General features: G+C 37.3%; 2 protein-coding genes across 2 annotated transcripts; one reads left to right on the plus strand and one right to left on the minus strand.

Annotated features, from left to right (window-relative positions):
• Positions 1–23,894: 23,894 nt before the first annotated feature.
• Positions 23,895–24,701, plus strand: LOC147291856 (uncharacterized). The gene has a single exon (XM_086236045.1). It carries the CDS (start codon positions 23,895–23,897, stop codon positions 24,699–24,701), a length of 807 nt encoding a protein of 268 aa, XP_086092171.1.
• Positions 24,702–35,581: 10,880 nt separating this feature from the next.
• On the minus strand, positions 35,582–42,264 carry LOC147291857 (DEAD-box ATP-dependent RNA helicase 16-like). The gene is made up of 15 exons (XM_086237083.1): positions 41,970–42,264; positions 41,694–41,852; positions 41,500–41,589; positions 41,227–41,355; positions 40,470–40,570; positions 40,171–40,285; positions 39,532–39,663; positions 39,140–39,205; positions 38,816–38,992; positions 37,466–37,561; positions 36,781–36,915; positions 36,592–36,674; positions 36,257–36,294; positions 35,943–36,157; positions 35,582–35,774 (listed from the first exon to the last, which is right to left on the minus strand). The coding sequence occupies exons 1-15, from the start codon at positions 42,135–42,137 to the stop codon at positions 35,688–35,690; spliced, it is 1,791 nt and encodes a 596-aa protein (XP_086093209.1). The 5' UTR covers positions 42,138–42,264; the 3' UTR covers positions 35,582–35,687.
• Positions 42,265–65,488: the final 23,224 nt, after the last annotated feature.

The raw sequence follows: 65,488 nt of genomic DNA on the forward strand, positions 1-65,488 counted from the left end.
AATCCTTCCTAAAGTGTTTAAGATATTTACAATAGCATTCACAAGGCTGCAGTAAAGCAGGTAGACCTACTGCTATACTCAAGAGACTTTCCAGAGAGAATATCATCTGCATCTACTGCTCTACACATTGGTACTCAGGAGAGCCAGCCATTAAGCGTAGATCCAAGCTAAGCAATAGATGGAAAAAGCACACTTTGATTTACTGATAGATCAGAAGAGAGATCAAAGCCCGAAAGCACCTAGTGAGCTCAGATTTTGACTGGGAAACCAACTGTATTTGGTTAAACCAGAGCAGGTAGCGCATGATCTGAATAATCAAGTAATGAAATCTTCCTTTGTCGACCTGAAGCTGAAGTGAAGGAGGGAATGGAGCTGGAAATCATCCTGGCTTTTGTGAATAGATTGTGAAGCTTTACATTGTAAGGTATGACATATTCCCTGCACTTATGACATATTCTGAAGATTAATTGATTGTATGCCATTTTCAATAATTTGTCTTCGTTCTAGCATATATTAAGAAGCAACACACATTAGAGAACTTTAACTCAAAGATATAAGAAGTTTAATTAATCTCCGTAAGCAATATATATATATAAGGAGAAAAAGCTTCAGATCACCAAGTTAGGCATATTTGGCTCAAGAAAGGAAAAGAAAAAAAACAGAGAGCCAAAATTATTAAGGAAGAAGGTCCGGACCCTACACTGGAGGACCAGACCTCCAGTGAAGGTAGCAGCAGTGAAATGGAATTTGCACAAAGGGAGGTCCGGATGTTGCTTGGGAGAACCAGACCTCCATAGACGACGCAGCTTGAAATGGAGATTTCATGCAGGGAGGTCCGGACCTCTGTTTGGAAGACCGGACCTCCAGCAGGGAAAATTACACTTGAGCTCTATTTTCACTTAGGGGAGGTTCTGGAGGACCAGACCTCAATAGAGCGGTCCGGTCTTCATTCTTCAAAACCTTTTCTTGTCCTACATCACTTTTTTTTCATAATAGAAATCCTATTTGGCAGTGATCTAGAGTTTAGAATATTGATCTAGAGGATTGCAATGGTAAACACTCAAGAGATATTGAACATTCAAAGGCAGCAGTCCCACATGGATTTCAACTTGAATGGGAGGCTTACCACAGTTGTAGACAGCTACTTAAGGGGCAACATTGGAACAAGCACCGGCAACACTCCATACTTGGCACCCCCACTGCCCCCAGTTCAGACTGGCACAAATTCCTTCCACCTTCCACAGATGCCAGGTGTGATTACGCCATTTTCTAGAGCAAGAATGACTGGTCCCCAACAGTTGGCGCAACAGCATGCTAGGAATGAAATGGGAGCAGAGGATGGTGTTGCGGGAGATGCAGGCGCTTCAAGAAGCGGGGTTGGAAGGTCACAACACAACTGATCGACATAGCAAAAGAAATCATGGCTGTTAGTAAGAATACTTTTTGTTGTTTTGAGTAATATACTGCTGGTATTTTGAACAGCTTTTGTGATAGAACTAGAAACTTGGTGGGTTATATTATGGTTTAGACTATGATATATATCACCAAGTTTGGAAGTGTGGATGAATGGTTGGGATCATATTAAATTGTGTTGCGCAGCTAGTGAACTTGCTTTTGTTGTTTTTGGTATCTAAGTTTCATTTTGTTTTAGAAATTGTGAAAAGTATGGGGAAATGATATTAGAGTGGTTGTAACTATGCACTTGATCCGCTACTTGAATTAAACATGCAATTTCAATGTATATAGCAAGTCGTATTTGCATCAATGAAGAAAGTCAGTGATTGTGGGTTCAGCTGTGCAACTTGAGTTGTCAATTATTTGATTTTAATTTTTCTGATATGGCTTTGAGGTTCTGCTACATACCCCTCCTATTAATGGGATTGCTGGACTGAAAGTTAAGCATGCTTGCTCCAATAATAGGGTAGCCTTTCCACATTTTATGAACAATATGGTGTAACAGCCATTGCAAGCATCCTTAGTATTATAAGAGCACATTGGAATTGAAAAATGCATATTCGGACTGTTGCCAATGAAAGATTAATTGGACACTATTCATACATTCAATCCCACTGCAGCAATTTGTTTGGTGGGAAAATGCATTCTCAATCTCATATAAATAGTCACCAAAGTTCTTGCATGGTGGAGGATATTTAAATTCTGAAACCAAATCAAAAACTAATACCAATAAGGTGGGAGTGCAGTAAGCAATGGTTGTTATTAGTGAGCATTCATACCCACTGTTAACAAGATAGTAGAAGAAACCATGGCATGACATTAATTAATAATATCAATCCTCCACCAATTTAGCAACCCCAATAGAGATGGTGAACAAGTGAAACCCACTAACTGCAGCATTGGTGAGGACCGGACCTGTCAGACTGACACTGCAGGTTTTGGCAGAAGCTTCCACCATGCTTACATGTGGGTGGCCTTAGCTTCCTTGCCACCCCAACACCAACCTCCAACATGATACCAACATGATATATGGTGACTGCAGTGTGGCAAGGGACATTACAAACTAACAAAAGTGGCAGTTGCCTCTATGGCTACCAAAAAAAATTGGTTGCCTTTGCTTGATTTTGTTGTAGTGTCATCTTGATTTTTTTTTTTTTTTTTTTTATACTAGTTATTATTTAACATGTTTCTGAAATGAAAAATACATAAATTATGATTTATTTTTTTTTTTTTGGATAGTTTATGTACCAATTGGCACTGAAATGAAAAATAAATAAATAAATAAAGGAAACAAATGGCATTTTTAAAACACTGTAGTGCACTACAGTAACGGCTTCACTGTAGCACCGGGTTTTTAAAAATGGGCCGCTACAGTATTTCACTGTAGCGTGTGGGCTGGATGAATAGTAAATTTTAAAAAATGGACTTAAAAAACAAACGTTTTTTTTATATATTAAAATATGGGTGAAAAAATAAGACAGAGGTGAGAATATAACCACTCCAAAATAAACACATGAAATGTTGATAATTTAATCTTTGTAGGTAAATGGTTTCTGATTTACCTAACTTTTCGCAAGGCCTTTAATGAAAACCTAAAAAATAAACGGTTCTTATCGTTGAAATCTTATATGAAATGGGCCCCATTAAAAACTTGCATAAAAAATATGGTGCTATGGATCCTTCTCCATTTAGTATATAGGTAACCCAACCCCACAATACATTCTCAAGTAGAGAACCTCAATTACTGGTTTGTGTTTATGTTTCTCTGGCCATAAAATGTATCCATTGCCGAAAGGCTGTATCATCTAAGATTTTGTGTACACAAGTAATGGTATAATTTGTTTTTCTTGTGAAATTTATGTAAATAACAGTATATTATTAAATAATAATAATTTATATAGATTTGAAAATTATTTTAAATAATTTATTAGTGTCATCATTAGATGCTGACAATTGCTGTACACTAGCTTGCATTATCTAATACTAAACAACAACAGCTTTCTTCAACAGTAAGCCAAAATAAGTTGAACCTCCTTGGCTTCATCAAATGTCAATGTCATGACTCATAACACCCTTTACCAAAATTATACCAAAATAAAAAATATATAGCAAGAAAAAAAAGAGCAATCTGTTCCTTACACTCAAGGATTGATTGCTCGGTGAAAGAGTAAAAAAAAAAAAACAACAAAAAACAAAAGTGGAAATTATTGCAAGTGTGTTCTGGTTAACCATGGTTGGCCTGCACCAAGGCCTGTCTCTAATAGGTGTTCATATGGGCCAACTGAATTTGGATACTAGTAACGCTTTGCATGAACTCCAACAATGACAATGTTGTGCACATACTAAAAGCCCAATAGGCACTTGGTGCAGCAATCATTTTACCTGCCCAATTATGTGCTACATTCAAATTCTCTATGTAAATTCTGGACACACGCTATTAATGCAGGTGTGGATTGATCCCTAAAGTCCGAAATCCAAAGTTAAAACCTATAATTAACTTCTAATTTTAATTCTAATGTTATTGAAAATGATCAAAAATTGGAAAATGTGTTACCGATTAGCAGTAAGCAATGTCGCTTCTAACAACTAAATATCTATAGTGACAATCCTTCGGCATTGTATCCATAACTTTAAAAAAATTTCTCATGTCCAAAAGAAAGAATAATATATTTCAGTAGGATATTATAAGCAGTAATCTGAGAAGTTGTGGACTGTCTAATGGTTTCTACTTCACTTCTGTCTTTGGAATAGATTGACCCCTACCCCCATTGACTTGAATTTTGGACACCATCTTTTACGTGTATAGGATTTTTTGTGAAGGTATTGATAATGTTATGAGAAACTCGAATTTCAAGCTTGCCTTTAAAAAGCTCAAGTGAGATTATACATAAAGCTTTCTCTATGTAGATAACTATTTTGGTCTAACATACCCATATAATGTATCTATATATATATCGAGGAAATTATAGATTTAGTCCAGTTATTTTATACCTAATTTAATTTTGGTTCACAATCGTTTTTAAGTTCTGTTTTGGTCCACTAATTGTTCCACTTGTTCAATAAAGGTCCAGATTTGTTTTCTCAAATTTGGCCTGCCTTTTACCCTATCAAATCTTACCCAAATTCAGCAAACATATACTTGTTTTAAAGCTATGCATTTCTTCTTAACCATATAAAGATCATTCAAATTGGAGTTCTAAAACTCAAGACAATTGACCCCAAAGTAGGGTACTCGAAACTGCCAATTTTTCAAACTTCACCCAATCTCAATTCTCTTAGATTATAATACTCCAAATTTGTTTTTATGACTAAGAAATGATGAAATATAACTTATACTTCAATTATAATTGAAGAAAACACAACCCAAAGAATTTAAAGTCACAAATCTGGACATTTATTGAATAAATGAAACAATTAGTGGACCAAAACAGAACTTAAAAAAGATTGTGGACCAAAATTGAACTAGGTATAAAATAAGTGGACCAAATCTGTAATTTTCTCTATATATATGCCCATTCCGTTGAGGTATATCTCAACTTAAACATGATGAGGTATGGCTTGTGGGACCCACTCCGCATTGTAATTCGATGATCGAAGCCGTCTAATTTTTAAGTCTATATACAAGGATCATCCTTGCAAAAAATTAGATAAATCAGAAATTGTTTAATCATTTGATTAAAGGGCCATCATTTCAAGTGTTAATGGAATCCATATAATATAGAGGCCCCTTCTATTGAGGTATACCTCTTCTTAAACATGATGAGGTATGGCTTGTGGGACCCACTCCGTATTGTAATTTGATGATCGAAGTCATCTATTTTTTAAGTCACTATACAAAGATAATCCTTGCAAAAAATTAGGTAAATCGAAAATCATTAAGACATCTAATTGGGATGAACAATAACACTGTTTATCATCTTTTTCAGCCAAAATGCAGAATTTTGGCAGTTTCATGAAGCTGTTTTCGAACCCAGTTTTGACCCATCAAAACTCAACGGAATTTGACAAATAAATACTCGTTGAAAAGCTTATACAACCAGCTTTCCAACCACATATTGGGTTTCAAAAACGGAGCTCAGGTTTGAGAGAAATTGTCGTCCAAAGTTGAGAGTCCGAATCTGACGAAATATTTTCTAGAATTTATGAAAATATTTCCCTCCACTTCTTTTCAAACTTAAAGCAATAAAACTAAACCTAAGGGGTCCGAATAGCATAATAACAACATAACTTTGAGATTAGACTACAAAAACATGAAAATTGGAATCTAAAACAAGATTTTGAAAATTGATTTGGACACCCAAAACCATTTTCATAAAAAAAAGAATTTTTAAAAAATAAAGCTATGAAATTCATACCTTGCTTCCTTTTCTCTTCCAGAATTCTTAGCTTTCTTACTCTAGAACTCTTACCCTTCCTATGTTTACCTCACTTTTGGTGTAAAGAAGCTCTGAACTTGTCAATGAAAATAATAATAGAGTATCCTATCTATTTATAGGGAAAGAAATCAAAAACCAAATTGAGTTCTATGTGCTGTAAGAAGTAGGGAATTTGATTTCTAATTCTCTGAGAATTCTTCACCTCCTGTTATGTAGATCCATAGCTTGTCCACCACCATTTTAGAGAGCTACACCTCCAGCTCTATAGCTTGCCTTACTCACCATTCTAGAGTGCATAATCCTCATCCTAGCTAATTCTAGGTTCCACCCAGCTGCTTATAGTTTACCTTAGTCAGCTCTTCATAGGTTGTTGAGTGAGCATGTCCTGATTACAGAAGATAAACATGAGAAGATGATAAGAAGAGGGACAAGCAGGCAAGAGGAAGAAGATGAGTTTTGCAACGTTAAAATTTTTTTTGCTGGGTTTGATTTTTGTTTTTGAGGGAATGGGTTGTTTTATGGGCTTTTGAGAAATATGGGTTTAATTCTAATATGTTCAGCCCAATTTAAAAAAATTAGAATTTATTTATTTAAAACAATAAATTTAAAATTCTCTATTACAAAAATAAAAACACGAGTCTTTACATTAACATTGTATCTTGAACACCTTGTCGATTAACAATTGAGTCAAGTGATTGATCATTGCTAAAAACAATATTTTGCTCTACAGGCAAATGTATTGGCATCGCTCAACAGCAGGTTCTTTAGTATTAATGGGGGAATTGACACAATCTCCAAGCAGCTTCATATGAAGATATGTATTTGCAATTTAAATAGGCTAGTATTTCATCTTCTGGTTTGTCCTCAATAATATATTACCCTAGCTCTATCTGAACCTTTGTTTACATACTTGAAAAAATATTTTATAAGCATTGATTGACAACATGATTCAACATTAATATGAGTATTGTACTTCAATAATAATTGTGAATTATAAGGCACTACAAATCTATTGTCAATCTTTGTTCCATTTTTCATTACAAATGTTTCCACATTTTCATGGCCCCGGGAGATAGGAAAACCATTTGGTTCCAAGACTGTCTTACTTTTAAATGGCTTTGGAAAAACTTAGAACATTTACCTCCTCGCATGCAAGGAGATTTGGAATCCAACTCTCCACAGGGACCATGAATTATAAATTAATTCACAATATCAAAAAGAATTGGATCCACCGTCTTATCTGGTAATTCGGCAGAAATTATGCAATCTATATCTGCTGAAGAGACATGCTTATAAGCGTGTTCCCACCAAATCAATAGATGGCAGTAAGGTAACCTTCTTTTCTAGAACTCAATTGCACAAATTTCTATTCGCAATAAGGGAAAAATAAAAAAAAGAGTTTGATAAGTTTTATTATCATTAAAAAGGGAAGTAACCTAGCAAAGGAGAAATGATGGAGTTTTAATATTCACCTGCTACAACTTCCCCAAAAGGTTCCCCAGATTTGATGTAATCAATCATATCATTTAGTTTAATTTTAAATATCCTAGAAATAATGTCAGGTCTGTCTTCCGCTCTATATCCAGGTTTTTTATCATGTTCTCTCAGAATTTCAAGCTACTTCACATTGCATGTAAAGGTAATGAACAAATTAGGATTACCATAATGTCTACAAATTGCCATAGCATCCTAATAAATATTGATCATGTACCTAGCACTTCCAGTATATGAGCTTGGCAATATGACCTTTTGTCCATATTATCCGCATTAGTATCACCCTTTGAAATTGCATCGTAAATGCCTTTGTAAATCTCAGTTCTTAAATTTTTTTGATTTCTTCGAATATAATCTAATCTATTCTCTTCAAGTGTTGCATAAGCATCCACAAAAAACTGTTGAAATAGTTTCCCTCCCTTTAACAATGTACTAAACTCAAGTTCTCTGTCCTGAATTTGATAAGCTATAAAGGCTCTCATAGGCACCTTTTCTCTTTTGAACTCACAACCTCTAAAAGATTCATTCCATTTGATATCAGGTCTATAACCATCTTCATCATAAGGGAAGAAAATTGGATATTACAAAGACATAAATTTTGGATGTAATTTTGAAATCCTTTTTAACTCTCCATCTCTGAATTCTACTACAAGATCTCTATTCGAATAAAAAAGACCTATATCTCCCACAATCAGACCACCAATCTCATCACATGTTGCTTGTTCATACTGTTTACTATCATTTGGTTTTCTACCCAAGAGTCTGATTCTTATATGATTAATAGAATTTTGTTCAAATTTGTCTCTCATTGTGCGGAAAAGTTTTACTAGTTCATTTGATTCATCAAACATCTTAATGAGATTTTCAATAATGTTTTCATCTAGATTGTCATTTCTTTCGTTCCGATTAACAGCATTGAGACGATTAATCACTTCATAATGGGTATCAAAATGTAAAGCTGACAAAATTTTGGGCATTCTTCTTCAGGTGGTAATAAAGAATTCATTAGATGATAAACTTGACCACTAATTTTAAAGATGCAAAGGCCCGGTCTATTATTAATTGAGTTATCAACTTTGGCTCCCATTGAAGTAAATGCAAACATAGAATTATATACTCTTATATTCTCTCTGAACATCAAACTTGTCTGGACTTTAGTGGGATCAAGTAAAATGTCTAAAAAGGGGGGTGTTGGCTTTATCATTGGGAGTTTAATTTTTCCTTCTTGACAACAATGAGTAAACAGAGGCTCTTTTTTTTTTAGATTTTATTTTAATACATTCTTTCAACCAAAAAAGTGCATTATAGTAAATGCACTTATAACTCTTAACCCCAAAATCCACATATTCATTGACGATCCCTAAAGAGAGGAAAAATGCATTTAAAAAAAGGGCAATTTGTTGGTACCAAAATAACAATGTGAAAATTTGACCCTTATTGGTTTGATTTGAAGTGAATGAGGAAATGAAAGCTCGAATATCATAATCAAAATGACTTTGATCACAACTCAGACTATCACAGTAAGGGTCCACTTGATCTAATGTGATCTGATCAGGGCTTTGTAATCTATTTTCAATAGATTTTGGTCTTTTATTTTGACTTACATTTTTTTTTTACACCCACTGGTAGAAGCAATATCACAGATATTTTTGACACCTATTTCTATACCAATTGAAATATCTAACCCATAGTCCCCCACTGTTACCACAGTGCTCTCAGACAATCTACCCCTCTTACGCATCAAATTGAAAGAAAAATTTCTCAGTCAATGGATTGATAACTGGAAAAAAAAATATATACATACACATAGGTAATTGGCCAAATAAAGTGATCAAAATGTCCAGCAGATGAAGCAATTTCAGCACGTACAACCGCAGCAAAAGCAATACAACAGAACATGCAAGGTATACCATTTTTTTGGTTAAAAGTGACAAAATTGCTTATTATAATAGAGAGATACTATCAACCAAGAGATTTAAGCACAACAACAATCAAAAGAACATAAAATTGCAGTGAAATTTAATGACATGCCATTTTTTCTTCTCTTCTTCTCTAAATGAAATTCTTATTCATAACACCTGTCTTTAACATATGAGCGCGCCCTTGGTTTTTTCCCATTTTGGAGACAAAAATAAATCCACACAACCCAACAAATAAGAAATCAACTAAGACTACCATATTTCCACACAACACAATATATGTCATACTGCAAGAAGCAATATCACATATATTTTTGACATCTATTTCTATATCAGTTGAAATATCTGAGTCATGGTCCTCCTCTGTTACCAGAGTTCTCTTGATAATCTAGCCCTCTTATGCATTAGATTGAAAGAAATCAAAAAGGCAAGAAAGAAGACACTTCATGAAGATTTCAGAGGTTACAAATACAGAGGTTAACATTATGTAACACTGCCCACTCAAGATTTCATAGGTTAAAATCGTCATTGTGAAACTATTCATTCAAATTATGTAAAACAATCAAAATGTTAATGATGCTGCTCCTCCAGTAATGTAACTTCTCTTTAGCATTTTGGCAGTAACTGGATTTGCATATAATAGTGGAGTCAATCAGAGCTAATCTACCATCTAATTCACTTCAAAACACATTTTTGTCAAACCTTGCATGACCAAACAAATTTTGATTATCCAAATAGATTGTGATCAAATAATGGTAACATGGTGGCTTAAAAGTTAACCACCCCCAACCCCAACCCCCTTTCACACCACTTATGATTTAATAATATTTGTTAGGTACGTATCAAATATAAATAAGCTATCAATTTCCCTATTACAAAAACACTCGGTTTGCCTATTACCATCATTCAGAGAACAAAAGAACCCTAGAAAGCCCAACATAATTCAATCCCTCTCTATAAAACAGAGCACGAGCAAGCCAAACCAAAAACTTTTGTCAAGACTTATGATCAGTCGAAAATCCACAAAATCAACACTCACATAAAAAACTACCACAAAAAAATAAAAATTTCACACACAACCCAATTAAATTTGTTAGTGAGATTATTATATTTACCAAAAAGAAAACAAAAAGAAGATCAAGAAACACATTGCTTCCCAGATTGCTTCCCACGATCGCAAACGAAGGGACAGATTGCTTCCCACGATCGCAAACACAAATCAAGGGCGATGAAAAGGCTAGATCACGATCAAATAGTGAATTCCTCATCGAGTATAGCGCCTGTGACAACGTGCATCAATCACCGATCAAAAAAGAAAAAAGAAAAAAGAAAAATAAGTTTTATAAAAATTTGTGGCTCACCTTTGGTATGCGATCAACTCAGGACTGCTAACCCAACAACCCCAAAATCTGGTTAAAAAACCCAGCTTCCTGTGCCTCAAACAAACCAGAGCAAATCTTTGATCTGGTTAGCAAACCATTGCCCACGTCCAAATCGACCACAACAGACAGCCAAAAAGCAAGAGAAGGGTGAAAGGGCACACCTAACCCCACCATTCTCAGAATGGCACGCAGATAAAAAAAAAAGACTGAGAGGGGAAGCATAAGAGAAGGAAAGCGATGGCACGGGGCGTAAAAAAACAAAAAAGGAGGGGAAGAAGAAAAAACAAAGCGCGATGACCAAAACTGGCTAACTAACCCTCGAAACTACAGAGCCAAGTGACCAAAAAAGCAAATGCAGGGGCAAAACAGTCTTATCATGGAATAGTCTAAAAACAGTAACCAAAAAGAAGATCAAGAAACGCATTGAAAATGCAAGTCAAAAAGAAAATCAACAACAAAAAGAAGATCAACAAACCCAATCACCCAGCAGAAAATCGCATTCACCCACAAGAAACACACACCTACCAAATGCAAATAAAGGAATATGAGAGAGATAGATGATTGAAAAATAAGCCTTATCTAGTCAAGAACAGTAGCAAATGAAGGGATAGATTGCTTCCCACAATCGCAAACACAAATCAAGGGCGATGAAGAGGCCAAATCACGATCAAACAATGAATTCCTCATCGAGTATAGCGCATGCAACAACGTGCATCAATCACCGATCAAAAAAGAAAAAAGGAAAATAAGTTTTATAAAAATTTGTGGCTCACCTTTGGCACACGATCAACTCAGGACTGCTACCCAACAACCCCAAAATCCGGTTAAAAAACCCAGTTGCCTGTGCCGCAAACAGAACAAAGCAAATCTTTGATCTAGTCAGCAAACCATTGCCCACTGCCAAATTGACCACAACAGACGGCCAAAAAGCAAAAGGAGGGTGAATGACCAAAAAGGGCACACCCAACCCGCTATTCTCAGAATGGCATGCAGATAAAAAAAAAAAGACTAAGAGGGGAAATAGAAGAGAAGGAAAGTGATGGCACGGGGATTAAAAAAATGGAAAAATGTGGGGAAGAAGAAAAAACAAAGTGCAATAACCAAAACGGCCCAACTAATCCGCAAAACTACAGAGCCAAACGACCAAAAAAAGCAAGAGCAGGGGAAAAACAGTCTAAAAACAGTAACCGGGCTCTTCACGTTTAGTATATCAATTTTATAACTAATATATTGATTCAAGTGGCCAAAATTTATGTAGAATAGGTGTCATGCACTTCAATCTTCTTTTAGTATATATGCATGCATGAATATTAAATATCAATCTGATTCACTTTTAAGCTGTCATTTTGTGTAAGGTAGAGACTCACTTCCAGCATTTAGCATGCAAAACAAGTTTTCAAAGGATTCCAGATTATACACAACAAATCAAAGGGGTGTCATGTGAATTTGAATTTGACCACTATGCCCAATCAAAGAGGCTAGCAAACAAACAAATCCAAGTTGTTGGTGATCGAGTTAGGGTAAGAGTACTTTTTAATACAACACCAATGATACAATCTAAATTCAACACTAGTTTAATTGACATGAACTATACATGACCCAATCTCCTAAGACATATAGTAAGCAGGTCCGCTTAGTATTAAACATAAACATGCCTTTAGCCCAAGTGGTAAGAGTGGATGAGGTAAAAGTTAGGATTATGCTAGGTTCAGAGTTCGATTCCCTTCAATATAACAAAAAAACATAAACCTCCGATTTTGACACAAAAAATCTATTTAACTAGTGTACGTGTGTATACATATATATGTACTTATTTGCACAATTGCCTCCTGAAACTATAGTTTCGTCTCACTTTATCCTTTTAAAGTGAGACGAAACTATAGTTTTAGGGAGTAAATGTATAAATAAGCCTATATATATATGTATATACAGTATTTTCCTTATCCAAATGTAAATTCTAGACATAGGCTATGGATGCAATGGCGATTAATCGGTAGTTGAAATTTTTGTCTCATCATATCGATTGGAACCCATTTATTGTTTAGATTTTATGTTTTAAATATTCAGATTTAGGATCAAAACTCAAAAGATAATTTAAGCTCTAAAAATAATTCTACACTTTAAAATGAAGCAACCATGTCGGAAAATAAAATGGATAAAAATGCAGTGCCAATTGAAGCAACAAGTGGACTTGAGTAAGATTTTATATATGTATATATATTACATAAGAAAATGACTAAACTTTTTCTCGATCATTTCTTAATTAACATGTATTATATGAATCTTTATAGAATTATAAGATTAATTTTACAGTTTTGAATATTTTGATGCTATCAGGAGCAAATGACTTATATTATCGATCTTATGTGGAATATATGCATGAGTACGTATAATACGAAATGAGAAGATCGAATTCAATTTTAAGATTTTAGTTTATAATATTTGTGAGTAACCCATATACAACATAGATCAATAAATAAGTTGAATTTGTTTCAACTCATTTGGACGATTAATTAAATATATCAATTATGATTAACTAGTCTTCAACACCTATAAGAAATGATAGGACACAAAGACGACACTGATTGCCATGAACAACTTGGGCTCATGCTTAAGAAATAGCTTGTTAATTATGTTAAGAAAGAATGTAATAATTAGAAGAGATCAGAAAGGATCGAGCTTCGATATGCTTGAAATCAAAAAGAGCATTGAAATCTAGAGAGCTATAACACCAAAACCAGATAAACTGCCAAATGATGACTGAAACCACCTAAGTACCTAACAATGCATGCCCACTTTTGACTCATTTCATTTATTCAACTTCTCAGCCATATCTTTGATTCTACTTGTTTGTGGATAAATCCACATGGATTCAACAACCAACCATGAATCGACACGTGACTGGTCAGATCCAACTTCGGAGTTTGACTTTTAAATGGTCAAACTTGGACCTCCACATCATCACACAGCTCGGCACCTTCTTTGCCAGCTCGGATCGGCTCGTCATGACGAATCCCTCACACTTGGTCCGACCCGATCTGAGGATCTTCCAAAGGATTGAGTGTTCATCTTTCCTCGGTTATCCCAGTTCGGTTCGGCTCGGCCTTGGGCGAGCATTCTTTCAAACTCTAGTCACAGCCAACTACGACTTGAAGGGATCACTACCTACCGGATCGGCTCGGTTCGATTGTCCATGTCTGATCCGATCACACATGGGTTTCATGTCTACACATGAGGACATGTGTTCGGATTGGCTCGGCCTCACCGTCATTCTGAGAAGATCACGTTGGGACGAACGGCCATACTCAAGTGCACCTGGCATGATCCTCTGACAGATGGGATATTCCAGCTCACAGCCATGACTATTGGGGCATTCCACCTGATCTTCCATCCTTACATTCAATGCAGCATTGAATGCAAAGGAGGTGGGTAGCTGTGCATGCCACTGTTCATGACTGAACGCGTGGGTCTTTCTCAACCATTCATCCACATGCAGGTAACTTACTCTTCACAACTTCCATTGTCTATATAAACCAACTTATATGCACAAATTCAGGGATCTATCTATACCAAGAAAACACATACACCAACTTTCACTCACGAAAGGGCTTACCAAAAGCATACTCAACTTGCTGAGAATAAACCCAGAACATTTTACCTTGTTCTTTCCCATTCTCCCAAGTTCATCATCTGTTCTTCCTCACTTTCATTCAAACACCTCCAAATACACATCACTGACTTCATCATCGGAGCGTGTTTGGCTGGTACCACACCGGTCCATCTCCTTTGATCTTGTATTTCATGCAGGAAGAACTCAAGTCGACATCCACGTCATCATCCAACAAGGCTTCTGATCAGCCAGATCATCATCTCTAAGTTGTTGCATCTATCTTACGGAAATTTGCATCAACACTACTCAATCTTAAGTACAAACTAAAGTGATTGAGTGCGGCAGTGCCGTAGTGGTAGAATTGATGGCCGGGCCTAGCTATCGAAGATAAGGGAGTTTGACAAGTAGAACAGGACATGTTTTCCAAATTTGGGGAAGGTTGTCAGCATCACTCTTTCTTGAAACATTACTTTCAAATTCAAAACCTCAATATAGTCTCCAAATTACGTCTTTTTCTTTCTAGATAATTTATTACACTCTATCCACCTGAATTTTGAACTCAATCTCACTTGACTACCTAAAATTTGTTGCAATGTTACCACCTTGGGCTCATTCTGTTAAACTTCTATTGAAAATAAGGGTGTTTTGGTCTTTTCAAGTCAGTTTTCTAATTGTGTCAAAGTAGGTAAAGTGTAAAAAAACCTTGTTTTTTTTTTTATTACAAAAAGCTAGACAAATGAGCCAAAGATGGTACATTGCAACAAATTTTAAATTCAGGTGGTAAATTGACATTGAGATTGAGTCCAAAGTTCAAATAGATAAAACGTATAAAAGCTAATATTTTATGTAACTGTAATACTTTGTGTTAGATTGACATAGTGTTATTAATTTATTCAAATTATAATATGTATAAGATCACTAATATTCCCATAATAGGGCAAAGTTCATTTTTGTACTTCAACTATACCTAGTTTTTCAAGTTAGTACCCCAATTTCGACAAGTGGGATTCTAATATCTCAATTTCATTTTTGCGGCAATTTCATACCTCTATTAGTACATCCATTAAAAATGCCGTTAACTGGTGACGTGGATGCTGACGTGGTTATGCGTATTGCACTATACTTGCATCCACTTGATTTCTTAAATTCAGCGACGTGCATTAATGATGCTACATAAGTTAAAAATTAATAAAATAACCAAAACCTTTTAAAAAGACAATTAAAAAAAACCCAAAATAAAAACAAAATAATAAAAAAAAAAAGATAGAGAGAAACCCAGCAGCCCTTCTCCTTCCCCACCTAGCAGCCCGCAGACATACTCCTTCCCCACCCAACAGCCCACAGCCCCCCCCCCCCCTAAAAAAAACTTGAGCAACCTCCTGCCTCACCACCCCTCGCACCTCCCCCTCTAAGCCAACAATCCTAACAACCGGTGACGTCCGATGTGACACCCCAAGAATTTTTCTAAATTTATTTTGGACTTAATTCTATTTTTGGCATTTTTCTATAAATATTTGATTTTTTTGTGAGTTATTTTGATTTTCCATAATTTGTTTTGAGAGTTGGTAAATTCAGAAAAATTCTGGATATCAAAATAATATTTTGACCCTTTAGATAATTATTACTCACCGAGACAAGTCTGTTTGATTTTTCAGTGAATTTTTCCGAGTCCCGAGCTATTTTTGGAGAATTTTTTAATTTGAAAAAATTTAAAAAAGTTAACTTGGTGCCACGTGGTGCACTGTGATTGGACGATGGCCTTGACCCAAGCCCAGCCCGTTTCTCTCTCTTTTGGGCTGCACCTTCCCACTTTTTTTTGGAAACCCCATTTTATTTTTGAAGCCCAAATGGCCTAACAAAAAGAACACTCTAAATCCTTTTATTTTTTAAATTAATTAATTCAAAAATAAATTAGTTTTCAATCTAAATCCTTCCACTAAATCCTAGTCATCCATCCTAAATCAATCCTAGCCATTGAATCTACCATCAACCACCTATAAATATCGTTCTGCTCCATTATTTTATTCACACCAAACTTGAATTTTAAGAGTTTTCTCTAGAATTCCCTCTCTTTTCTAAGTTAGAGAGCTTCTCTCTCTAGGATCAAATAATTTTTTTTTTTCTTTTGATCATAACTAGAGTTCTGAAGGTCCGATTGGCGAACCGTTTTTGCCTACGCGCTCGCAGTGACGAGCTCTACCATCTAGGAGATTTCTGAGCCAAGGATCTGCAGAAATTAGGCTTTGACCCCAAAAGTCTTAGGTAATCCCCTAATCCTAGTTGAGGTTCTGTCAAATTTTTTTAAATTATTCTCTTGTTAAATAGACTCTTTTTGTCCTTTAAATTAGCAACTCAAGTAGTACCAAAACTCTACTTGTGCAAGCTGTTTGTCAAGTAATCCTTCCAACTCAGCTTACTTAAAAGTTATTTATTTAAGTTGAAATGCTGCCCAACTTTTATTAGATAAAATCAACTTAATTAAATATTGAGACTATATTAGTGGTAACCAAACGACGTGATGACTAAGATCAGTCCATGAGCATATGGGCATTGGATACTGAGCCAGAGCTCCCTCAGTTTCCCCATGCACTGACCTGGTCACGTTGTAGGTTCATAACTGATCAACCTCCTCGACCTAATTAAAAATGGAATTAATTAGAAACCATTAGGGTTCAAAAACCAAATCGTTACTTGGTTTCTGAACAAGATCTTATATGACTGTCTGCCTCAGGGAGCAGGGTCATGCCGAATTAAAGACATAGAGAAAGCCTATTAACGGAGCTAGTGTCGAACCTCTGAATCGGTTAAACCAGACCTTTCACTGAAAAGGTCATCTGTTTACGAGGAATTAGTTTTTAACACCAGTTGTTGTCAGACTAGGGGTTCTAGTTACCCAAAAGTGAACAAGCAGACAATGGTAAAGCTGTAAGTTGGATTTGAACGTGGGATTAGGCTAAGCACTTGACTCCAAGTAGGGGGAAACTCACACCCTGTCTAGAAACCCTTTTTACTGCATGTAATATATATATTAATGCATGTAAAAGTTGCATTATTTTTTGTTTCCATTTGTGCATGGTTTTATGATGAGATGATATCTACTATTAGCGATATTTGTTTTTGTTGAATGACCTGAGAGTAAAGGGTCACGATGATGACCTTGAGTTTCAATTCCCTAAACCTTTGGAGGGATAATACGGACTAGTCGATTGTCCGTTGGGGAGGCCAGTCTAGGTGGTATTTATCAGGAAATGGATACTCTCACTACCAATATCAGTATTTACTGATAGTGTTGGTAAGTGGTAGTCAGCCCAAATGGCTGGTCATCAAGTATGATACTTGGAAGCTTCTGAAAATGGTTTTGCAAAATTTGTGTGAGCATGCAAATGACTTTTGGCAACTGATACTGATTCTCTAGTTTGTGCTTGTGCATATTTTTGAAAAAAATTTCACTGACTATATAAATATTTTCAACTATTGTTTTCAAACCTAGCCAGAGTCTCCCGAAGGGAAGCTATGATCGTATGTGATGATTACCCCCTACTATGCTATTTGAGTGTAAATCAGGTATCGGCTGGTGATTCTGATTAAGGGCACGGCCTAGCTTCTTGTCAGCTCCAATACTTATTTGGTTTAGAACCTTTGGATTTTGGCTATATTGTGAATCGAACATAAGACCTCATGGAACAAACTTCAACTCTCAACCAACTGAACTGACTAGTTTATTTGTCTAATTGGTGAATCAGAACATATTTAATAAGTTTTTCGTTTGTATACTCTAATAAATTATTAATATGCTTATTAAGTTATTATATAATACTATAATCATATAATGTTAGTAAATAGTAATAGTGTAAATTGTGTAATACCATAAATAAAAAACTTTTAAACTTATATACAACATTACAAATTTACAACTATAGTTATTAAAATTATTATAATAAACTTTTATAATACAACTATAATTAAAGTTATTAAACCACGATCGTTTATTAATTCAACGATCTGAACAGTTCATTTTATATGTTGATAGTCAAAGATCATCCTTACAAAAAATCGGCCAAATTGGAATTCATCTACCCGTTCAAATATTCGATTATCATTAGAAAAACTACGATCATTTATTAATTCGACCACCGTTACTTCACTCTTACATCTCCGATTGAGCTAATTTTTTGCAAGGATTCTCTTTGAGTGGGGAACTAAAGTTTGAACGGTTCGAATCGTTGAAAACACGATCGATATGTGAGCTTCTACATATAAATACACTTGAAGAGTATAATTCTTATAACTTTCTTGTTGAACCTTGTTGTTTCCATAATTATGAAGACCACAACGTGATTTCAACAATCTGACCCGTTCATTTTCTATGTTCATAGTCAAAGATCATCCTTACAAAAAATCAGCCAAATACCTATTCGATCATCATTAGAAAAACCACGATTGTTCATTAATTCGACCACCGTTATGTCACTTTTACATCTCCGATTGAGTTCATTTTTTGCACGAATTATCTTTGAGTGAGGAACTAAAATTTGAACGGTTCGAATCTTAAAAACACAATTGCATCATTTGTTTATACAAATAAGTAATAAAACATATGTACATTTATGTTTTATTATAGTTGTAATGTTATATATAATTTTAAAAGTTTATTATTTATGGTATTACACTATTACTAACATAATAGTATTATATAATAACTTAATAAGCATATTAATAATTTATTGAAATAAACAAACGAAAAAGCTATTAGATTCACAAGCTTGAAAAATAAACTAGTTAGCTCAGTTGGTTAAGAGTTGAAGTTTATTATGTGAGGTCTCATGTTCAAATCACAACATAGACAAAATCCTTTTTTTTTTATTAAAGATATATATGTGTCTAAACAGGCTTTGGAACCATTCTGGGCCACCTGTTCGGGCCTAGTCCGGCCCGGCCCTCCAAGTCCACAAGCCAAAGCCCGATGGGTAGGCCTTGGGCTTGTGTATTAAAGCCCAAGCCCAACCCGGCTCGGCCCGAAAGCCCTATTGGGCTCCTATAATTCAAGCCCGAGCCCGGCCCAAACCCGAAAAATTTGGGTCGGGCTGGCCCGGCCCAACCCATTGCCGACCCCTACCTGGAAGAATATTTTTTTATTGAAGATATATTGTGTGTAAATGGGCTTTGGGCCAAGCCTAAGCGGGCCGGGCTTCGGGCGGCCTGTGGGCTTCAAGGGGATGGCCCAAGCCTAGCCCAATGGCTATTCGGGCTGGGCCGGGCCGCCCAAAATTTCGGGCTAGATCGGGCTTCGGGCCCAATAGGCCGGGCGGGCTTCGAGTGGGCTTCGGGCCTTGGGCTTTTGGGTGACCCTTACTTCCAGGTAGGTCTACCATGTTGATCCTTGCTGCTATTTATTTCCATCTTTTGAAGTGCCTCTGTATATATATGTATTTTTCGAACAGCTGTAGTTTTCTTTTGGGTTGGTCGTATTGTACATATGTCGAACATCATCTTATGTTCCTCAAGTTTACCTTTCCTAAACTCGTAACCTTGGTGGGTTGGTTTTATTTAAATATATTTAAATATTTTATCAACTTATTTTATTTCAGTTGGCACAAAAACTCTGATCCAACCTGTTTTTCTCAAACTCAAAAGGCTTAACTTATTTTGGGAATATTTGGGATTATAACAACCAGAAAGTAAAAAAAAAAAAAGGAGAAAAAGCTAGTGCAGGAGAAGAACCCTGCAACTTAATAAAGGTGGCCATCGATAGTGAACTCCATGAATTTATTTCGAAAGTTCCATCCAATAAGGCCCAACGATCCTAACCATTCAGCTCCTAGTAAGAGGTCGCACCCCACAACCGGTAACAAATAAAATGAAGCTGTGAGGGAATAGCCCTGTAGAGTGACTGTAAGATTGAGGATTCTGCCCTTGGTAAGCACAAGTTCCCCTGAAGTAGTGGTGAGACTACGAGTGCCCGAAAAATCAATGGGAACATTTAATTGCTTGGAAACAGATTGGGTGTAAAAAATTAAAGGTAGCCCCAGAATCCACAAAAATAGGAACATGAATTTTACCAATGAAGCCTTCAAACCTCATTGTTTGAGGTGTACCTGTGCCGGTCAAAACTTGAATGTGAACACCCGGTTTCGGTGTGGGAATAGCATAATCACGAGATAGAACACGAGTGGGCACAGTTGGTGGTGATGGACGAGGAAGGTGAACTGTAGGATGAGTGGCATGTGAAGAACCCTTAAAGGATGGTCGGAAAGTAGACTAAGTCGGTTGTCAACGGCTCGAATATACCTGGGCTCGTAAATGTTAGCAGTCTTAATGGCATCTTAAAGAGTAGCGGGACTGGCTACCAAGACATCCCGCTTAAGATCCGGTTGGAGTCCGCCGATGAAAACGTAAGTTGAAGCTCTTCAAGAATACTTAGTGAACTGCATTTGGTAATCCTGCAAGGAACCAGTCTGCATGATGTGAGACATGTCGACCTTGAATGCCTCATCGTCACCTGCCCGAAATTGCTGCAGAAACAAATGCACAAACAAGCTCTCCAAGAATCGCGTGGGTAGCGATGCTCAAAGGATCGCAACCAAAGTGACGCGTCGCTGCTGAGCTGAACAGCAGCCACTGTAACTTTATGCTGTTCTAGAATTTCATAATAATCAAGATATCGCTCCACCGAAGCGATCCAAGCTAATGGGTCTTTAGCTCGAGTATCGGAGAACCAAGAAAGTTCAAGTTTGGGTGGGAAATTTCATAAGTGGGGGCTGGTAGGTACTACAAGGGGTGATAAGGTTGAATTAAGGGGTGGGAGGAAGAAGACAGCAAATATGGAGAGGGTTGAGTCGTAGTGGTGGTGAAGGAAAGTTGTGGGTAAGTGGGGGCTAATTGAGAAGAAGGGTAGTGTGGCAGGGAAGAAGTGTGGCGGGTGGTGGTGGATAATTAGGAAATAAGGGGTATGTGGGTGGTGGCGGCTATGTGGGTGGTGTGTATGTGGGTGTGGCTTGGTATGTGAGTTGGTGAGGAAGCGGTGTGAGGCCTTCCACAATGGTGAGCTTGAGCTTGAGAGTGAGAGTGAGAGGAAACTCTCATTTTGTCTACAGTAGGCCGGAGGTATGAGAGTGAGGGTGAGTGAGAGTGGGAGTTGAGAGCTAGGAGAGGGTCCGGCTAAGAGTGAGAGTGTGTGAGTTTTTAATTTAAGTGGGCCCCACGAAATTTGAAAAGACTATGAAGGGCTTTTGAGAAATTCAAAAAGCTAAAGCTGAGTTCCGAAATATGAAATAAGGCAGGGGCAATTTGGTACATGCGGAGGGAAGGATTAAAGTGGCCGACAAGCCACTATTCACCACAGCAGCTGTCTGCCACTCGCTGAGACGCACGCCTATTTCACACAGTTGGCCACGATCTTGTGACCGTTGCAGATCAACGGTCACCAAATAAAGCCCGGTTTTCAATTTAAAAAAAAAAAAGCCAGCGACATGTGGCAGCATTTGGAGGCTCAGATTAATGTATCCGTTGGAGATCAACGGCTACAATTAATTGACCGTTATAATTTAATTAAAAATACAAAAAAAATTCGAAAAAATATTTAAAAATTCTGAAAAAATTATAACGGCTATTTCATTACTTTTCCTATAAATTGAGCATTCACACCTCATTTTTTCACACATCTATCTATCTAATTCATTCATTTAATCAATCTATTCAAATCACCTCACTTTTCCTAGAAAATTCTTTGTTTTCCAATCATGGAAAATGCAAAGAGAAAGAATTCGTCCAATGAAGAAGAGGTAGCGCTTGTTGAACCTTGGATGGAAAATTCGGAAGATTGTGAAATCAGATTCAATCAAAGAAACATGAAATTTTGGAATAAAGTGTACGATCAATTTATTCGGAGATATCTACTCGCCGTGAGGAATGGGCGACAAATTGGGGCGGTCATGGCTCACTTCAAGAAAATAGGGCAAGCCACCTCGAAATATCATAAATGTACCTTGGCGGCCGAACGATCACGCACTAGCGGGCAAAATCAAATTGATACGGTGAGTTTTGTTGATTAAACTCAATATAAATGCCCCATTTACTTAATTTTTGCTAGTTAAACTCAAATATTTTTGTTAATTAAATTCACATATTTTCGTTTGATTAATATGTGTGTACTTTATTTCAAATTGTGTGTACTTAATTTTTGCTAGTTAAACTCAAATATTTTTGTTAATTAAATTCACATATTTATGTTTGATCAATATGTGTGTACTCTATTTCAAATTGTGTGTACTTTATTTTTGCTAGTTAAACTCAAATATTTTTGTTAATTAAATTCACATATTTATGTTTGATGAATATGTGTGTACTCTATTTCAAATTGTGTGTACTTTATTTTTGCTAGTTAAACTCAAATATTAGTGATAATTAAATTCACATATTTATGTTTGATCAATATGTGTGTAATTCCTTTCAAATTGTGTATACTTTATTTTTGCTAATTAAACTCAAACATTTTTGTTAATTAAACTCAAACATTTTTGTTACTTAAATTCAAATATTTAAGTACCATTTATAATTCATTAATTTGTTTTCATATTACTAGGTGAGCTTTGTCAACGCACGATACCAAGCAACAAACTCGGGAAACCGTCCTTTTGCTTGGCACCATTGTTTTGCTAAGATGCAACACTTTGGGAAGTGGCAACATGCACAAACCGACACCCCCACTGATGCCAATACCAAAGCTGAAGCGGTTCAATTGAGCGCGGATGAGGATGCCCCGGCCTTTCAACCACTTAGCGGTAGTCGCCTGAGGCGGCAGAAACAACTCCAAGAGGGCCAAACAAGTTGATACTAGCGATGATGACCTTGCCGATAGTATCAGGTTTTTTTGCTAAGGGCAGAAGGACATAGCTGCTTTACACGACCGATTGATCAAAGAGCACACTGATTTCAAACAAAAGCAGCAAGATTATGAGGTCATGGGCAAGGACCCCACCACCATGCATGGAGAACAACGAGCATTTTGGGAGGTATGACAGCATGAAATTTTGGCGAGATGGAATGCAAATGCTGCTAACGAGGCCAATCAGGGCACGTCAAGCTCGGAAGGGTACTTCCCCAACACTGACTTTTCACAATATGACTAATGTGTCATTGTTTTTCCAACTATGTCTATCGTGTACTTTATGTATGCATTTTATTATGAATTAAAATAAAATACTCTATTATTAAATATGTCTCGGATTCATTTACTTTTCCAAGATGATAAGATAGCCTATTATGACTGATGATAAGATTCTGATTCGTTTAACTTTCCAAGATGATAAGATTCTGATTTGTTTAACTTTTCAAGATGATAAGATTCTGATTCATTTACATTATCACACCTAGTCTATAAATTTCACAATGTCTAACTTCACCAATTCACCCTGTTTAGTAATCGCAGAAAATTTGTTTACACTCTGCTTCAAGATGTCTACCCCCAACGATTATGATTCAGATGAAGAGATGTTTCAGGCACAACTAGACATATACGATGACCAGCTCGCAAATATGACGGCGTGTGCCATGGCTGCTTACCGATACACAACAAAGTCAAAGAAGGCCAATACATGGAGGCACATCCCAACCACGACGATATATCCCTCGAGACCGACAACTAGGTCATGGTCTTATTATGAGCAACTATTTCGACCCTGGAGCAAGATATACTGAAGAGATGTTTCGACGACGCTATTGGATGAAGAAATCATTGTTCCTAAAGATGATGCAAGATGTGTGCAACAAAGATGTCTACTTCCAACAAAGACAAGACCCTGCTGGAAGATGGGGCTGCACGCCAGAGCAAAAGCTGACTTCGGTCATAAGAATGCTCTTCGCTGGGTACTCGGCTGATGCCCCAGACGAGGGCTTCCAAATTGCCCAAACCACAGTGCTGGAGTCATTCGAGAAGTTCATAAGAGTTATTCCGGAGGTGTACGGAGCGGAATACCTCCGCACACCAACAGTGGCTGATCTCCAACGGCTATTGCGAAAGGCTAAAAAAAGAGGATTCCCAGGTATGCTAGGGAGTCTAGATTGCATGCATTGGGAATGGAAAAATTGTCCAGTAGGACAACAAGGGGCATATCAAGGCCATTATCACACCCCAACTGTGATATTAGAGGCAGTTGCTAGGTACGACACGTGGATTTGGCATGCCAATTTTGGTTTTCTAGGGAGCAACAATGACATCAACGTATTGGATGACTCACACCTTTTTGATGATGAGGAGCAGATGCGAAACCATCAGATCAAGTATAAGGTTAATGGAAATGACTACACAATGGGGTATTATCTAGTGGACCGGATCTACTCCAAATGGGCCACGCTTATACAAACAATAACGAATCCGGTAGGAGAGGTAAGTCAGCTATTTGCAAGATATCAAGAATCCTACCGGAAAGATGTCGAGAGGGCGTTCGGGATTCTGAGGGCTAGATAGGAGATTCTAAAAAAGCCCGCCAGAGGATGGAAAGCCAATGATATGGGCTATATTATGAAGACATGCATAATTTTGCACAACATGATCATTGAGGACGAGCGTCCAAAGAACGAGGACGATGAATCGGACGATGACATTAACCACGTTCAGGAAAGGATCTCCCGGGCTGTGGCACGGTATGACACTGAACCATATGATGGAGGCCAAAGTTATCAGCCAATTCTTTTAGAGCAACGGCTTTCCCGAGTTAGGTTGATATGGTCAACAACACTCCACCAGCAACTGAAGAATGATCTGGTCCAGCATCTTTAGACGCGAGAAGGAAGTCGTGGCCAAGCACGACGCCGACGCCGGCGATGAACGCCGAAATGTTGAGGATGTCTCCAATACCATTGTGTGTTTGTTTGTGTTTGTGTTTGTGGCTGTCGTTTTGTATTTGTTTATGTTTGTTTTTTGTTTTATTTGTTTATGTTTATTTGTGTTTGTTTGTGTTTGTCTTAAATTTTCTTGTTTTATGTTGGTGAAATGAAATAAAGGTATTGAAATAAAGGTATTGGTGGAGACAAAATATAGAATTTATATTTTAGGTAATAAAATTATAAATCCAAATATAGTCAATATTGACCTTATATTAAAGATCTCTTTAAAATAAAACTAATGGTATAGTTTTTATAAATATTTAAGCTATAAATTATAACTTAACTATAACTTAATCTAACTTAGGCTTAATTTAATTAGATACAATTACATTACTCTCAGCTCTTACTCTCAGTACCACTGCAGCTTCAGCACATATCACTCTCACTCTCAGGACAAAAAATCACTTTTTCAGGCTAAAAAATCACTTTTCAGACCATGTCTTACTCTCACTCTCACTTTCACCACTGTGGATGGCCTGAGAGAGAGGGGGAAAGTTGGGGTCCAAAATCAGTGAGCTTCTGGAGGGTGGTGGGCGATTTCCGACGGCGGGTGACGAAATCGAACCGAACAAGGGTGGAAAAGAGGGCGCAGCAGGAATATGCATTGGGTGGGTTAGGGAAACTTGAGTGAGGGACACAAGGGAGAGTGAGGTGGGGGGGGTGGTGGTACGTGGTGAGTGGGTTTTGGGAAGTGGAGGAGGCGATTTCGGTATGGTGCAATGGGGCAATGGACGTTGGAGGTTGATGGAGGTGGCAGTTGAGAATTAAAAGAGGTTTGGAGGTTTCTTTGGGAAAGGGTAAGAGAGTCAAGGGTGCGTTGCATATTTGCTAAAGAGGTTTGCTGGTGCTCAAGCTTTCCCAAAAGATCATGATTTGATCTTGAACAGAGTCAGAGTAGGTGACTGACACTGATGGGGTGGGGTCTACCGCCGCAGTGGTGGGCTGTTTCCCTCCAATGAGCCGTGGCTCTAATACCAAAATGTTGGGATCAGATAATACAAAGAAAAATAAAGCGATGGAATAAAAGGACCCGGATCCTCTACCAGTTTGATTGGTACCAGATTTGTACCAGACTTTTAATCTCAGTCTTCAAATATTCTTATGTGGCTAAGATCTTGCCACATCTACAAACCTTACATTTTTCCTCAAATAATATTTATAAAAATTAAAAAAACAAACAAAAAAAATCTATGAGCCACTGCCCACCACACCTCACGCCACCTACCTCCCCTTCCCTTCGTCCCGACCTCCCTCCTACCACCCACCCCACCTCCTTCCCTTTCTTTCTCTTTCTTTTCTTCTCTGCCTCTGTACACTCTCATCCCTAAAAGACCCAGATTACACATACCCACTCCAAAGTTGCAATCAGACCCACCTCAATTCCAAAGCCAAACCCCCCAAATGAATTTTTTTTAGAAATTTAAAGAAAAACAGAGTTATACCAGCTAAAGAAAGGCTGGGGCAAAAGCTGATGGTGCGACTGAACATGAGCATCTTGGTGGATTGCTTGAGCGGGCGGTCAGCGACGTTTTTCCACGCAACGCCGCCAACGGCGAAAGCCCAAGTGAGAAGAACAAGACAGAGAAAGGCGATTGAAAGAGAGAGGAGTCCAACATAGCCATGATCAACAAGGTTTGAGGACTCAAGAAAAGCAGGGAGAGTAAACACCCACCAGCTTGTGTTTGTTTGGGTAACAAAACCCACTTCCATTCTCAACTACTACTTGAGAGACAAAAGGGAGAGGAATAGAGAGAATGAAATCAGTGTGTCTCTATATGTTTTGGGTGGTCGGGAGGAAGGGGAGGGGAGGTAGGTGGCATGAGGTATGGTGGGCAGTGGCTGATAGATTTTTTTAATTTGTTTTTTTAATTTTTATAAATATTATTTTTGGGAAAATATAAGTTTGTAGATGTGGCAAGATCTTAGCCACAGAAGAATATTTGAAGGCTGAGATTAAAAGTCTGGTACAAATATGGTACCAATCAAACTAGTAGAGGATCCAAGTCCGGAATAAAAATACTGACTTGTTTTTTTATTCATGATAAAGGCCCTAAGGCTTACAAATGTCACTTTAAAGAGTAGCTAGGATAGTAAAGAGATCACCACCTTACACGTGTTCCATAATCCAAAGGTGTAGTAAATTAAAGACATAAAGGCTTAAATATAACCTAAGATAGCAGACTTACATATAGAATAGCAGAGTTAGACTCATCAATCTATACAGGGCCGGTCCAAGGATTTAGATGGCCCTAGGCAAGAAAAAAATTTGAGGCCCTTTCCCCATTCAATAACTAAAATTAATTGACTAAAAATCAATAAGCAATTTCTAACTTGATACCCATCAATTTAGTAAGAGAAATTAAAAAAATAGAATTGATTTGAATTAATTGAGAATCTTTAAGTAAACAAAAGCTGGAGTCAGTTTTAAAGGTAACTAATATATGTAGAAAGCTTTAGGCTGCAAGTAGCAAGCTTCTTGGCAATCTATATTCCAAATTCTCTACTAACAAACCTTTGTTACCAAATTAGAGAGCTTCTTTACTCCTTGATATTAATTAAAGGAGATAAAGTGTAAAGCAACCAAGAGGAATAGTCGAATGGATAAAGGAGGTCATGTACTATGAGACTTATGAGACTGAGAGTGATGAAGAGGAATGAATAATTGACAAGGAATAGTTAGAGAAGAAAAATGATTAGAGGAATAGTCAATGGATGAAGGAGGCCTAAACTAAAAGTATGAATAGTCAAAAAGGTTTTTTTTTTTTTTTAATTAAGCCCAACTTAGAAGTTGGAGGCCCTTTGGGTGGGTGGGCCCTAGCCGGTTGCCTAGCTCACCTACCCTTAGGGCCAGCCCTGAAACTATACCAACCCCTTCTTCTAAACTATAAACCATCGAAGGGAAAAAAAAAAAAAAAAAAAAAAAAAACTTCACGTCATAGACAAGAAAAAAGAAAAAGAAAAAAGTGGTGGTTTTTTTTTATTATTTTTTTGCCATATGGCTATTTTTTATAAGCTAAGTTTATGCCAGCAATGTGCCACATCAGTATTTAACGACCTTTTTAAAGGAGGGTTTAACGAAGGTACTTATTTGCTAAAAAATTAAAGTAGAAGTATGCGTAAGTCAAAAATTAAACTTGAGGTACTAACTTGCAATACGAAATATACTTGAGGTGCTAAATTGTTGTCTGTCCTAAAACAAACAACTAACTTGTATATGAACCAAACCAAACCAAACATAGTCATTTTCTATGTTTCATTTGGAATTCCAAACTAATAACATACTCTCTAATCTTCTATGTACCTCACTCTCCTTTTTTAAATTCCTACATTATTCCACCACATTTTCTATGCCATCATTCTTCTTCTTCTCCTAAATTCAACCCAAACACAATGCCACACCAAGGGAATCCGACCTGGGAATTCAGTAGCTGGAAAAGTACACTTAACCAAGAACATGACTCGAGCCCAATTCTCAAAACAACAATTTATGAAGTGGGTCAAGTTTGTTGGGAGCCTCAAACACTCTGTTTTCAAGGCAGCAAAGAACAAGCTCTTCTCTTCTTACACTCTCCATGTGACCAAGAACCCTGCAGCTGGAGACTTCACAACCATTCAGGACGCCATTGACTCTCTCCCATTCATCAATCTTGTCAGAGTCGTCATCAAAAGTCCATGCAGGAGTCTACGTGAGTAGTGCTTCTGGGGTTATATGCATGTTTGATCTGTAATCTATTTTAATTTCCTTAATTGCTATATTATGCTTCTTCTGCAATTTTGGTACAGTGTTGTTCAGATGTGATTCTGATATATATTTGTTTGTTGTTGTGTCTTTTTCCTTGTGCTCTATGAGTTGGTTCTTTTTTTTTTTTTGAGATAAAGGAGGCTAGACATTTATTCATGAAATAAGTCTTCATACAAAAGATCTGAAAGCCAAAAAGGCCCAGATGTAGAGTCAAGCCAAACATTGAAGTTTAAAGAAGAGAAAGCATGATTTGCTAGTGCATGCGCCACTTTATTGCTAGTCCGTCGCCGGAATTGGCAGCAAGCACCTGGGAAACGTTTCATCAGCACCTTGATGTCTTCTACAAGCACACCATCTGCAGCCATACATAAGCTCGCATTGTTCACATCTTGCACCACCCCTTCGGCATCAAGTTCCAGGATGACGTTTTGAAGGCCCACATCGGCAGCCAGCTGTAGCCCAACCAGAGCAGCCATGAGTTCCGTTGTGCGAGGGGCGAGAGGAGTTAAAATTAGTTTGGTGGCCGCAAGGAGCATAGCGCCCTCACTGTCACGGATGACCACCCCCAGCCCCCTGCGATCCGCCCCCTTCCCAGTTGCACCATCAGTGTTGAATTTTGCCCACTCCAAAGGCGGCGGCTCCCAGTGACCCCTAGGTGGAGTCGACACAGCTGGGAGGTTTTGGGGCATGTTCGCAGAGTCATATTCAGTAGCATAAGAAACTAGTCGATCAAATATAATCTCAGCCCGTTCTTCAATCTGATTGAACACCCACTTATTTCTAGAATTCCATATTCCCCAACAGAGATAGGCAAACTGAGTTAATTCCCTTGTTGAGAGCACTGCTTGCGCAAATTCCAGAAGACTAATGAACCTTCCATCCATTCTCATCCCCACAGCATTACTAATAGCAGAGAGCGCCCACACCTGTTGTGCAATGGGGCATCCCCATATTCCATGTAGGACCGTTTCATAGGCGGAATGGCAGCGAGGGCAGTCAGGGGATTGAACCAAATGCCTTTTAAATAAACCCACTCCACATGGGAACACTTCAAGGCAGCACCGCCATAAAAATAGCTTGATTTTACCCGAAATTTTAAGCTGCCAGATACCCTTCCAAAAGCGATGGAGTGATTGCATCTTAGAAGCTTGGCCATCCATGTTACTGGGGGTCTGACGATCGAGCCAATAACCACTGCGAACACTATATTTGCCATCTCTTGTATAATGCCAGAACAATCTATCTGGTTGCTGGAGCCTACCGAGAGGGAGGCTAATGATCGCTTCCACCTCTTGAGGCCAGAAATGCTGCTGAAGTAATGGGACATTCCAAAGCCCTCTGGGGGTGATAAGGTCTTTGACGCGTGTGTCAGGGGGCAGGCTCATTGGGGATTGTGGCATAAAAGTGGTAGGGGTCGGCAGCCATGCATCACTGTATACACGAATGGAGGTGCCATCACCCACTCTCCATCGCAAGCCTTTGTGGAGCAGCGTACGTGCCCAGTGGAGAGATCGCCAAACAAGAGATGGCTGAGTGCCCAAACCGGCCGAGAGAATGGAGCCATTCGGATAATAGCGGCTTTTCATAACCCGGCCAACCAGAGAGTGAGGATTCAACAATAAGCGCCAGCTCTGTTTTGCAAGTAAAGCCCGATTAAAGCTCCCAAATTCTCTGAAGCCCAACCCACCTTCCCATTTCGGCTGGCATAGTTTTTCCCATCTAACCCAGTGGATACCCCGAGCCAAATTCTCTTTCCCCCACCAGAATCGGGCAATGAAGGAAGTGATGGTTTTTTGAACCCCTTTCGGCATGCGAAAGATACCCATATAATAAGTAGGAATCGCCTGTAGGACAGCCTGAATAAGGATAGTTTTTCCAGCCCGTGAGAGAAAGCGTTCTTTCCATCCTTGAACACGTTGCCAAACTCGATCTTGAACAGTTTTGAAGAGCTTCTTTTTTTCCCGTCCAGCCACAGTGGGTAGGCCTAAATATTTCTCATGACAGGAAACAATAGGTACATGTAGACATTGCGAGATAATCACCTTGATTAGATGAGAAGTATTCGAACTGAAACACACAGCAGATTTGTCGTAATTGACTTTTTGACCCGACGCCTCTTCGTAAGCCCGGAGAACATCCCTAACTGCCAAGCAGGCATTGACAGTAGCCTCCAGAAAAAGGATACTATCATCTGCGTAGAAGAGGTGGGATATGGAGGGTGCACGTGCAGCTACCCGGACACCGAGGATTCTTCCATTGAGTTCGGCATGGTGAAGTGCCAGGCTTACGCTTTCCCCACAGAAGAGAAAAAGATAGGGCGAGAGTGGGCATCCCTGTCTCAGACCCCTTTTCGGGGTAATAAAACCCAATGGGTTGCCACGCCAAAAGACAGAGAAGGACACCGTTGAAAGACAATCCATTACCCGATTAATCCATAGTTCATGAAAACCCAGCTTCCGCAAAATGGCCTCAAGAAAGTTCCATTCCACCCTGTCATATGCTTTTGCCATGTCAAGTTTAATGGCCATTTTAGGAGTATCATTCGCCCTTGTGTGCTTTATGGTGTGGGTGGTTTCAAAAGCAGCGATTACATTGTCCAAAATCTGTCGACCCGGAACAAAAGCACTTTGGTTCTCAGATATAACATGGGGTAGCAATACTTTGAGTCTGTTTGCGAGTGTCTTCGCTACCAGCTTGTATAAAACCGTGCAGAGGCTGATGGGCCGAAACTCTGTGACCCGCTTTGGCTCCTCGAGCTTAGGAATTAAAGCGATCAGCGTGTGGTTGACATCCCTGACACTCGCTTCACCATTAAGAATACGCAGGCAGAAAGTGGAAACCTCATCGCCAACAATATGCCAATAACGTTGGTAGAAGAGAGCTGGCATTCCGTCGGTCCCAGGTGCCTTAGTGGGGTACATTTGCTTGAGGGCCGTTTCGATGTCAACCTTTGTATAAGGGTGTATAAGCTGCGAGTTCATTTCAACAGTTATTTTGGGTTCAATCAACCCCAGAAAGCGCTCCATATCGATGCCACCTGTGGAAGCAAATAAATTAGAGAAATAATCACAGAACATAGTACCGATCACATCCAGATTGGTGACCCAAATATTTTGGTCGTTCAGCAGGCCAGTTACTGAGTTCCTTTTCCCCCGTGCCCGGGCCTGTGCATGGAAATATTTAGTATTTCTATCACCCTCTGTCAGCCAGGTTATTCGCGATCGCTGTCTCCAGTAAGTTTCCTCCCCCGAGATCAGAGTGTCAAGTTGTTTTTCTGCTCTCATTTGTGCTTGAAGAGAGCCCTCATGCAACGGCTGAGCCTTGATATGCCTCAACTCATTTCGAACTCGGTTGATAGCCTTCCTTCGAGCCCCATAGAACTGAGCGCTCCAAGTAGATAGCCGCCCAGCACACTGTTTGAGTCCATCTTGCACCGACTGCTCCTGCCGAGCAGCACCACCCCAAGTGTCTGCGATGATTTCTTCACATTCAGCCTCCTTACACCACATCTGTTCGAAGTGGAAGCGGCGAGGGCGTCTGCCAGGGATGATCGGTGTGTTACATGTCAAAATCTCGGTCAGAATGGGGATATGATCAGACCCTGTGGCCTCCAAATGGTGTGTGCAAATATGACTGAAATGGGCCTTCATAGTGGCGTTAACTAGACAGCGGTCCAAACGTTCTCGTACATAGACCATCCCATTCCTGACACATTGCCAAGTGAACTGATTTCCAACATGCCGGGTAGATTCAAGCTCACAATCCAACAATACCTCTTGGAAACCTCTCATTTGCCCCTCCGCTCTCTCAAGCCCGCCCTCTTTCTCCTGGGCAACCAGAATCTCGTTGAAATCCCCCATTACGACCCATGGTCCTCTCCTCATATTACATAGACGTCGTAAAAGTTCCCATGAGTGGCGCCGTTGTCCGATCATAGGGTTGCCATAGAATCCAGTAAATCTGAAGCTGTAGAGGGTGGGTGTCTCAATCATCATGTCAATATGTCCCTCCGAATAATTAAGGAGTCGGAGATCCCATCCCTGTGACCATAGGAGAATGAGGCCTCCGCCGAGACCACGTCTACCTACCCGGATGCTTCCTTTCATTCCCAATTTTACATGTAAATTCTCCATTTGATACTCTGTCATCCGTGTCTCCATCAAGAAGACCACGTCCGGCCTTGTCTCCCTTAAAAGATTCTTAAGGGAGTCGAATGTTCGGGGTTGCCGGAGTCCCCGAACATTCCAGCTTAGGAGCTTCATTGTTCGTGGTGGGTCGGAGAGTCCGAACCCACCACTTGAGCCAGAGCGGCTGTATTGTTTTCAGTCACTGCAGTCTTTCCTTTCTTAGCTACTTCCATTTCAGGTAGTGCTCTTCCTTCTGCCTTACGTTTTCTGGTCATGATCATGTTTCCTACAATTTCCCCCCCATTGGAGGGAGGCCTGCTCGATTTGGAGGTGGGTTTGTCTGGTTTCTTCGCCCACACTTTGATCTTAGACAGCCCGGGAGCACTTGCTTGAGTCGATGGCGTAGCCGTAGGATGTAGAACCTGTTTTAACACACTGCTTAAATCCGTGATAACTCCCCCTGGAGGTGTAATTGTTTTTGGGGTGAGGCCATCATCCTCCCCCTCCACTGTCGTTCTCAAGGTTGCCTGACTCTCTTCTTGGAAGTGTTTCTCCTTTTCGTTTTTCCCCTCCACTACCTTTGGGCGTCTCGGCTGTGCATCCTCTGTCCTTTCTTTCTGGATTTTCTCTGCTGAATTCCCTCCGAAAGTGTTGGGAGGGGACATGGTGTTAGTGACATCTCCTAGAACTTGCTTGAGATTGTTGAAAATACTTCGAACAGGAATTTGTTTATCAGTGTTCTCGGCAGCAGCCCTTCCCCTCACATCATTCTCCTTTCCTTGTCTGGAGTCCTTGTCTGTATTAGGTGACCCAGAAACATGGCCCCCCGGAGTATGTTTCCCGGTTCGATTACCCCCCTTTGAGGTCATGTCGCCCCCTCTTGCTGTTTTGCTCCGCATCTCTCGCTCCACCACCTCTTCTACTATAGTATTCACTGCGGCTTCATGCTGTCCTTCCTCAGTACTCGCAGCAGGGGAGAATTTCCCAGGTTCCCCCCGCGCTACAAGCCAGGCCCCCCATTGGTGCAGAGGTTTTTGCTTCTGCTCATTGGGAATGAAAGCACAGTGTTTGGAGTTATGTCCAATTCGTCCACATTCAAAACAAAAGTGTGGAAGCCGCTCAACTTGGTAAAATATTAAAATCATTTTCAGGGAAAAGGTTAATATACCTCCATTAAAATCGTTTATAACCATAGAAGGAGACACAGCTCAAACCCATTGTTCGAACGGGGAGACACTGCTCAAACCCCAGCTGGCCCAAGAGGACAGCCAATGGGGACTTTCAATTCCACAAAATTTGCAGTGAAGTCCCCTTATTTCATTGCCAAGAACACTACATTCAGGACACGTTTACTTACCCGTATTTGGAATGGGCATAAATTGGAATCGGAGTGAGAATGAATCGGAATGAGGATTAATCAGAATGAGGATTAATCAGAATGAGCAAGAATCAGAGTCAGATATTCTCATTAACTTGCAGTGAAGTCCCCTTATAACCATAGAAGGAGACACAGCTCAAACCCATTGTTCGAACGGGGAGACACAGCTCAAACCCCAGCTGGCCCAAGAGGACAGCCAATGGGGACTTTCAATTCCACAAAATTTGCAGTGAAGTCCCCTTATTTCATTGCCAAGAACACTACATTCAGGACACGTTTGTATTTGGAATGGGCATAAATTGGAATCGGAGTGAGAATGAATCGGAATGAGGATTAATCAGAATGAGGAGTAATCGGAGTGAGCAAGAATCAGAGTCAGATATTCTCATTAACTTGTTTACTAACTGTAAGGAATCATAATAAGAAATAACATGATTTCTATACACATGTCTACTTATTTGCAAGAATCGAAATCAAAACCAATTTGATTACTAAAATGCCATTATACAAAATTAAACATGTTTTAAAATACTCACAATTTTTAAAATGCCTAAAAATAAAATTTACTTCAAATATTTGCGAAAAAAAAAATATATATTATTTTTCATACTTTTATTTATGTTGAAGAAAAAAAATTAAAATTATCTTAAATCTATGTTTTGATACTTTTATTTATGGTGAAGGAAAAAATTAAAATTATTTATGGTTGAGCACAATTTTGTATTTTAAAAAAAAGAGTGAGGGTAGTTTTGGCATGAAAAATTCAATTCTCATTCTCTCTTCTCTAAGGAAGAGAAGGAATTCAATTCCTTATTTCATGTGGGTCTTACACTCTTTCTCATTTCAATATGTATAAGTAAACAAAATAATCAGAATCAGAATGACTCCCACATATAAGTAAACACATAAATGAAAATCACTCTCCTCCCACATATAAGTAAACACAAATAAAAATCACTCTCATTTTTCTCATTTCGATTACGGATAAATAAACATGCCTTCAAGGTAATAATATTGTACAACTGTAAATCTGAAGTCTGAACCATGGATTAATTAGGTGTTCGCGATCATAGTCTAGCAACATAAGTATCTTATATTCATGTTCTGAATGCACAATGCTAAAGGTCCTGTCCACATACACGGATCATGTTAAGATCATTTCTGTCTCTGTTATTGTTTTGTTCCAAAGATTTTTAGTAGTTGAATAAAGGAGCTGTTTTAAAGAAACATATATTATCCCTATAAATTTGATACAAAACTGTGGGAGTTGGTTGCTAACCCCTGTTGAAACAGTACATATGGATGTAATACATAGATAAATTAAGTCCTTTTCCTTTTTTGTCTATGGTTGTCATTGCCATCTTTTCCTTCTACCTTCGTCTTGTTTCCACGAGCTTTCTTAGGTCCCTGGCATCAGATTATTACAGATCCATTAGCAACTAATTCCAGTCTCTGACCATTGGCACTTGGAGCACCAAGTGGTAGGGATGAGGCTTCATTGCACATTTCTCAGGTGAAATTGACACAAAACTTTAAAATCATCAAGAAATTAAGTACAAACAAGAAGTTAAGTACCTCGGCGGTGAAAGTCTTGAGAGGGTCCCTAGTTTTTTTGAATTTTTTCTTATATCCATTGCGGCGAGCGGGGTTGGTATTTCCCATTACAGCTCTAGCAAGCATAACAGTCTTGCTGGCTTCCTTAGTTTTTGCATCCAACAGATAATCAGGCACATCACGCAGGTGAGAAGCAGGGGGCTTCTTGCTCAGAACTTTGTCATGTTTCAACAGATCTGCTCAAGAATAATAGATCAATAATGTTCAAATCTTGTAACTTGAAGTGATACAGTACAACATAAGACTCAAAACATCCAACCAAATAAATTTGGTACCTAAGTCTCTTGGATTAACTTCAAAATGAGCCTTCAACCTAAACAAATAGAAGCAGATCATTATAAAACAAAAACGGAAAGTTCTGGTAAAGAGGTTAGAGTAGAATAAGCAAACGTTGGAAAACCAAAAACAGAAGAGAACACAAGTAGTTGTCACTCAATCAAAGTAGATCTGACTACTGTGCCTCTGTGATCCAAACAAGATAGAAAACAGGCACTAAATAGGAGAATGTAGCAACATCGATTAGTTTCAGCATGCCTTAAACCTGATTTTGCAAGAGATTTGGTGCAGACGACTCATATAGATAAAGAAAGCAAAAATAGTAGATACTCACTTTTCAGAATTGATAATTTCATTTCTCAAATCCTGAGCTCGTGATTCTCTGACAGCAATTTTTGTCACACTCTTTGCAACATCCTGTAAAAGTCACTGCTTAGCATCAGTGATCTTGAGGTGACCCATGGCACCTTCAAAATTAAAATACGAAAGGAACCATGAAAGATAAAAGAATCAGAAGAATCACCTCAGCTCTATATCGTAAAGACTCCACTGCATTCTGGGTCAGTAAAGGAAATGGAGCAATTAAGTTTGAATCATCTTTTTGATTCCCCGGAAAGGATTTTATTTCTTCAAATATTTCCATCTCATCTGGAGAAACCTTTTAGAAAAAAGCAAATATTAGAATATGAAAATGTGTCACAACTCACATGATAAGATCATCATCACAATCATCATTATCAACCCTTCTTTCTTCTATAGAGGCATAAACGATACACAAGTCTTAAGCAAGATAAAACATATAAGGATGCACACAAACCCAAAAGCAAAGAATCAAATGTAGAAAACCACATACGCACAAACACTTGTAGTGCATATATTGTTGCATCAAACACATGCACAAACAAAAAAAGTAACTGAAAAAGCCTTTTGGGTTCAGTGGAACAGCCTGGTTGCAGTTACATGTTAAGGCATGTCAGGAACCTTGAATATGTCACAGAGGATGCATTAGGTCATAGCAGGGTGGATGAGGAACTCATATTGTAGATTCCTATTTGAATTAGGCTAGAAGAGGGGGGAACGAACAAGAGGGGATAGGGGGTACATGAGCAATGTAATTATCATCGAGTAATGCCAATCATCATTCTACTGGGATGCTATTCCCTACAAAGACTTTTTAAAAAAATCTTTTAACCGTGTAGCAAACTCACAAGAGAGATAGAAGCACCAGTACTATATCCTCTTCCAGTACGTCCAATACGATGAACATATCCTTCAGCACTTTGAGGCATATCAAAATTTATAACCTGCAAAAGGAATAAAAGCGAAGATAATGTTAATGGGATACTAGCTGAGCATGGTATATCACAAGGTATTATTTGAGAGACAAGAAATAGAGCAACACATTAATAATACGAAAGCAATCAAATTAACATTAAAGGTGACAAAGCAGGCCACCAAAAACAACCAAATAAAATACCAGCAACTCAAGGTACAACCATCAGCTCCTGAAAAAGCAGCAACCCAATCAACATGATTAAAGAAAAACAGTATATCTCAGTCAACCAAAAAAAAGGTATATCTTAAAGATCCTTCTATTCTTCTGCATCCCAATAACCCAAACTTTCGCCAATAAAATACAAATCCATAAAACAGAAACCGTTTTCTATCCAACAAGAGTACACTTTTCTCAATGAACGATGAAACACGTAAAGACAAAACCCAATTCAGCCTGCTTCCCTAAACAACTTGTGCCATAAGCGCATGACAATATAACAGTGAAGAAAACGATGGTCAAAACTTTCAGCCTCCTTTTTGCACATCATACATTGATAGGGTGACACATAAACATTAGCCTTGATTTTTGAATCTGATCACAAGTATTAATCCTTCCATGACCAATAGTCCAAGCAAGAACTTGTACCTTGCAATGCACTTTAGCCTTCCAAATCATCGAGGTTTGAAAATAAGTAAAGATGGATTGTCAATCAATTAAGGCTTTTTTGCACTAATACACATAAACATTAGCCTTGATTTTTGAATCTGATCACAAGTATTAATCCTTCCATGAGCAATAGTCCAAGCAAGAACTTGTACCTTGCAATGCACTTTAGCCTCCCAAATTATCAAGGTTTGAAAATACGTAAAGATGGATTGTCAATCAATTAAGGCTTTTTTGCGATACCACCCAGAATATAGGGGCTGTGCAAGTTTACCACCCTAAAAAAATTACAATTTGCCACCCAATTTTATCTTTATATGACAATGTGGCACCCACCATCCACATTTCTGTTAAATTAGGATATTTTTTTTTCCTAACGTCTCATTTTGTACTTGAAATTTTTTTTAAAAAAATGAAATATATTTTTTTTTAAAGTAAACCCCAGAAATTACAAAGTGAATTTAATTCAACCTGAGGAAAGCATCGGGTATATTGCTTTTTCAGTTCAAATAAATCATCTAGGATGAATATATGATATCAAAGAAGCTACCCCAGTCAAAATTGAATTTAAAAAATGAAAGCCAGCAAAACCATACCATAAAGAATAGTAATGACATACCGTGTGTACATTTTTGAAGTCAATTCCCCGCACCACACCAAATTCAGAGTCAGTTTTGTGCTTAGCATGCTTTCTAGACTTTTTTTGTTCAACACTACTCTCCCCGATGTCTTCACTCTCTTTTGTTTTGCTGATATCAGCTGCAATCAAATAATCAAAAAGCCCAGCATTGAATTCCTGTTGATAAACCAAGGTGGTGAGAACTGAGAATATTGTGAAATATCCTTATCAAAATGGTAGACTGGCAACAACTCTAACCAGTAACATAAGTAAATATAAGCCATGACAAGATAGCAATATCAAAATATTAAAATACAGACAAACCTCAAGAATATGCAGGCGAGAATTTTGTGGCAACTCGGCATTTAAAACAGCAGATCTGATTCCAAACTGCAAAAACAGATAACAATAAAGAAATAAATACAGAAATAAAATATGACTATGAGGCATAAATCAATTCTCTCCTCCTTCCCTCACCAGTTAGGCGAAAAAGAGAGAGAAGATACAGAAAAACATACACTCTCCCTTACTCTCTCCCTCTCTACTCACACACACACACACACTATCTCTCTCTACTCATTGTCTCTCTCTATTTCTCTCTCTACTCACTCTGCTTTCAGTTGATGCTATCCAATGAAATACTAAAACAAGGGAGGGGAGATATCAATTTCTGCAAAAAAAGAAAAAGTCCTGCACGGATGAAGAAATCTATATACCTTTTCCAAATATAGTTTTAATCTGAATCCCATGTCAATTGTATTAGTAAATATCAGAACTTTTTTCTGAACCAACCCCAACTTTAAGAGGGAGAGGATGTAGAGTAACTTGTCACGGGCACTGCATGATATCTGAAAAATAAAAAGAAAAACATAAGTCGATAGCCATATGACAATCTCAGTTCAACCAGAAGTCGATGGGCACAAATAAAACCAGATACATGAAACATTAAAGAACACATGGAAATCCAAAGAGATCATTGGTACCAAAAGAGAGATAAATCATAAATGGAGGGGGGGATAAATAAAATTAAAAAAGAACTAAGTATTAAAATGAAGTCAGACTTGCCTAAAAGAATATAGGTTTTTAGGAACACAAAATATTTTATACAAGAAAAAGCTAAATGGCCATGGCATCACATGCTTCAGAGATGAGGCAGTAAATTATGCTATTAAAAAAAAAGGGCAACTCATTTTTTTCATAAGAAAAAAAACAACTGATTAATTGTGGCTAACAGAAAGGTTCCCTTCAAAGTCATGTTAAATGTGTTATAAACTGTACAACAGTTTTGGCAAAGATGTCGAAACAACCCATGTTGCGGTTATGCCATTTCCTATTAAGGGCATAACAATTCTTACCCAAAACTGCTGAACATTTTTTGGGATAAAATCGTCCTTGATATCTCCCACTTCTGGCAAAGTCAAAATGTAGGAATTATGTAGAATCAGCTTCTTCAGTTTCTCAACATCATCACTGCCAAGTATCATAAGATGCTAGGTATCAATAAGAGATAATAAAGTAAAACCCAAAAGTGAAACAATGAAAACAGCCACCCTTGAGCCATCAAGAGATTATTATGGCACAAAATACATCACCCTTGACATCATAACTCCTAATTATCAACAAAACAAGTGCATATATTATGTAAATACCAAACCTTGCAGTGGCAGACATAAGAAGACATTGACAACGTTTAGGAATGTGAGGTGTAAATGCCTTTATATCTGCCTCATATCCATATGACAACAGAAGATCTGCCTGAAACAAAATATAGTTAAATTATCTCTCAACGGGATGAAACTAAGTAATCAGTCTTCAAAACTTGACTATGGGAAAGAAATGAATATCATAATAGAATAAATTGCCTAACAACCATAAATTAGTGGTGAAATTATAAACTCAAAGCATGTATGATTTACAGAACCACATAATACAACAGAAGATCTGACTGAAACAAAATATAGTTCAATGATCTTCTAACGGAATAATACTAAATAATCATTCAAGTATTTTAATGATTTCTCAACGGGATAATACTAAGTAATCATTCTTCAAAACCTGACAATGGGAAAAAGTGAATATCATAATAGAGTATATTTCCTAACAACCATATTTTATATTAGTTGTGACATTATAAATTCAAAGCAACTATGATTTCTAACACCCCGTGATACAACAATATAATGTACGTTTCAATTCACAATTACAACTTTATACAAACAAATTTACTATATTTCTCAAAATTAATTGAGGTGCAAATAGTCTTTCAAGGTGAAAAAATAAATAGCAGGGCTGCAGGTAATGAATAAATCTGCCATCAAACTCAACTAAAACTAACAAATATGTTTGTGTGTGTGGGTGTGTGGGTGTGTGGGTGTGTGGGTGTGTGGGTGTGTGTGTAACTGGGTCCTCACCTCATCAAGAACAAGAATTTCTAATGAATCATCAATGGATGTTGATTGAAGAACACCATCAGCCAAGCATTTCTTTATGCAAGCTGGGGTCGAAACCAGAATCTCAGGTATGCTCGCCAAAGCTGTCCGCTGGAAGCAAAATAGTGAATAAGATAAAGTTAGCAAAATGGTTAGAATCACTTGGCCTAAAAATACAAAACAAAATCTATATGTGCTTGTGTGCGCCTGTGTACATGTACATTTCATAGAATTGGAAAAATGAGTTGAACAAACCCAATGAGAAGCAGGCATGCTGCTTGTCAACTGTACAACTTTCAATGGAACTCTACACAAGTCAATCAACGACGAAACCTCTTCATAAATCTACATATGTGCCATAAACATTCATATTCAGTAACCGAGCATATCAAGTAATACAAAAATGGAATATAGAATTCGAACCGGGAATTTTTAAGAAATGTATAAACCTGCTCAGAGAGTTCCCGAGTAGGGACGAGAATGATCGCACTCGGAGCAAGCTTCATCTGTGATTCTGAAGCAGAAAACAGCTTCTGAAGCAACGGCAGGAGGTAGGCAAATGTTTTTCCAGAACCAGTCTTTGCCCTAGCGACCACATCCTTACCTTGCTGGAAAACAATCAATTAAAGCAATTTTCAACATTAAAGATTGATTTTCATTTCCTGCATTTTCTGGGAAGCCAAACAGGAAATAAAATGAACTTAATTTAGAAAAAGAAAACTGACAAGGATGAGAGGAATAGCGACTCGCTGAATGGGCGTGGGCTTCTGAATTTTCTTCTTGTTTAGGGCACGAATAAGACGACCGTCCAATCCGAGATTTTCGAATGTCTGGTCCTCTTCGTCTTCGTTTTCAATCTCCTTTCGTGGTGGCTTTTCCATAGTTTCAGCCATTTGAGTCTGTAGCCTTCGAACTTGGAGGAAGTTAGGGTTTAGGGTTTAGGGTTTGGTTTTTTGTTTTTAATTTGCTTTGTAGAAATTGAGAGAAGAGAAGAAAGAGAGAGATGGCTGAAGGTGAAGGGTGCGGCAAAACTAAACAACCAAATGACAGGGTTTTGGTAGATATTTAACGAGTGTTTATATTCTTACTTTTTAATGAATATATTAATGACAAGTTATATTCTCTTGTCAAATGACTATATGAATGACTTAATTAAAAAGAAAAAGAAAGTAGTCTTACTTAAGGAGTAAAATTTTGGATTTTTCATAAATTTCGACGAAAATTTCTATTGAAATTTTGATAAATTTTAAATTTTGATAAAAATTAAACAGAAACGATGGAAATTGTATCAAAATACGAAAATTTTGAATAAAACTTAACTATATGTTTATTTAATATACTATTTACAACATTAATAAAATAACATTGAAGAAATCAAATTATATAGTCGGTTTCATGTAATATAAAATGATCATAATGCGCGCTGAAAGTAAATACTATTTAATAAAATTAGTATAATGAATAAATGAAATTAGTACATTCTTTATACTCTATAATCTATACACTAAACCCTAATACTAAACTATATATACTCTATATACCATAATACTCGTTATATTGTAGAATCTATACAATAAACCCTATATACTCTATATTCTTTAAGATATATATATATATAGTATAAGATATTAGGGTTTAGGCCTTTAGACTATTTTTAATTATTTTATCAGTAGTGCTAGATATACCACATTTTTATACCATAATTTCATACCACCTTATGTGGCAACTTACATGGCATTCATACATTGGATACTAAAAAATAAAATAAAAAACCTAAAAAGAAAAATAAAAACTCCGTCCAATAAAGTAATGACACGTAAGATGGTATAAAAATGTGGTATAAGAATGTGGTAAGTATAGCATTATTCTTATTTTATATATAGAAATGTATTATGGTTTAGGGTTTAAAAATAACTAAACGAAACCCCAAACGAACCAAACCCCAAACCTTTTTTTTATATTTCCAATTGTCCAAAGGCCCCAAACCCTAATCAACCCTAAACCTTTTTTTTTTCTTTTCTTTCCTTCCTTTTCTTCCCATGATTCTCTCTTATTCCCTTTCATTTCTCTCTCTCCCAGTCAGTCCCAGCCATTGTGTCGCATATGCATATATGATATATGATATATCTCTTTCTCTTCTCTCTCCCTCCCCTATCTCTTCTCTCCCTTCTCTCCCTTCTCTCTCCTCCCTCCTCAATCAGGCCGGTGGCTGGGTTTGTAACCACTAGCAAGGAAAATGTAAAAGACAGATCGACAGAAATGGCTGGGTTCTCTTCGCAAAATTTTGCCAAATCGAAATTTCGTGAAATTCGATAATTTCGGCGAAATAATATCGAAAAATTCATGAACTAGTGTTAAAATTTTCATACCCCAAAAAAACGAAATTTTCGACGAAATTTCGCCAAAAGTTTTGAAATTTAACTCCTTGGTCCTACTCTACCCACCCACTCCCAACTCACTCACCTCCCTACAGCTATTTAAACTCCACAAACTCTAAAAATGGTGCTCATATAGTCATATCTATTTTTCATATTCTTAATTCCTTTATTAATATTGTTTTGGCTTATTCGCGCCAATGCTCCCCTGAAAGTAACTTTAATTTTCACTTTGCCTCCTAAAACTTCTTTCATCCTACTTTGCTCCTCGAACTTCTCAAATTATTGCAAAATTTCTGATTTTGTCAACTCCATTAGTCCAATCGTTAGAAATGCTGATGTGGCACCTACGTGTCCAATGACCAAGACTGACAACCTGCCATGTGGACAAAAAATTATTATAAAACTATAATATATGAAAAAAGTTCAAATAAATTAGTATTTGAATTAAGAAAATAAAAAAAAGAAAAAAAAATATCAACCCCACCATTCCCTCTCCAGCCCACCTGAACCCCGACCCACCCCACCCCACCCCACCACCCTTCCCACCTTTCCTCACCACTAGCAGCCAACGACTTCTCTCTTTTTTCCCTCTCCTTCTCTATATCTTCCTCTCATTCTCTTTATTTTCCTCTCATTCTCTCTCCCCTCCCCTTCCTTCTTTCTCTCAGATCTGGGTTTTGAGGCAAACCTAATCGCCAACCCCTCACCGACGACTCCTCTTTCTGGCCAACCACCGAACCCCCACCAACCTAAACCCAGTCGTCGGCCCCCCACCCCAAACTTAGCCATCAGCCCCCCACTGGTGAGTTATCTGAAGCCCAGTGACTTTGGGTTTCGACTTAGTCTGGATCTGGGCAGAGACGACAAAGAAAGAGAGGAGGGAGAGAAAGAAAAAGAAAAAGAAAAAGGGGAAGAAAGAGAGAAAGAAGGAGAGGGAGAGATATAGAGACAGAGACAGACACAGAGATGGGTGGGGTGGGGGTCCCACTTAATGCTGACGTGGAGCTGATTTGGCACCATGTCAGTCTGATTCAGTTTTGCTTCGAGTAAGAAACCTAATTGTCATTTCCACGTAACCGCCACGTAGGCCTTTTTGACGGACACATAGACAGACTTGATAGAATATAGTATTTTGTAAAGTTCGGGGGGCAAAGTGGGAGGAAAGAAGTTTCAGGGGACAAAGTGAAAATCGAAGTTACTTTTAGGGGGCATTGGCGCAAATAAGCCTATTGTTTTTGGGTGATAGGTGTTCACTTGTTTTTCGACCAAGGATGGCCGGAAGCAACACTTTGGTCTGTTTTTGTATGAGTGCGGAGCGTTCCACCGTCAAGCCAAGTTTTGGCTCGATCGGAATGAGATATATAGTGATTGGATTGAGTTATTGCGTCTAAACGATTGATCGGCCGAGCTAGAAACCACTCTCGTCCTAGGTTCTTTTCTATCTTGGGGGCAAGGTTTTGTAACAAACAATCAAAGAAGATGGATCGAATTGAGAATGTAAAGAAGGCTTTTAAATAAATTGCAAGGAAAGTAAAGAGCATCAAATAAAAGAGAATTGAAGAACAATAACATAAATCAAAGGAACTTGAAAGTAAAGTGTGGAAAATATAAAGGCAATTCTATTGAAATTGAATTGAAGAGCAAGAACAAAAAAACCTAAAGTACTTGAAAGTAAACAGACAAGAAAACTAAATCGATACTAAGGCCTTGCAAAGGCTTAGTAGAGCAAAAAACTAGAATAAAGACAATAGGGGACTAAATTAGGTATACATGGTGTCTGAGTGTGTTGAATGTTAAATGTACGTGTCTCTTTCCTACTCTTCTGCCACGTAGGTTTTTTTGACGAACTCATAGACAAATTTAACAGAATATGGTATTTTGTAAAGTTTGAGGGGCAAAGTGGAAGGAATGAAGTTTCAGGGGGCAAATTGAAAATCGAAGTTACTTTCAGGGGGTATTGACGCGAATAAGTTTTTAATTAATATAATTGACTATTTAGGAAGCAATTGTACATCAAACGCATTAAAAAAGAATAATTATATACATTTCAATGGGCATAAGCCCAATATTATTATCGATTTTAAGTTTTAGTGACAATGTAAAAATTAGGGTTTATGGAAGAAAAAAATTATGGAAGACGATTCGTGGTTGGGTGGAAATAATGTTTAGCGGGTGGGTATTTGAGTTGGTATACTAAAGGGTAATATAAGAATAATGAGGGGTGGAAAAAATGATTTCATATATTTTTCAAATTTATTAGGAGGTGCATAAATAAGGTGGGTGAGAAAATATAACAGATAAGTGAGAATTAATAAAGAAAATTAAGTGCACATTTCGACATAGTTTTATATAAGTCATGCTAAGAGTGATGAATTATAGACTTAGGCCCCGTTTGAGATTGCGGTGAATGATCCAAAAGCTGCTGTGGATGACAATTCTCAATCACTTACAGTAGTTTTGGTGTTTCGTAAAAAAATAAAAAACTGCTTTTCCCAACAATTCTCAACTCCCCACAGCAAAAACAGAAAGCAGATTTCTAGGTACTTTTGAAAGCTGCAATGAATCACAACAACAATGAATATTTTATTTTACCCATAATACCCTTATTGATTTCTATAATTTATATTTGTTTATTTTAAATTTAAAAATATGTCTATTGTTAGTTATATTTTATATTGTGATAATTAATTATGATATTTTATTTGTATGATTAAAATTATAATATACCTAAAAAAATTATAGGCATACTTATTTAATAATGTTGTTTTTAAAAAAATTAATGCTAATAAAAATTTGTAGCCACAAATTTAAAAATAAGTAAAAAAAAAAACATTTTTGTTTTACCAAACAAATAAGTGAAAGACACTTTCAGCATCATGTTCATTTTAGTAATTATACAAAGTCACAATCCTTTTACATTAACATTTACCAAACACTTTAATATTATTTTTTGCACTCACAGCACTTTTGAAAACATAGTTTACCAAACACTCAACTGCTTTACTTTACAGCTGACTTTACTTCACAACTGTTTTACTTCACAACTGTTTCTCCTCACAGCAATACCAAACTGGCCTTACGAAGCTGAATGATGTTACTATACCTTGAAGTTAGTTTTGATAATTAATATGGAATCTTATTACGTAGGATTTTAATCCTAGAAAAATAGTATTGGTAAAAACTAGGTTTTGCATGACTGGATTATATTTTGGGGCATAGTGAAATTTAGGATTCATGATAGGTGTGATCATTTGAGAACTCTTTGGAAGGCTAAGTGGCTGGTTAATATTTACCATGGTGAGGATGGTAGTTTTATGTATGTGTGGACTATAGACCTGGCAAAAACACACACGACCTGATAACACGACATGACACAAAAATTTACGAGTTTGGGTTCGAGATTATAGGGTCAGGTTGATATCAGTGTCACCCCTTAGTGACTCGTTAAGATAACATGTCGGGTTGGGTCAAATTGCAATTACCCGTTTCACCCATTAAGATAAGGGCATTTTAGTAATTATGTTAAGAAAACTAACTGTAAAAAATTAAAAGAGTGCCGTTATTCGGACCCAACTTTTTTATGAGTAGCCCCCAACACACTATTTACACCCACTTTAAAAAATAAAATTACAAAAATTTATTACTACACCCAACAATTTTTCCACAAATATCCTTATAAAAATTCAATATACACACCCAACACTATACCCAGTTTTCCTACTCTCTAAACCCAACAAATTTATCTTTATAGAAAATTAGGATTAAATACCAAATCTCAATAATTTTTTGGTATAGCATGAAGACCATATAATATTTCAATTGAACTACCAAATTTAAATGTAGTTTTTTAGATTAGGTCACAAATATGTTGGCCCCTTTTATTTGAACCTTTTTCATTTGACATTTTTATCTTTTAGCCCAAATATGATAAGTGTTAATTAGTTCAAATTTAGAAAATTTTGACAAAATTTATAAAATTTTGACAAAATTTGTCCTTGAGACTTTTATATTATCTTGAAAATTTCCTAATGTAGTCTCAACTTCACTTTTAGTTGTGACTGTATGACATTCACAACTTCAAATTTAGTTGTGACTGAACAACAGTCACATCTAAGTTGTGACTTAATTGAATTTTTTTTTAGATAAATTATACTACAATATAGTATAAATAGAGGTCAAAACAATACTTTTACTCAAAATAATATATAGTATAGTGGTGTGAGTTATCTCTTTCAATTTACCAAGACAATCACAGTTAAGTTGTGACTGTATTGATTTTTTTTAAAATACAATATAGTATAAATTAATGTAATATTTTGATATAATATTTTTTTTTATTTTTTTATTGTAGTGACATGTGATGTAATATTTGTAAATTCTAATACTTTTTACTTTATTAATTTATTTGACTTTTCAACTAGTACCTAATCTAAAATGCTATTTAATTTTGGTACCTAAACTAAAAAGTTATTCAAATTTAGTAGTTAAAATCAATGAACCTTTATCTTTATCTCTATCACACTTTTTACACCCAATTCTAAAAATTTATTATTATATTTATACCCAACATTTGCAAGCACACACTACCTATTTCCATTCTCTATACCCAAGACGATGACCATGACCATGACCACCACCACCCACTCCAGCAGCCCTCCACCTCTCTCTCTCTCTGACAGGACCGCCTCTGGATTTCATCCTGAAACTCGGAAAGATTCTGTGGGATCCAAAAATCAAAGAAAATCCTACCGAAAATTCTGCATCCCCTCTGAAAATTTGACTACCCCAAACCTGTCAAACATGAAATACACTTCTATATTACTTCAGCCACCCCAACCACAATTAAATAAGGTCTCAGACCCACAACAAGTAATACAAATCTAATCAGAGCATATCTAATAAACTTTACAATCATATCTCATTTTATAATTTCAAGGGAAACCTTGATCCTAATATACTAATAAGCTGAAGATGAGAAACTTGAATGCCTCGATGTGGTACGATCTGACCTCGGTGATCGCTACTACCTAGGGGGAAACGTTATAAACAAAATAAAGAAAACGTGAGATAACTCTCAGTGAGTGGACAAAATATAGAAACAAAGCATTTAAGTTATTTATCCTTTCAAATTCCTTTAAAATCAAAACTCTTCTAAAACCTCACGTCACTCTTTGAAATCCCTCAGTTTTAAAACTCTTTCAGAAACACGTTCAAAGTTGCTATCATAATTTAATAAAGAGCAAATTATACGTAAGTACCTCAATTATACACTGATTTTCAACTTATTACCCAAACTTTCAAAATATGCAAAAGAAATCCTCAATTTTCATTTCTTGTCAAATATATACCTCTGCTACATTGCTCGTCAATCAGGCCGTTAACCACCTATGTGTCACTGACATGGGCCACGCGGACAGCTACCCTGGCACAGACGTGGCTGCAAGAGGTCGGTTCCTGCCTAAAATGGCCACGTCAGCCCTGACCCTTGAAAAATGAACTACCATGTCACGACACTTGTATTGAAACATGAGTAAACAAAATAAAAAATTAATAAAATAATCAAACAAACAAATAAAAAACATAAAAACAAAAAAAATCAACATTAAAAGCACAAGAATTCAGACCCTTATCTCCTAAAAAAAGCAGGCACATTCCTATCCAGAGATTTGGAAAACCCATGACCTCTAACATCGAGATCCCTCAATCTTGAAAAGTCGAAGCCCATAAAAATCTAAGATCTAAAATCAAAACCTTATATTTCCTCAGATAGTCGCAGGAATCGCTGGCTCTCGCTCACAGACAATGAAGATTTCGTACCAATCTGAGGAAGAAGACTTCCAATCGTGCAATATGCGTTGGGTTTTTCGCTTAGTCAATGACTATGATATTCCGATATATGGTAAGCAACTCTTGCAGAGTTTCCATTTTTTGTGATTTAGAAAGGTTTTGTGAGGTTTATATATATGTATGAATGTTGTGTGTGTGGGGATGAGTGCGTGTCATGTGCTTGGGTTTGACTATTCTCATGTTAGCTTGTCTAGTAGTGTATTATATAAACAATAGACATGCAATTCTAAATTTAAGTTGTATGTCTTTTATGTGCAGATATTCATTTTCAAGGTATTAATTAAGTGACTAGCTCATACTTATAGGTCTACAAGTTATTATTGTATGATCATCCACATTAAAAGAGAATTTTCTAATAGTATCGATACTTAATGATTTTTACTATTTGAAGAAACGTATGGCCCAACTTAGATAGTGTTATATTGTTTTTGCATTGCATGTTTAATTGTTGTATTGCTATCTTTTTTTTGTACAATTTTTTTTCCTTGTTTTAGATATGCATTTTTAGGGTAAGGCTCATTATGTTCCCCCTAACTAGGTGTAACTTTTTTTTTGCTAATGAAATTCATTCATACGGCCAAGTTTCACTCATAAGCTAAGTTTAGCCCACTCTATTTTGAAATCCTGGATTTGTCCCTGCTGCTAGTGGTGGGGATGGGACAATGGGTTTTGGCTGTTTTTTTTTTTTTTTTTTTTTTCTAATTATTTTGAAAAATAAATATAAGATTTGTTTATTAACTAATCTGTCCTTTTTAGTCAATTTGTATTAGAATAAAATAGGTGATTATATTTGAATTAAAGCCTTGGGGCTACTGATATAAAGGTTGGGTCTAAATAGCGGCACTTAAATTAAAACTCTAAGTTTCTAGCAGATGATTCAAAAAAAAAAAAAGAATTGACTCTGTATTGCTTAGATAGTTAGATGCTTGTTTCTTCTTTTGTTTAATGAAATCTTATTAAAATAATTATATTTTTACTTAAAAAATATATTAGGTTTTTTTTTTTGAGTGAAACAGGTTGTGTCAGTTATACCCGATAATTTTTTGGTCGGGTTCAGTTCGAAAATTTTACCACCCGAACGTTATCGGGTCGTGTCGGGTTTGACGCAAACCAATAAACACAACCCGTTTGCCAGGTCTAGTGGACTATATTCTATACTTTCTAGAGCATAAATGTTTGAGGCTTCGTATTTTAATGGTGATGCTTTTTTAGTAGTTAAGCTTTAATCTACTTTCTTCAGGAATTTTATTGGTACTATTAGAGAATAATAGTAGATGTTAAGAAAATGATAATGATAAATTTTTGGAGATTAAAGATAAAATTTTAATTGTGAATGATAACATATGTACGTACTTTGAGGCTTTAGTTGAAAATTAAGATGAATTTCTATCATATAGAAAGTAAGATTTTTTAATCTTGAAAAATAGTATGATTGGGATTAGAAAAATGATTGGATTTACTTATAAGATGAAAAGTTCATATGAGAACTGCTTGTATCCCAAAAGTTTAGAGATTTTAAATGTATGGGTTGGAAGAATGACTAAGATAATTATCATGATTTACTAGGTGATCATACGAAACTATATATGATGTGTTGATTAAGGAATTATAATCTTTGTCAAAGGATTCTAGTTGTGTTATATTGCATGTTAACATTTAAGAATGGAGTTGATATTGAAATCATTAGACAGATCTAACAATATGATAACCTTATATAACTTCATTTGAACTTTTGAGGGAGTGAGCTATAAGCCTATAACAAGATTTAATTAGGCTTGAACAATCCAGTGTGGGATGAATGAGAAGATTTATGTTGTATAGAGTTAAATATAGGCTTATTCACGCTAATGCCCCTGAAAGTAACTTTGATTTTCAATTTGCCCCTTGAAACTTCATTCCTCTCACTTTACCCTCCGAACTTTACAAAATATCATATTCCGTCAAGTTCGTTACAAGCTCCGTCAAATAAGCTGACGTGGCAGTTTATTGCCTCTTCCACATAAGCGCCACGTAGGCTTTTTTGACGGATTCATAGACAGACTTAACAGAATATGTTATTTTGTAAAGTTTGAGGGGCAAAGTGGGAGGAATGAAGTTTCAGGAGGCAAACTGAAAATCGAAGTTACTTTCATGGGGTATTGACGCGAATAAGCCTTAAATATATACTAATCAAGGGTATAAAGACAATAATTATGAGGATTATTGAAGTGTTATTGACACTACAACAAATACCCCCATTATATATCAGTGAATAACTGATGTCTTTTCATGTTTTCGGATGATGTCTAGGCAGACGATATCTAATGTACCTACCTAAGATATCAGTTTTATACTGATATCTATAATGAGGTTAGACATCTTTTTTGTTTAAATTATGATGTCCAATGGGTCCTTTAGATATCAGTTCTTCAATTTTTTGGTGAATGAAGATTCTAAAACTGATATTAAAGATAGGAAACACATCGTTGATTACTATGGAAATAATCTAAATTTTGATTTAGACATCGGTTCTCTTATATTTATCGATATGGTAAACCCATTAAATGTATTTTTTTATGCTTTCTACATCGTATTTTATGTGATTTTTGATATGTAAACTACCTTAGATTTCATTTTATGCTCCCATAACTGATATACATGCTATGTTCCATATTAGGTTTTTTTTTCTATAAATAGATGTTTGAATGTATTTAAAACATCTGTATTTGATCTATAACTGATATAAAAGACATTGTTGGACATCAAGTTTTTTATATTTATTGATATTGTAATGTTACTTTGATATTGGTTGTTTATGGTAAATTGATGTGTAAGCTATTTTATATTTTTGTGTTTTAACATAAATTGTTATGAAATTTATACTATAATATCACTGTTATTATCCAATTTGTACTACAATCCTGATATAAAAGATATAAATTGACATTTAAGACTGAAATTGGTGCAATCTCAATCCATTTCATTACCATTAATTTCAACATCCAATACAAGTATTTCAAGACCTTCCGAAAAAGAACTCATATGTACAAATAAAGAACTCACATAGAAGGCTCTATCTTCTATACAACTTTTTATAACTAAAAGAAAACATAGAACATGTCAGACCTTTATCAGATCTAGCTGCCTCTCAACAAGTTCCTGGTCATCTGGGGTTGTAAAGCTTCCAGACCATGTAAAGATAGTTGAAACACTATGTAATATGTAAGAGTAGGAGGAATTCAAAGATGATGCAACCTGGTGGAAGGGATTAAGGAAAAAACAGTGAAATCAGAAAGGGGTGAATGTTAACAAGTAAAGTATTTCCATATACAGGACATGTATATGTGTGTGCGCGCAGACACAAAACAACACAATAGTCTACAAGTATAACATTGCAAAAAAAAAAAAAATGAAACTTACTGCTTCAACTTGTATTGCTTGCATATTATCAGGCCCCGTTGGACACGAAATAATGCAACACCATCTTCTTGATGTCTCATCTGGAACTTCTTTCTCCGCAACATAATTTTTGTATTCATCACTTAGACCACCCTGATGGTTTTCATATAGTCTATTTTTTGGTCATTTGAAAACATGCAATTATGTATAAATGTTAAATAAAGAAAGTTTGTTTCTTAATTTTTTTTTTCCAATTTTTTTATGCTATCTTAGAATCCACAAACCTTCAGAACAATTATGCTTTGGAAGATTGAATAGAACTGAATTGGTTCATTTCCTTCGTAGATACGAGCCTAGAAATTTAAAAGGAAAAATTATATCATCAGTTAGTAACAAAGTAATAAGGACAATTAATTACATCAGGGTAACTATAGCATTTACAGTCGAAGGAAACTACCTGGGCAGGCAAAAACTTCAATGACTCAACCATCTTGCTTGCTAGTGAAATAGTTGATGCTCTTTCTTCCTATTTTAAGTAGTAATTCATAGTTAGAAAGCCTTCCATCAGCTGTGCAATCTAGATGCATTTATATGAGCTCTATGCATGAACAAACGTACAACTCTCTTATCTCTTGTAAATATGTCACATTTAGCATGGAAAAATGAGGGAGGAAAAAGACTTCAGTAACTTGCTGAAAGTTATTTTAGTTGAGTTGATGTCGTATAAGCACAATGTGCATCAAGGCAATAATTTAATTAAGGTAATTTGAAACAGTTTACAGTCACATTTTCAGTACATGACCCAACACCGTACCAATCACATTTCCAGCGAATGCTAAAGATTTAAAAAGTAATCTGATTTCATGCATAGAGAGGGGGAGGGGACAAGGGAAGAGAGAGAGAGAGAGAGATCTTTAGCCATCTATGGTAGGTTTCAGGACCAATAATACATTACAAAAAATGCTAACCTCTACTTTAGCAGTAGGCTTCTCTTTTTTCTTTTTAGGAGCATTTTCATCATATGCTGTAGTCCTTTCACCAAGTAATTCATGAAATTTTGCATAAATGGATTGCTGTCACATAAAAATGCATGGCAGACACAAATGCAGTAAGAAAATTATTTAGAAATTACTTGATAAAAAAAGAAAGAGTTCAAAGGTTTGACCAAAGAAAAAAGAAAAAGAAACATGTTCAAAGATAGTAAAATAAGATCACCTTGACAATTTTTGGACCAGCCCATGGATGCCTCTTCCTAACATGTGCAAATAGATCACCCACTAGAGACAAAACAATAGAAGACGAATATATACTAACAAAATGTTAGAAGAAAGTGTTGATTACAATGGAGTGACATGAATCAGACAACACAAACATAGATTAGTACACAAGATCATAGGTAGTTCGAGAAGACTTTAGACTTTGTTGCATTGGCATATACAAGATCATATATATTGGGTACTCTTCCTCTCCCTTTCAGGGCCAAGGATAAGTATTCAAGCACATGCATGTGACATGCCCAATTTCATAGAACTTAAAAGTAATTATGATGCTTAAAGAACCATATGTGTGCCATAAAAGAATGCTTACAATTATGCTATCTACGGAAAGTTGCATTCTGGATATACATCATATATTTTTCCCCTTAACATTGAATAACTTCCGAACCTAAGTGCGAAAACGCCTATGATAGCATAAAACAATAAAGTTCACAATAGATAGAGTATATACTTGTTATGTTTGCATGTTTTTCTATGAAATCTGTTTGAATGTTTTTATATAAGACCATGACATTTTTTTTCTGTTGTGAGTATGTGTGTAATTAGTAATTCCTTAAGGGACTAACCATTCGTTCAATAGCGCTGCTCCAAAATTGCATTCTTATTTTCTTTGAAAACCTCATTAACAGTCTGTTTTATTTCTTCCTCTGAAACTTCAACACCTGTTGCAAATGTAATAAGGTACGTTATCAATGTCTATAATTATAGAAAGGAGGTAGGAAAACTAACATGATACAATCAATTTGAACTGAGGAAGTGTCAGCTTTAATAAAATCATATGCAACTATCAGCAGAATTAGTAAATGGAACCAGTAAGAACTTGCATTAAATGCCAGAAATAAAACACTACGTAACATCCTAAATGCACCCAAATCATTATTGAGCAAACATTATGTGAATTTTCATATCAGAGAGAAGTAGAATCATAATACTTGAAGATCACAAGAATATGATGTGAATACTAAATAAAGCCTTGGTTAAGAATACAAGGAAAAGAAATGCAATATTTAGGAAAGCAACAAGCAGGGGCTATTGGACTTGGAGGAGCAGCTCTCGCATTCGAATATTTTAGTAAAACTTGAACCAAAAGGATAAAGAGCATCACGATCAAACTCAAACTTACAGGTGCATGATATTAAATCTCTCACCTTGATGGTGTGGATAACGTAACAAGGGATTGCAGGAACCTTGCACTCCAGGCTACATATATATAGAGACTTATCACCATCAACCTTATCTTTCTTAATCTTCACCCACTGATCCATACTCGATCGCCCTAGACCCTCCTGTTTTATAGATCTCCGAATGATCAACATAATCTTTTCTGGAAAAATATTCTTTAAAACCAAGGATAAATTAATGTGTTTAATTAGGGTTATTCCTAAACCTAGATCGATCAAATTCCTCAAATGCCCAAAGTCTAACACCAAGGCTCTAATACCAAGTCAAAAGTCTAGGTTTAGGGTAAAAAAATGTTTATTCGATCTTCTCTACAAATACAATAAAATCTTCTCTATATAGGATAACTATATGAAACTAAATATTTACAAAAGAATAAATACAAAGAAATAAATATATTCCTAATATAGACACAACTAATGAATAACGTAACAAAGCATATTCTTGTACATGTTAATGAATACCATGAACTCAAATGACAGCTAAATTGAAATTAAATTTTTGTAAAAAAGGTACATAATACATGTCTGAAATTAGTACTATACTTTCTAAATCAACAAAAAAGAGAAACACTGACCTGGACAACAACATCTGATGAGTCTATTACTTTGTAGAGCTCACCCCAAATACCTTTACTTTGTCCCTTCTCAAACATTGTATGTCGGACAAGGTCCCTAAACCCGTCCCCTTGGCTTCCTTCTGCAGCAAACAAAAAAACATCTTCTAGCCTCCATATCATAAATCAATTTGCACCTATTATTGTACAACAACAAAAAAACCAAACAAAAATCCTATATCCAAAAAAAATCAAACCCAAAATTATAACCCTAATCAGTGTGAAAACAAAAATCCAAAATTGAAACCCCAATCAATGTGGGATATTGAAATTAAACAAAACAACTTCAAAATTAAAAAAATTTATTTAGACATTAAAGACTTTCAAGATCCTTCAGAGATAGAAAGAGAAACCTTATGTATGCTTCCCTATTGCGCATCCAACGGCAGCTGACAGAGAGAAAAGGGTGAGAGAGAGAGTGAAGGAAGGGAGAGAGAGCAGATCGGGTTGGCTTGAGAGAGACAGTAGCAGAGAGGGTTATAGAGAAGGAGAGAGCACAGACGCACGCGACCACCGACGCACACCACCACAGACGCACGCGACCATCGATCCACACCACCACAGACGCACACGACCATCGATGCCAGGTCAGCGGTAATGGCAACGTCGACTAAGTGAGGATGAGAAGAGTTAATTACACTTACACCCCCTGAGGTTTATCGTCTTTTCACATACACCCCTGGGGTTTCAATAATTACACATACACCCCCTGAGATTTTAAAACTGTTACATATAACCCCTATAGTGAGACGAAAATGATGAGAAATTATGCAAAAAAACATGCTAAAGGATTAAATAGCCTAATAAGATTATTCAAGGTATAAGGTCCAACCTGAATACAAATATTTTCTTTTTTATTTATTTATTTTTTTTCTTTTGTAGGGGGTTATATGCAACAGTTTTAAAACCTCAGGGAGTGTATGTGTAATTATTTAAACCCCAGGGGGTGTATGTGAAAAGACGATAAACCTCAGGAGGTGTAAGTGTAATTAACTCGGATGAGAATGAGAGAGGAGTTACGGGGTGAGTGTGAGAGAATGGGTCTGGGAGTGAGTGAATGGGTGAATGGGTCTGGGCGTGAGTGAATGGGTCAATGTGTCTAGTGTGAGTCAATATGTCTCTAAGTGTGAGAGGGAGTTGGTGTCTGAGTCTTGGTAAAATTTAAGTTAGGTGGAAAATTTTGTGCCTCCGTTTTTTTTTTTTTTTTTTGATAAAACAAAGATATCGGTTAAGGGTTTAGATATCAGTGAGGTCTATTAAGGTTTTTGTTGTAGTGTGATTTAGGATTGAATCTAAGGATTCTAGGTTGCTAGGTGCGAAAAGTCAAGAGGTATAAATAATTACGAAAAATGCAATTTGTTATTACTTGGAGAAATTTTATGATCATGAAGTGGGACTAAAATGGAATTTTGGGTAAGTCAACTATTTTATTTTGAGGATCATTTATTCTATTTTGGGTGACATCTGCAAGTGAAGTAGTGATCATGATCCTCTTAAGAATAATGTGTTGCTCTTAGAGAAATAATCAAGACTTAAATTATCAGTGATAACTATAGAAATTCTCAAAAGTTGATAATATTAGGGTTTTTAATTCTATTTTTGAGGATATATACATGTCAAATATTTTTTCATTATTCAAGGAATTAATATACTGTGAGACCCCATATTTTTCAAAGATTTATTTTAAATATTTTGAGAATTTATTTTAAGGATTTTGAGAATTTATTTGGAAATTAAAAAGATTTTAATTTAATTTTAATTTTTGTTTTAAATTGAGCTTGACCCAAAGTTGACTTTTAAAATTAGTGGGCTTTCGTCTTTGACTTTGGGCACGTTGGATAGGTCTCGAGTTCACGAGTTCGTAGACACGAAGCACGCGTAAATAGGAGTTACGGTTTGAGAGTTACGAGCATTTGAAGAAAAGGGTAATTTTGTAATTTGTACAAAAGGGGTTTTAAAACCCAAAAATCACTCTCTCTCTCTCTCTCTCTCTCTCTCTCTCTCTCTCTCTCTCTCTCTCTCTCTCTCTCTCTCTCTCTCTCTCTCTCTCTCGCGCCTCACCCTCGCCGCCCCTGCCACCGGCGGCGGCTGGGGTCGGGCTTTGGCTACCCGCCATCGCCACCCTCCCCTCTTCCTCCCCTTGGGCGCCGATCACCCACCTGAGCCACCATCGCGATGAATCGACGCGAAGACCAAGAGAGGCTCTCGCCGACAATCTTACTTTCCCGGCCACGCCACGACCAGCGACGGGCACCGGCAAACTCGTCTCGCCGTCTCCGTCCTCCCCAGCCCGGTCTTGTACCTCGCCGTCACCCCTCGACGTCGTAACAACGCAAAACAGAAACGGAGCCACCGCCGACGATCTGATTTTTCCGGCCAAGACGCGACATCGGATGTACTTGGCTTTGTTCCCCTCATCACAGCGAGTTCAACCATGGTCTCCGTTCGCCCATACGATGCCCCACGGCAGAGCAATGAGCTCGGAGAGCCAAGCCAGCCGCTGGCTTTCACTGTCAATTTCGGCCACTTTTGGTCGTCGGTCCAGTTGTCAAAAACGATCCTCGAGATATGGGTAATTTTTCCCCTAAGGTGGGCACGTCCAATTTTGAGAAATTGGAAATTCAATTTTAGGGTTAATGCCTATTTCGAATTTCTTGGAATTGGACTTGGATTCCAGTTGTTTTTGTGCAATTGAAGGTTGTATTGTGCAATTAGGATTATTTGGAGTTGATTTTGGGTATTTCCAAGTTCGTGTCGTCGCTGCCACCATTGAAACAGTTAGCGTGTATATAGGTTTTCCTTATTTAACTAGGAATTAATGTCATAGCTGTATAGTTGACTTACCTTAAATGGTCTTATGTATCCTGTATAAATATACCTTGAGATATATGAAAAATTCATTCAGCCATATTATCAAGTTGGTATCAGAGCCTAGAGATCTAGGTTTTCCAAAGATTTTTTTTCCGTGCTACAGTACCCGCTACAGTGTCGCCGCTACAGTGTGCTACAGTACTGCTACAGTGCGCTACAGTAAATAAAAAAAATCTTTGTTCTTGCTGAAACCCTAACCTGAAGAATTACTGCTGCCGCACCCTTCCAAGAGCAACTCCAGCTCTTCTCTTGTGCCGCTGCTAGCCTATCTTCCTTTCTTAAAATCCTAGCTAAACACCATCAACAAACCCTAGCCAAACAGGAAGGTGTCGATCAGCCAAGAAAGAAATCCTAGCCGCATCCTATGTCTGACGAAATTTTCACCGCCTCTGCCAGCGAAACCTCTGTGATTTCTGAAAACAAGATGTCATCCATTGTGACTTTTCAGGAGACCTCTTCTCCAATCCATATCAAATTGGATGGTACTAATTATCGCATTTGGTCTAAGATTTTGGAGATGCATATTGCCGGCAGAAATAAGAAGGGCTATATTACAGGCAGGAAGGTTGCACCTGCAAAGACTGATCCGACCTATGATGAATGGGAAGCTGCAGATGCCATAGTGAAGTCATGGCTCATCAACTCCATGACGCCCAACCTCATGTCTCATTTCGTTCAATGTGGAACAGCAATGGAGGTTTGGGATGCTGTTAAGAGGAGCTATCTTGATGCCTCTGACTCTTCTCAGGTTTATGAATTAATGAAGAAGACCTTTCAATTGCGTCAGGGTGGCCGGCCTCTCACTGAGTACTATAATGAGCTGAACTCCATTTTCATGGAGTTAGATTATCGACGGCCTAATGATATGGAGTGTACCGCTGATGCTGAGAAACAGAGGAAGCGTATAGCTAAGGATCAGGTTTATATGTTTCTTGCAGGTCTTGATTACAGTTTGGATCAAGTCAGCAGTCGTGTTTTGGCTGCTTCTCCTTTACCAAGCCTGGAAGAAGCCTACTCACTGGTTCGTCGCGAAGCACAACGACAGGTCACCATGGGAACTGAAGATAGTTTTGTGGCTTCAGCCTTGGTAGCCCAGAAAAGCAGCTTTCGGCCAGCCCCTCCTGCTGTTTCCTCTGAGCCTTCTGCTCGCCTCTGCACTCATTGCAATAGTACTCGACATACAGTACGTGGATGTTTGCTGGAAGAAGCATGGTTACCCGGAGTGGTATAAGCTTAAGCAAGCCGAGAGAAGGAACAAGAAACCCTCTCAGCCTGCCCTTGCTGACACATGTCCCTCTTCTGCTTCTCAGGTCTCTCGAGTTTCTTCCCAAGGAGGAGGTAATTTTGGTTTTGCATTTCTTTCTTCTACTAACACTTGGGTTATTGATTCAGGGGCTACTGATCATATGACTAGTAAGTCTTCCTTGTTCAGTTCTCTAATACCTCCGCCTGTTAAGTCTGTTCAGGTTGCCGATGGGACTCCCATGCCGATTACAGGGGCCAGGACTGTCTCTCTTTCTCCTTCATTCTCCATGTCTTCTGTTTTGCTTGCACCTAATCTCTCTAATAGTCTCCTCTCCATTAGCCAGATTACTAAAAGTCTTAATTGTTCTGTGACCTTTCATTCTACTCACTGTGTTTTTCAGGACAATCTCATGAAGATGACGATTGCCACTGGTAGGGAGAGAGAGGGTCTTTACTACTTAGAAGGGACCCGACAATTGCAGTCAGAGTCTAGCCGTGGGCTTCAAGTAGGAAGAGGAGGGTCTGAAAGGGAGAAGATTCTCTTATGGCATTGTCGTCTTGGACATCCATCGTTTGTCTATCTAGAACGTTTGTTTCCTAGGTTGTTTATCAATATTCTTGTTGCTAGTTTAAGGTGTGAACAGTGCATTTATGCAAAAACCCATCGTGTTCCTTTTAAAGTGAGTTTCAATAAAAGCTTTATTCCTTTTTCATGTGTTTATACAGATGTTTGGGGTCCGTTTTCTACTCCTTCTGCTTCTGGTCATAAATATTTTGTGTCTTTTATTGATGACTGTACTCGGGTGAGCTGGGTGTACTTGCTAAAGTCTAAGAGTGATGTTATCCATGTTATTCCTAAATTTTACAAAATGATTATCACACAGTTTAATTCTCAGGTTCAGATATTTCATTCTGACAATGGTCGTGAGTTTGTTAATCAGTCACTTACTGATTTCTATACACAACATGGCATCATCCACCAGACGACGTGTGCCTACACGCCACAATAGAACGGCATAGCAGAACGTAAGAACCGTCATCTTCTTGAGGTGGCACGGGCCTTATGTTTTACTATGCATGTTCCGAAACGCTTATGGGCTGATGCTGTCATGACTGCTGTCTTTCTTATCAATAGAATGTCTGCTCGTATCATTGACTATCAGACCCCATTGCGGATGTTGTCACGATTTCACCCTATCCCTTCTGCTCTAAATCTTTGCCCTAAGGTCTTTGGTTGTGTTTGTTTTGTTCATGTTCACTCTCTTCATAGGGATAAACTTGATCCCCGTGCTCTTAGGTGTGTTTTTCTTGGTTACTCTAATTCTCAAAAGGGGTATAAATGTTTTCATCCTCCTACAGGTAAAATCTATGTGTCCATGGATGTTGAGTTTTGTGAGCGTGTGTCTTATTTTTCTAGGGAGGTCTCTATGGTACCTCTTCAGGGGGAGATTTGAAGTAAGGAAGAGGAACAATTGTGGTTGGATGAAAAGAGATTGTGGATTTCGGGTAAGGGGGAGGATTAAGCTGTTTCGAGTTCTGATCCTGTGATGGCTGAATCCGAACCTGAGGAAAGGCCGGCCCGGTTGTTCCAAAAAGGCTATACTAGGAGAAACAAAGTTACTAATGCTGTGCCTCCCTCTAATTTCAGTACTCCTCTTGATGATACTACCATGTCATCGGATGACTCTTCTGAGATCGACTCTTAGGTACATGTTTCTTTCTCTATAGCTTCAGTTTCAAATACTGATTTGAATCCTAACCTTGTAACTTCAGAATCTGCTGACTTGGATTCACAAGTTGGTGGTCCGGATAGAAGATATCCCCTTCGTGAACGTAGAGAGCCTGATAGGTTGGGCTTCTCTAAATCATCTTCTAATGTAGTTTATCCTATGTCAGATTTTGTCTCTTATATATCATCGTTTGTCTAAGTTTCACCTTGCTTTTGCCTTTCAATTGTCTTCTGTGTCTGTTCCTAGTCATTTTCAGGAAGCTCTTGGAGATCCCAAGTGGAAGTCTGCTATGGTAGAAGAAATGAAGGCACTCCAGAAGAATTCTACTTGGGAGATGGTCGAGTTACCTCAGGAAAAGAAGACAGTAGGGTGTAAGTGGGTGTTTACAGTGAAATATAAATCAGATGGTACAGTTGACAGGTACAAGGCTAGACTGGTTGCCAAGGGCTACACCCAGACTTATGGGATTGACTATCGAGAGACCTTTGCTCCTGTGGCCAAGATGAACACTGTTAGAGTCATACTTTCTCTTGCAGCTAATCTGGATTGGTCACTACGACAGTTTGATGTGAAGAATGCTTTTCTTCATGGTGATCTGATAGAGGAGGTGTATATGGATCCTCCTCCGGGATTTACATCGAAAGGAGGCAAGGTATGCAAGCTGAAGAAGGCGCTTTATGGACTGAAACAGTCGCCGAGGGCTTGGTTTGGCAGATTGAGCCACTCAATGAAGGCATATGGTTTTAAGCAAGCCTTGGCAGATCACACCCTGTTCTATAAACGAGATGGTGATGATATTACCTTGCTTATTGTTTATGTTGATGACATGATTGTTACAGGTAGTAATCCAAGTAAGATAGAGAAGCTTCAGGGTTATTTGGCCAAGAAATTTTAAATGAAGGATTTAGGAGCTCTAAAATACTTCTTGGGCATTGAAGTGTCTCGGTCCAAGCAAGGAATTTTCCTCTCTCAACGGAAGTATACATTAGATCTCTTGGCTGAAACTGGTAACTCTGCCTGCGAACTTGTGGATACTCCTATTGAGGTGAATCATGGTCTGACTATCTATCCTGATCAGGTTCCGGCAAACAAGGAAAGGTATCAGAGGCTAGTAGGGAAGTTGATCTATCTAGCTCATACTAGGCCTGACATATCATATGCAGTTAGTGTTGTGAGTCAATTCATGCATAATCCGAGCAATCGACACATGGATGCAGTGAATCGTATTTTGGCTTATCTAAAGTCCTCTCCAGGTAAAGGTATTATGTTCTCCAGGCATGGACACCTAGATATTGTGGGATACACTGATTCTGAGTTTGCTGGGTCCAGATTGGATAGGAAGTCTACTTCAGGGTATGTGTCATTTGTTGGAGGAAATTTGGTGACTTGGCGGAGTAAGAAACAGAATGTGGTATCACTGTCTAGTGCAGAAGCTGAATATCGTGCTCTTCATCATGCGACTACAGAGATTACTTGGCTCAAAATTCTCTTAGGTGAACTCGGGTATGGTCCTCAAAAACCAATGATGCTCTTTTGTGATAACACGACGGCTATTGAGATTGCTAATAATCCTGTACAGCACGATCGAACCAAGCATGTTGAACTTGACAGGAACTACATCAAGGATAATCTAGATGCTGGTGTGATAGAGGTTCCTTATATTAGGAGTGCGGATCAGCTGGCTGATATGATGACTCATGTTGTTGCTAGTGGTCCATTCCATGCATCGCTATCCAAGTTGGGCATGAGCGATATCTATGCACCAACTTAAGGGGGAGAGTTAGCGTGTATATAGGTTTTCCTTATTTAACTAGGAATTAATGTCATAGCTGTATAGTTGACTTACCTTAAATGGTCTTATGTATCCTGTATAAATATACCTTGAGATATATGAAAAATTCATTCAGCCATATTATCAAGTGAAACCACCACTTTTTCTTGCGGGTTAATGGTTGCATTGTTTGACTCGATTCCGCTCAATTGAGGTCCCAGGAACCCTCCTAGTCCCATTTGGTGAGAATTTGTTGATTTTTGTGTGTTGTTTGGGGCTAGGCAGCCACCATGTGTGGTGGTTACCGCTCATTTCGGTCGTTTAGCGGCCATTTGTGAATCTGGATTGCAATTGTTTGGTTGTCTGGTCTTAACAGGTGCACGGGCTCGGGAAATCTTATTCCCGATGCCGTTATGTTGTCGGATTTGTGATCCGAACAATAGCGCCGTGAAGGGTATTTCGGTCATTTCACGTGGTTGCACTGTGAGTGAAACTTATTTGGTTATATTGTTGAGTACCATAGATGAATTGTCTGTTTTGTGTAATTTGCTGCTTTATGTTAGAGAAGGCTAACTATAGGATTTGAATCATGAGAATGTAGTGACGAGAATTTGAGACTAAGAGATTAATTGGGAATTATAGAGATGCTATGACGATAATTGATAAATTAGAGAATAAATGTTTATTGTTTGGTAAATAAATGATGTTTAGGCAGTTATTATACAAAACGATCAAATTAATTATTGAGGAAGTGTTGGTATGATTTTGGGTGACAAATAAGTGAGGGGTCATGAGTAGGAATCAATTTCAGAAGGGATTCAGCATAGTTCGGAGTAAACTGAGAGTAAACTTTGAGTGATAATTAAGTGGCTGACAATCTTATAGCTGATTTCTCATGTCGAATGGTTTTGTGGGTGGAGAGTAAATGTTTAAATTAGATTTTAATAATTATACTTTGAAAGCTTTAACTTTATTTATGGGTGTAGCTTCTTGATTATTAAATTAAGTGGTGATTTGAGTTTCGAACCTATGATTTAAGTATAAATCTTCTCACAAGCATGTGTTGATGATGTTGTGTACGTGGTGATGAATTTGAATATAAAAGAGGCATTATATTGTGATTGAGTATTTATGGATTTTATTGTGGATTATTATTGAGTATGGAAATTGAAGAATTAATAAGGATATTTTTTTAAGTCATTTCACTCATACAAGTTCTAGTGAGCTTACTGAGTTGTTTGTTTGAATGACCCGGTGTACCATGTATATGGTGCAGTGTGGTTGATGTTTTGCAGGTTAAGCAGGCTGAGGAGGCAGTGAGGAGAAGACGAGGCAGTGGGACCCACTTTAATTTGTTTAAATGTTTGGTATTTTAGTGTGTTTATGGGCCCGAGGTTCGGGGTGTTACATGTACTCATGGAATTTGAGGGAAATAAATGATTTTTGGGAATTAGTGCATGTAGGCTTGAATTTTAAGTTCTCCCGTGAGTGACATTTGATACTTTAAAAAGATAATTAGACTTAGATTATTTAGAAAAACAGTTTTTAGATGAGGACCGGGGGTGTTTTAAAATTTATAAGAAAATTCTTTTAATTCATAATAATTTATAGACTCAAGTACATTTACATCCACCAACTATAGGGTTCATTTCAAGTTGGTCCACGAACTATAAAACATTTCAAATTTCCCCATTAACTTTAGGGTTCATTTCAAATTGGTCCACGAACTATAAAACATTTCAAATTTTCCCATTAACTAACAAAAAACATACAAAATGATTGACAAAACCGGGTTGACAAAAAAAGGGGGCCAAACCGGATTATTTATATATTTTATTGTATATTTTATATTATATAAAACTTATATATATTGAATAAAAAAAATGTAAGGTGTATTTTGCACATGCTGGGGTTTGAACTCATGACCCTGTGAGGAGAGTCAAAGTATGAAT

This window comes from Dryas octopetala, chromosome 3, assembly GCF_963921425.1.
Source record: "Dryas octopetala chromosome 3, drDryOcto1.1, whole genome shotgun sequence".
NCBI classification, from domain to species: domain Eukaryota; kingdom Viridiplantae; phylum Streptophyta; class Magnoliopsida; order Rosales; family Rosaceae; genus Dryas; species Dryas octopetala.

Bases quoted from the DNA above. Each gene is read 5' to 3' on its own strand.
- LOC147291856 (XM_086236045.1), top strand. From the start codon at position 23,895: ATGAGCAACTATTTCGACCCTGGAGCAAGATATACTGAAGAGATGTTT.
- LOC147291857 (XM_086237083.1), bottom strand. From the start codon at position 42,137: ATGGCTGAAACTATGGAAAAGCCACCACGAAAGGAGATTGAAAACGAA. The intron at 40,286-40,469 runs GTTTGGTATTTA...GATACTTGGCAG, and splicing joins CTTATGTCTGCCACTGCAAG to TGATGATGTTGAGAAACTGA. The intron at 38,993-39,139 runs GTTTGTCTGTAT...GTTTATCAACAG, and splicing joins CTCGCCTGCATATTCTTGAG to GAATTCAATGCTGGGCTTTT.